Here is a 72089-nt window from a genome sequence, read left to right on the forward strand (position 1 = left end):
GTGCCCTAACGCATCTTAAAATCGTTAGATGACGACTCTTCTCTTTTAATACCTCCTTTAAAAGAGTTGTCACGTGTCGAAACCCGCTTTCTCGAGAAAACGGGGTGCGACAACATGGCGAATCTGCTAAGGATATACTTAGGTTTTTACCATAACGAATTTGACCTATGTGGATTATTTACCCTTAATTCCCTGCATTTGTTTTAAATTGCTATGACATCATATCCTTCCGTTATTCTCCTTTATTTTCTATGACCTGTCTGACCTCTCTCCATTTACTTCATCTTGTCTAAGATTTCTATATCATGACTCTCCCATCCCTATTTCCCTATTTGCCTCATTACGTCCCCGTACATTTTCATGAGTTAAATTGACTTCTCTCTTTTGTCTTTCTTTTCTTTTCTTTTCATGATTCACCTTTGTTATGTTATTTACTGCTTTTATGCATCTTTATCATGCAAATACTTGGCAACGTGATACTATTTTTGCATAAAGCATGTTCCACATCATACTCCACTTGTGCCTATTATTATCAATATAGCGGTACTTGATGAGTGTCCGCGCTTTCCTGAAATCACCCTTTTAAATCGAAAAGGCTTATTTGTGGTAGACTAGTCGATCAATGGTGTAGTCGACGGTCCCGTGCCTTTTCCTCTCAAGTTGTCCACTTGAGAGTATCAGTCTAGACCTTTTAGAAACCACACTCCGATATGAAATGAACATGCATCATGCTAAACCTAGTACGGATTGAGACGTCATTGACGTAACAACCCACTTAGATGAAACCTTGTCCAAAGTCTGATGGGATTTCCACAATCCTAATGGACACTATCATATTTTGTGCATCACTTGTAGAAAATATGTCAACATGTTAATCATTACTGTGTAAGTAGTTGAACCTGGAGGGGGAAAGGGCTAACTCTTATTTGTTTGCAGAAAATGAGGCACAAAATCCCTAGGTTCGGTATGGTCCAGAATATCCCGCCTTTGGTACTTGACTAGTGGAAAGACCTTGCACCTTGTGATAAAAATCATATGAGGAAAGTACTTGGTGACTTGCCATCCTTGCTGAACATTCAACCAAATAGGGAATTGATTGAGGCCGCTACCATGTTCTGGGACGAGAAAAGAGTTGTTTTTCGATTTGGCAATATAAAAATGACTCCTCTCCTGGAAGAAATAGGAGGTTTCGCCAAGTTACCATGGGATAGCCCGGGACTGCTAGTGCCAGAAAATTGCACTCCCCACGGGTTTCTAAAAATGTTAGGTTTTAAGAAGAATGATGAACTGCTCTGTCTAAAGAAATCATACATCCCTTTTGATTTTATTTACGAGCGTTATGGGCATAGCAAGTCATATCGTCTTCATCATGATGAACTGGCCATTACTTCTTTGAGATGGGTGCATCGCATGGTTTATGTTTTCATTGTTCGGTTCCGCCGATGCAAGGGGAATAATTCATTCTCGCTTGGCCATGGTCGCCAGGACCTTAATAGATGGTATCGGAGGACAAACTTATACTATCATCTCAATGATCTTAACTGAGATGTACCGTGTTCTAGATCGGTGCAAAAATGGGTTTGGACACTTTGAGGGTTGCAATCTATTGCTATAAGTCTGGTTGTTGTAACACTTTCAAAGGGGTGAGTATCGTCAACAGCTTCTACGAAGGCCACTAAATGACTACATAGCCAACCACCACCCAACGAAAATGCCGTTTATTCCAGACAGGTTCATAAAGCCTGGAAATATTGTAGGTTAGGTGCGTTTCTTCAGCAATCTGACAGACGAGCAGGTGCATTGGATGTTTGAATGATTTCCTAGTAGTGAATTCATCATCAAATCAAAAAGGGACTACTCATTTGGTACTGATCGGGCTACGAGGCATCTAACCTTATGCTCCTATAAGGGTAATGAGGCAAGTTGGAAGAAAACAGGTCATACCTCGGGTTTCTAACATGGTCCAATACAAGGCAAATTTCAAAAGAGATGTCATCCCATTCAAATTCAAAGCACAAAACATGTGGAACCAAAAGATCATTGTGGAAGGAGAAACTATTGAGCCATACAGGTATCACGCCGGCCAAATCTGAAGGATAGGATCTTAGATGAAGTGGTCGAGGCACAAGTGAAGTACAAAAGGCTACGCAAAAGGGGGTTCGAGTCCAAAGCTAAGCATCTGGAGTATTAGAAAGTGAACATGGAGGCGATAAGGGAATGTAAGGAGATTGCCACTAAGTCAACGAAAAGACTAGAATACTTGGAGCAAGGACTGATGGAGCTAGAAGGGAAGATGAGAAAAAGACTTTGGGATTGTCAAGGTATGGACGGCGATGAAGGAGGAAAGTTGGAAAAGGCTTACTTGTTGTTGGACATGCACGATCTAGGAAACGTGATTGATGGGGTCAAGAGAGCCAAGCATGGAGAAGATCCTTCAGGGACCAAGTAGATTAGGAGATGTTGTTCTTTACTGCTTTCTAGCTTAGATTAGATTTCGATGTAATAAGGTTAAATGCCATTAGTGACTTTATTATTATTGTCGATTTAGTAAAAGTTTGTTTTGGCTTATTTACGCATTAATTAAATGAAGCAAACATTGGCATCAATTTTCTCCTAGTCTATGTGTCGCTTAGGCCTATCTCAGGAGCAATGAGGTCCCCAAATTAGGACGCGAAATATTGCATGACTTTGTGAAATATATTTAAATATTTCACATACAATTTTACTTCACCTTACTGACTTGGTTACCTTTTATTTTTATTTCTTTATTTATTCTCACTCCCAAAGGTTGGTTCGTACATACTAGCATCATCAGCATACCACACTAGATCCAAAGGTCCTCCACCTCCTTTTCCACCTAGCGATCCGAAAAACAAAGGCAAGGGCAAAGGGAAAATGGATGATTTAAGTTGTATCCGAAAAGATAATGCTACTGAAAATGTTGAAACTTCAGATGATAGAAGCACCCCGGGGAAAAATGAATTGGTTTTACGTTTGGAGCAGAAAATCCTGTAGTTACAGGGCGAGCTTGAGCAGGTCTGAAATCTGGCAAACCTTTCCCTTACTTTCAATGTTCCCGAAATCAACTAGCAAAACCCAACTACCCAAAACCAAACACCGCCACAAAATACACAAAATAGAATGCACCACCCATAGCTCCAAATCCTCCCTCACCACACCAATATCATAATCCTGCACCTCCCCAGAACATTAACCCACCGCCAATGCAAACCCCTCAACAACATCACCATCATCCTACTCAATACCCGTAAACCACTACTTATCACACTCCCCAAAATGCACCACAACCTACTCCCGATCTCAAAAACTCAACCAATGACCACCCATGTACCCAAGTTCTAGTAACTCATCAAAGCAATTCGATATATGTGAAAACCTTACCCCATACCCTGCAGCAAACCCTATACATACCTGAACCGACTGAGAAGGACCTGCTCATTCGAAACATGGCAGAGGAACTCAAGAAACATACAGGGAGAGTCCAGCACGTTGAAAATAGGAAAGGCATTGAAGGTCTGAATTATGAAGATCTGTGTATTCAACCAGATGTAGAACTGCCGGAGGGTTACAAACCTCCCAAGTTAGAAATGTTCGATGGCATTGGTGATCCGAAGGTGCATATGAGAACCTATTGCAACAAGCTTGTGGGAATAGGTAAGAATGAACAAATCCACATGAAATTATTTATGCAGAGTCTTACAGACGATGCCATGTCTTGGTATATCAGTCAAAACCCAAAGAAGTGGGAAAATTAGGTAAGTATGGCAACAAATTTCATGGACAGATTCAGGTTCAACACAGAAAACGCGCCAGATGTTTTCTATATCCAAAACCTCAAGAAGGAGCCGACAAAAACCTTCCGCAAGTATGATACTCGTTGGAGGTCAGAAGCCGCAAAGGTAAGACCAACACTTGAAGAGGAGCAAATGAACAAGTTCTTTGTTAGAACTCAAGATCCGCAGTATTATGAAAGGTTGATGGTCATCGAGAATCACAAGTTCTCATACATTATCAATTTAGGAGAGAGGAAAGAAGAAGGAATCAATAATGGGATTGTGACTAATTTTGAGGAGATGCAAGCCACAAATAAATCCTTGCAATCAGGAGGGATATCGAGAAAGAAAGAAGTGGGTGTCCTGATGGTAGCCCAGGGCCCAAAGTCTCCTCTCACATTTCAAATATCTCCACCCACATATCAACCCTCACCCCCAAAATACCAATACCCTGCCACCACCTACCATACCTACAACACTCAACCTGCATATTACCATTCATTTCCACAAGCCCGCCAAAACTACCCAAAGCCACATCCAAATTTCGACCGTAGAATTCCCAGACAATACACCCCAATTGTTGAACCCATAGCCCAACTGTATGAGAGACTCAAGGTCGCTGGTTTCATTACCCCTATTCCTGCTGTTGCTGTTGAGAATCCTTCCTAGTGGATCAATCCCAACAAAACACGTGCCTATCATTCAGGCATGCTGGGTTATACCATTGAAGAGTGTCGTATGTTGAAATACAAGATTCAGACACTGATCAATACTAAGGTTATATAAGCAAAGAAAGCTACACCGAATGTCCGCAATAACCTTCTCCCGGATCACAGGGGTGTGGGGGTGAACGTAATAGAAACTAATGAGGAATGGGATCAGGAAGGGTCCATTGGACTCATTCGAGAGAGAGACGCTCCTAAAACATCTCTGGTCACCCCTACGCCAGTTGTGGTACAAACCCAGGCACCATTTGAAGTCGAGGTAGCTACACCCTTCACTATAATGGTAGATCCTACACCATTTTACAAGTATGATGTGGTTCCTTGGGATTATCTTGCAGAAGCAAGAAGAAAGGGAAAAGCCAAAATGGAAGAAACATGTGTCGCTCAAGGTATACGTAGAACTGACAGAGTTTACACACCTGAGAATCTGGGAGGAACAAGCAAAGAAGCTGCACCTAAGCCGCCTGTTGTTGAGACTGGCACTGATGATCTTTGGAGGAAAATACAATCAAGGGAATACTCTGTTGTTGACCACTTGAACACGACTCCCGCTCAAATATCCATCTTATCACTGTTGCAAAACTCAGACGCACACAAGAATGCCCTGATAAAAGTGTTAAGTGAAGCTTATGTACCCGCCGACATCATTAGTGGAGATATGGCTAACATGGTCGGACAGGTGCTGGAGAGTCACAAGATTACTTTCCATGAAGATAAGTTACTGCCAAAAGGGTTGAGTCACAACAAGGCATTGTATATCACAGTATAGTTTGAGGACAAGTTCATTGACAGGGTCCTGATAGATGGAGGTTCGAGCCTGAACATATGCCCAGTGACTACTCTAAAAATGTTAGGTAAAGGCCTTCACGAGATACGAAAGGGAAGCATGAACGTGATATCATTTGACGGATCTCAGAGAGCCACTATCGGGGAAATAGACCTTAATATACAAATGGGCCCTACTTAGTTTGATGTTGAGTTCCAAGTGCTAGATATATCTACTACTTACAACCTATTGTTGGGATGACCATGGATACTCGCAGCTGGGGCAGTGGCTTCCACTCTGCACCAGGTTGTGAAGTTCGAGTGGAATCATCAGGAGGTGATCATTCATGGAGACGGAAGAAACCCTATTTACACCAGCCAGACTGTTCCAGTAATCGAAAATAGTAGGAAGTTGGGTGGAGAAGCATATCACCGCATTGAGCGGGTGAATGCAATTGAAAATGATTGATGGTAGAGCAAGAAAATAGAAGCATATTTCTATGGACGGGATATAAACCAGACAAGGATCTTGGAAAAAAGCTTCAGGGGATCACTAAACCAGTACAACCACAGTATCATGGCACGACCTTTGGACTCGAATATGAATATACCGTGAAAGAGTATCAGGATTGGATACCGCCATGGTGCGCCCATTATTATCCGCTGGAACAACCTATACCACATCTGCACCAGACACTCCGTCAAGCTGACATGATGTGGGGATCCGAAGAAGATGATATTTTAGCCGGTATAAGGAAGTTGTTTCTGGATGAAGAAGACATGGATTGCAGTGCAATTGTTGAAGAGGAGGAGGAGGAAGACCTTACAATTCAAACAGTGGGAGAAGGAGTTGTTCTCAAGAACTGGACCACTGCACCACCCCGGGCTCGTCGAGTTCATGGGTAGCTTGGCAAATTAGCATGACTTATTTTCAAATTGTTTTGAGCATTTAAGACATTTTTAGTATTTTGTTTCAAATAATTACTCGAGCCATCGAGTCGCATTTGTTGACATTTTTAAAATTTTATTAATGCATTATTGTTTTTCGTATTTATTATTATCTTTCTACATTCTTTTCAGCATAATTATTCCATATGAACCTACGACTGTGACATGCAATGAGACAACGCAACATAAAGACAGTGATTCGAAAGATCTAGAAGATGATATACTACCTGGGGAAATTGTCAAAGAAGTAGAGAACTTTGAAAACAAACCAAAGTCTAATTTGGCGGAAACTGAGGCCGTTAAGTTAGGGGATTCTAAAACAGTCAAGGAAACTCGTATAAGCATTCATCTATCACAGTCAGAAAAGAAAGAGTCTATTAGGTTCCTAAAGTAATATGAGGATATTTTTGCATGGTCCTACGATGATATGACTGGGTTGAGCACACCCATAGTAGTTCACAAGCTACCTACCAATCCCATGTTTATCATACCATGGGGAATATATTGCTACAAAATGATGTTTGTTTTCAAGAATGCTGGGTCCACCTACATGAGGGCCATGATGACTATCTTCCATGATATGATACACAAGGAAATAAAGGTGTACGTGGATACTGTTATCATCAAATCCAAATGGAGCTCAGATCATACAACAGACTTGAAGAAATTTTTCGACCGACTTCGAAAATACAATTTGAAGTTGAACCCCACAAAATGTGCCTTTGGAGTCCCTGCTGGAAAGTTTCTAGGTTTCATCATCAGTCGCCGAGGTATTGAGTTAGACTCGTCAAATATCAAAGCTATCCAGGACTTGCCACTGCCAAAAATTAAGAAGGATGTGATGAGTTTTCTAGGACGCCTCAATTATATCAGTCATTTTCTAGCACAATCAATGATGATATGTGAACTGATCTTCAAGATGCTACAACAAGTTAGACTAAAGAATTCCAGAAAGCCTTCAACAAAATTAAGGAGTACTTATCTAAACCGCCTGTGCGGGTCCCACCAGAACCAGGAAGACCTCTGCTACTCTATCTGTATGTATTGGACGGAGCCTTTGGATGTATTTTGGGAAAACATGACAAAACTGGGAGGAAAGAGCAGTCGATATGTTATCTAAGCAAGAAGTTCACACCTTACGAGGCCCGATATTCTCTGTTGGAACGCACCTGCTATGCTTTGACATGGATTGCCCAGAAATTGAGATATTATTTCTGTGCGTACACTACAACACTCATATCAAGGATGGATTCACTAAAATATATCTTTCAAAAACCTATGCCTACGGGTAAGTTAGCAAAATGGCATATATTGCTAAGTGAGTTCGATATCATCTATATGACTCAGAAGGCAATCAAGGGGTAAGCATTGGCTGACCACTTGCCAGAGAATACCGTAGATGGTGAATACGAACCATTAAAGACGCATTTTCCTGACGAGGAGGTGTAGTTTGTAGGTGAAGATATTACCGAAGCATACGACAGTTGGAGGATGTTCTTGACGGAGTGGCAAAATTCAAGGGAGTGGGCATCAGAGTTGTCTTAGTATAAAAAATCGGTCAACATTACCCGGTATCCACAAAACTCAGGTTTTCGTGCACCAAAAATATGGCAGAATATGAGGCCTGCATCCTGGGACTCAGGTTGGTCGTTGACATGAACGTTCAGGAGTTGCTGGTAATCGGAGATTCAGATTTATTAGTACACCAGGTACTAGGAGAATGGGCTACTAAGAACACCAAAATATTACCATACTTGCATTGTGTACAGGAGCCGATCAAGAGGTTCACAAAAATAGAATTCAAACATGTGCCAAGGATTCAGAATGAGTTCGCAAATGCGTTAGCTACCTTGTCTTCCATGATACAACACCTAGACAAGAATTTTATTGATCCTATACCAATAGGAATTCATAAGCAACCAACTTATTGTGCTCATGTTGAAGAGGCATTTGACGGAAATCCATGGTTCCACGACATCAAGGAATATTTGGGAAAGGGAGAATATCCAGAGAATGCTACACACACTCAGAAGCGCACGCTTCGAAGATTGGCTAACCGTTTCTTTCAAAGCAGAGGAATTCTGTATAGAAGGACTCATGATTTGGTGTGTCGATGCCAAGGAAGCGTCTAGATTTCTTGAAGAAATACACGCCAGAACTTGCGGACCTCACATGAACGGTTTCGTTCTCCCCAAGAAAATATTAAGAGCAGGGTATTTCTGGATGACCATGGAAATGGACTATATCAAATATATTCAAAAGTGTCACCAATGCCAGATACATGCTGATATGATATGAGTACCGCCCAGTGAACTCAATGCAACAAATTCACCCTGGCCTTTCTCTGCTTGGGGCATGGATGTCATCGGACCAATTGAGCCCGCTGCTTCAAACGGACACAGGTTCATTTTAGTGGCTATATATTACTTTACAAAATGGGTTGAAGTCGTGCCCTATAAGGCGGTAACCAAGAAAGTCGTAGCGGATTTTGTTCGAGACCGCATTGTTTGTCGATTTGGAGTACCTGAGTCAATCATTACTGATAATGGTGCCAATCTCAATAGTGATCTAATGAAATTCATGTGTGAAACATTCAAGATCAAGCATCGGAATTCCACGGCATACAGGTTGCAAATGAATGGAGCCGTAGAAGCCACCAACAAGAACATCAAGAAGATATTGAGGGAAATGGTGGACAACTACAAGCAATGGCACGAAAAGCTACCATTTGCTTTGCTCGGATACTGCACCACAGTTCGTACATCAACCGAGGAACCTCACTAGCTACTGGTCTATGGTACCAGAGCCATTATCCCTGCCAAAGTAGAGATTCCTTCCTTGAGAATCATACAAGAGGCCGAGCTCAGCGACGCGGAATGGGTACATAACCGGTATGAACAACTAGCTCTCATTGATGGTAAAATAATAAACGCAGTGTGTCACGGGAAACTCTACCAAAACAGAATGGTAAGAGCTTTTAATAAGAAGGTTAGATCAAGGCAATTCACACCAGGGCAAATGATGTTGAAACGAATTTTCCCACATCAGGATGAAGCAAAGGGGAAATTCTCACCCAACTGGCAAGGCCCTTACATGGTTCACCGAGTACTAACAGGAGGGGTACTTATACTTGCAGATATGGATGGAGAGATTTGGCCAAAACCTATCAATTCGGATGCATTCAAGAGCTATTATGTTTAAGACTATGCTTGCACTTTCTATTTGATGAAACCTGAACTACGCTTGACCTGATTCCCGTTTAAGAGGGGATACGTAGGTAGCCATGTGGGTTTGGTTACATCATAATAAATCTTCATTTCTACTATGGTCAGAATTTGGGGCAAGATCCTGAGTTTGCCCGATCTCATCGTATTCGGAATCGCCAAGGAATGTATCGCTAGAAGTATGCATTTAAACTGGGGCAGAAGCTTGAGGAGGGTCCTCAAAATTCCAAGTTAAGGGGGTTGCAATGTCTCAAAAGCATGTCACAGTCACCAGTTCGACAAAATTATTTTCTCTCATACATTACCACATATTTCGAACTACATTTTTATATAAACGATTTATCAAAGGCACGTTTTTCAAAAAAATTATTCTTTTATAGTAGCCATACGTTACCTGGGGTGACCCAAACTGGACCTCAAGATAGGAACAAAACCAAAGCAAGGAATCGAGAACACGAACCAACCTTTCCCCCCTCCAAACTCACAATTTTTCTTTGGATACAGGCACCATGGATATAACAGAAACGTCAGCAAATATATACACGCAACAAGATCACTGTCTTCACACCGACAAAAGTTTCCAAATGCAAACACATCAACCTAAGAAATAATTTTTCCTCTCGCATTTAATAATTGCTCTTCTTGCATAGGGCTAAGCACTGCCCTCATCATGGCATAAGGCTAAGCATTGACTTTCCTTGCATGAGACTAGACACTGTCTTCATTCTTTTCATGAGACTAAGCACTGTCTCCATTATTGTATAAGGCTAAGAATTGCCTTCCCTTGCGTGAGACTAAGCACTGTCTCTATTCCTTGCATGAGACTAAGCATTGTCTCCATTATTACATAAGGCTAAGCATTGCCTTTTTTTTTGCATGAGACTAAGCACTGCCTCCATTATTGCATAAGGCTAAGCATTGCCTTTCCTTGCATGAGACTAAACATTGTCTCTATTCCTTTCATGAGGCTAAGCACTGCCTCCATTATTGCATAAGGCTAAGAATTGCCTTTCATTGCATGAGGCTAAGCATTGCCTCCATACTGCATAAGGATAAGCATTGCATCACCATTGCATAAGGCTAAGCATTGCCTTTCCTTACATAAGACTAAGTACTGTCTCCCTTCTTCGCATCGGGCTAAGCATTTCCCTCATCTCATACAAGACTAAGCCTTGTCTTGTCTCGTTCTCGCATGTGACAAAGCATCACCTATTTCCTCTATCAAACAATCGATATTACCAATACTTGCATTTCATGGGCTGAAACATTACCACATTATCCGAAGGCATCATCCTCATAGCCTGAAGACACCATGACATGGCTTGAGGATCTCTCAAAATTGTATATCATTATTCAAAGGCGTCATAGTCTGGAGGCACCATCCTCATGGCCCGAGGACACCATTTCATGGCCTGCGAATCCCTTATCATACGCTTCATGGACCTAGACGTCATGGTCTAAGGACATCATCCTCATCGTCTGAAGACAACTCTCATGGTCCAAATGGAATTTGCATCATGTATAAATTTTTCGCAATAACCCATATATATTCGCATGCATCATGTTTTAAGTTTTGTAGGTAACTCAGAAGGTAACCGTTCTACAAACAAGAGCAACTCTAGCTCCGATTTCTGTTCACAACGTTCACATCCTTCAAGCACTTCAAACGTAACCTATGATCCACAATTGATTATCCTCTATTCTATAACCATTCAAATATTTGCCTTATACATCCATAACGATCAAATTCGCGTTCATAGATCCACCTAAAATCATCCGTTACTCACGACATTATCATATTCAAAAAATCCTTTTCAAAACACACACCAACTCTTATAACAACTCCGTCAGCTTCGTTCGTCGTTGGATCTAGAACTACACACGTCCTGATTCCCGTAACACCAAGGATATGTAGGCAACTCAGGAACCAAGGCTCGACCTCCATTTTTTCAAAAAACACATCATTTCCCACTCACTTCGGACAAAATTGGTCATAATTTTCTTTACCCGACAACTCTTTCATCATTCCCGGGTAAAGAAGGGCAGTTGTTGATATCCAATTATGTCCTCATATTTTATAAAGTATTCCATATACTTTTTCATTATTACCCAATTTATAGGGGTAAAATAAGTATTTTCTATAATTTTCCATAAATGTTTTAAGCTTTAAAATTGATTTTATTGTATTTAAATTTTTTAAATATGTATTAATTACCCCTTTAAATTATTTTGTGAGGACTAATCATCAAAATTTATTATTTTCATCCACATATATATTTCATAATATTTTACTTTATTTTAAATAATTATATTTGTACTTTTAAGCTATTTTACATAATTTTGCAGTAATAACCTATATGATGTGCATAATTATATTTTATTACATTATTTATGCCCAAATAGCATTTTCATATTTTTATAATGTTAAACTATTATTTTAAAGCATCTTACTACATAAATAATATTTTTACTATTTGTTAAATACTTCTATAAATTTTCTTTTATAATTTTTTGTGTATTTAATTTGTAGCCCAATTTGGAGCCAATTCCGGACCTATTTAATGGCCCAACCGCCCAAAATATTTAGCCCAAACCAAACAAACTCTTTAATTAACCTGGTCGGTACCCGTTTTAAACGACCCGCCCCGCTCTTTCTTTCTATCTCAGCCGTTTATCTTAGAGATCAATAGCAACCAGGCCATCACCCATCTTTAAAATACCCAACCCCAACACCCATTTCCCTGAGACCGCCACCCTAAAATCCTCTCGTCCTCTCTTCTTTAAAAGAAACCCTAGCCTCCCCCACTCAAAACCCAGTCCCAATCTGATATCACATGGAAATATTCCATGATTCCTTTTCTTTTATTACACACACGGAGATTCTCACCATCTCCTAAACATTACAAGTATTTGGTACTTGATTATTTATGGAAGCTGAGTCATTGGTGTTCGTTCAACTCCGATTCTGTACTATCTTCATATTTCTGATCTGATACACTCACTACCAGGCCATATGGATCCGATTCAGTGAGATCTTTTAATGGTTTTGTTCTCCATTTTGAACTAGGGTTTGCCTGATTCCTCCTAAATTGATTTTGAATCGATTTTGCATGCTATTCTTTCCTTTTTATGTTTAAATGACTATTTTTCCTTATTTGTGTGTTTAATTTTACCATTATATAAACCCCTCCCCTAGTTCCCCGAAGGAGACCTTAAGGACTGAAAACATTACTATTACTCTCTTATTCTTATTCTTATTCATATTATACTACTCTGAGGCTCTATTGCTTGGCCGGCTGAAAGCCAAGGCCACCGGAATTCGATTATCGAACATTTCTCAATGTGAGCACTACCCGGGGTTTATTCGAAACCCTTGGGAACTCTGATGCACCGAGATTCCTGGGTTCTACTATTTCATTTTGCTATTGACACTAGAGTATTGCTGAAATTATTCCTTGTGTTTACTTGTTCATTAATCTGTAACTGGTTAGTGCCTATGACCTTTGCAATCCTATTCTCTTTCGTTTGAGTTCTTGTTCTGCATATCTATGTCTCTGAGATTTTTATGAATCAACTTGCTATTGTATATTCTGAAGCTCTTCTTGAGGCTCTATAACTTCTAGTAATCGAATTCGCCTATTTGTTGCCTTGATTGTGTTTTCTTAAGCATGTTTGCTCTAGTGTGTGTGTTCGACTGCTTATTACTGTTGCTTGTTCTAAGTTTAGCTTCTTGCCTTGTTATGTACTCTTGTGAAGAGTCGATTCATGCCCAAAACTTGTTCTAATTCTTGTTGAATCATTCATATATAACTTAATACTTTTCTAGAGTTAACTCCTGAACATGTTATTAGCCTAAACATGCTTTCCCTACTACTTGTAAACTAATGTGTGTTCCCTGCCTTGTCCTGTATCTTTACGATAAATCAATGCATGTGCTTCAGACCTTGTTGAGTCATTCCTGTTCAACCGGCTATGTTCATGAGATTGCATTAATTAGTTAAGGCATGTTTCCATACCATTTAAGTTCTAATGCATGTTTTGACTAATGCAATCATGTGCTCTTCAGTACTATTTGAGACCTTAGTGTAAACCTCATGCTTGGCCTTTCTCCTATGTGTGGTCAACAAGTACAAAGTTTGATGCTTGCATGTCCTGTTAATCTGAAGAGCAATCCTTCGTGACTCTGTTCGTGACTCTGTTCTGCTATGCTACTCTTAATAGGCTCACATATTAGACATTCTATTGTATCCCACTTGTTCTTGTCTATGAATCTGTCATGTTCTCATATTAAGTTTGGTAGCTAAGGTCTCCTTAACTAGTTTTAGATCATGCTTTAAACTTGGTTTCTGAAACTTGGCATTGTATGTGTTCACCCTAAGTAAATATGCATATGAAGTTTTCTAGTGTTTGACTGGTTGCCACATGTTACCCATACTCTTTTGTTGAATAGTGGCTCATGCATGAACTTATGTTGTCTTATGTGTAAAACACCCTTGTTGAAGATTAAGCCCTATTGATTCTCCTAGTTCTCATGTTCATTGCCTAATCAATCATGTCACTTGCTTTCTGAAATGCATATGTGTTTAGGTGAATCTTGCTAAATGTCATATAATCTTGTCTCTATGAGGCATTGCTTCAGTGGTTTTTAATTTCTTCTTATGTGTGGTTCATTAATTGGTTTAAGTGGTCAATCCTTATTTGTTGGGCTTGGCATTAGTTCATGTATGGCCCCGGGCTGTGCAAAATGGGCATACTATCCTGTTTGAGATGCGTTTGGATCTGTGACTACTATTCGTGTGAGAGAAAGCTTGTTGAAGACCCAGTCAATGTTGGGTTACTTTGTTTGGGCCTGTTCCCAGGCGTGCAGTTGATCCTTTATGTAATTGTACTCATTATTTGGGCCTGTAATAATTTCTAATAACGAATAATGGGGAGATTAATAAAAATGGGGGGGGCATTCTAATATCTGCGTGAAAGGGTAGAAAACATGCATATAGGGTTTGTGTGTTATATTTGCTATTTCAGCATGCCTTATTTATTATTTTGTTCGGTATGTTGCACACTAGTAGAAATCATGCCTATAGGAATCATGCACACCTCACTTGCATACTGTTCAAACACATTAGTCTAAGTATCTACCATACTCATTTTCTATGTTGCTACTGTACATTTAGATAGCACGCTTATAAGATGTATAACATATGCTTTGTTAACCTAGATACCATGCCTATAGGACTTCAAATAATCAGTTAGTCAATTGCTTCTATTACTTTTAGTGTACTACCCATCTAGATATCATGACTATAGGATTCTAATCTTTTAATAGACTACTTTCGTTGCTTTCATTACACCGCCCCGCCTAAATGACATGTCTATAGGAATAACGTGTCATAAAATCAATTCAAATTGTCAATTGTTAGAAATCCTACCTATACGATGCTGTCACTCGCGCAAGAACCGTTTATGAGATCAACGTTGTTAATACTAGACTTTCAAAGCTGCTTCACTACTTAATCATGCAACTATTAGAAATCATGCTCATAGGACAATGTCACCTGCCTAAGACGCATATTTATAAAATCAACGCTAATAATTCTGAGTTTGCAAACAGTTTATTGCCTCCTCACCTAAGCTGATATAATTCAGAATCAATTAGAAGCCATGCCTATTGGACTTTAAGTCTTAATTCTGAAATCATCTACTGCTTATTCTGCCGTGTGAATTTGTTGTCTATGTGTGGAGGCTATCTTGGGCCTTTAATTGTCTTTATGTGAAGCCCTATCTATTTTGAATGTAGTCTAACTTTCTCATTTTTGAGCAACTTAAGTTGAGTCTAGAACCACCTCATAGTAGGCCCAAAGCCTCCTGAGCCATAGGTATGGGACGGGTAGTGCACGCATAGGATACAATTTAGAATTGTATTAGAGCTCCTTTAAGTAACAACTTCAACATAGTAATTGGGTAGCAGGAGATGATAGTTTGTGCCCGCTGAATAATATGGGCAACCCTTACCTTAAGGGAGTTGCAAAGTATTATTTATGTTGCACGGGGTGATCCTTTAGGCTAAAAAACTTAGGACCCCCCCTTTCTATATATGCTTGTTATTTACACTTAGTCATTTAATATAGACCAATGCAGTTGTACACTTGTAATTTTTAAGATTTGTACCGTCAATGTACTCTTTTGTGTTATAATAAAAGTCATAAATATTTTACATGTTTCTTTGCTTATTTGATCACCTAACTTAATTACATAATCCACATAGTTTAAAATTTGGCGGGGGCCCACGGTTGTGGACCTCGAAGAGTACCTAACACCTTCTTTTTGAGGTAATTTGAGCCCTTACCCGATCTTTGGTGGCGTTGACTAGCTAAAGAGAATTATTTGCAAAATAAGTGCCCTAACGCACCTTAAAAGTGTTAGGTGGAGACTCTTATCTTTTAATACCTCCTTTAAAAGAGTTGTCACATGTTGAAACCCGTTTTTGCGAGAAAACGGGGCGCGATAATACCAGATTGATTTGATATGTTTCGGCACGGGATTTGGAAGTTAAAAATTTAGTTTATTAAGTTTGAATTGCGGTATGATTCATCGTTTCGATGTTATTATGTGTGATTTGAGACCTCGAGTATGTTATGGGAATCGTTGGTATATTCGGACTGGGTCCCGAGTGGCTCGGATGAGTTTCAGACGAGATTTGGATCATTTCGTCGCATGTTGCAATTGGCTAAGGCTACTGGTTCTGGTGTGGTCGCACCTGCGGACCACTGGTCGCAGGTGTGAGGAATGATGCACAAAAGCGAAACTGGAGGCTACCACTAGGGTCGCAAACGCAAGAAAAATGGCGCACCTACGTCATCGCAGGTGCGATGAAATGGAGCGCAGGCGCGGAGAGCTTCGCAGAAGCGAACCTTGGTCTCGCACTTGCGATTGCGCAAAAGCGGAAATTCTTTCGCATGTGCGAGGGGTACTGGACCAGCTGTTTCCACATAAGCGGGCATCACGTCGCAGAAGTGACACAACAGAAGCGGCTCAGTTATTTGCAGAGGCGAAGAGACCTGGGCAGAAGATAAAAATGTGGGTCCTGAGGTTTTTCCTTATTTTTTGATTTTGGAGCTCGATTAGGGCGACCTTGGAAAGGAAATTTTTCACATGATTTGGGATAAGTATTCTTGACTCACTTGTGATTATAATTCCTGAATTAATCTTCGTTTTCGGCGTTGGATTATTGATTTTCAAAGAGAAATCGGAGGAATTTTCTATAATTCCATAAAATGAATTTTTGAGTTTTGAACATCAATCCGGAGTCGGATTTGAGTGAACTTAGTATGGTTGGACTTGAAATTAAATGGGTTGTCGATTTTTGTGAGTTTCGTCGGGTTCTGAGTAGTGGGCCCCACTATTGACTTTGGGTTGACTTTTCGAGCAAAGTTGGACATTTTTATACATTGTTAAATTGTAAGCATTGGAGTATTTTTTGATTAATTTGCATGTTGTTTGACTAGTTTCTGATCGTTGGCTTTGAATTGAGGAGATAGGAAGGCGTTCGGAGGTTGATACGCGCAGAGTGAAATTTCTGGAGCATTATTTAGCTTGCTCGGTATTGAATTTGACTTTTTCGATGTGAGTAACACTTCTAAACTTGGAGCTGAGGGTATGAACCATGATTATACATGTTATTTGATTTGTTTGAAGGTGACGTACATGCTAGGTGACAGTCGTGTGGGCGTGCACCGTAGAAATTGTGACGTAATTGATTCCGTGAAATTGTGTAGTCAAATAACCTTGGCATTATCCATGTACTTTCATGTGTTAAAGAAATTGAGCTGAGAATCATGTTAAAACTCATGTTGAGGCTATATGCCGGTATTATTGAGACCCACAAAGGTCGTATTGTTGTTGAATTATTTGTTTAAATTGTAATTTCATACACAGTCATGTTCATTCATTCCATATCATATCTCAGTCTCTGTTGCTATTTATTGATACATCACATCATCATTTTTGGGCTGATTTTCATGACATTTTTTAGCCACAAAAACTAGAGAGATTGATGACCCAGTGAGGCCGAGGACCTGATTGTGAGGATATTTATGGGATAAGGTTGCACGCCGCAATATGCCATATTGGCTTTATATATATTATTATTATTATATGGATCGGGATGCACGCCGCAATAGGCCTTATAGGCTTTATTATTATTATGGGATCGAACTGCACGCCGCAACATACCAGATTGGCTTATTATAGCGCTTGGGCTGAAGGAGCCCCCCCGTAGTCCGCATACCCCCAGTGAGCGCAGGTACCTACTGAGTGTCGAGCGCGAGTGCCGAGTGATTTGGGAGGATTTAGTGACTGGGGCATGAGTGACTGTGAGGATTGAGTGACTGGGAGGATTGAGTGAATTGATACTCTGGGAGTATGCATATAGTTTTATCAATGTGTTGTATTGCATTTGACATGCACACTTAACATACATGCATCGAGATGTACCTGCGATCTTGTCACAACTGCCTCTTGTTCTTGGTAGCTTTAGAATCATTAATCTGTTCATATATATATATATATATTTCAAATAAATGATGTATTTTATTTCACACCAGCTTTGTAAATTCTGAATCTTAGAAGCTCATAATTTGTACTACTAGTCCTTGGGTAGTGTATAAAGGTTTAGTTATTTTATTATTTATTTGTCACATTCAATTGGATTGTTCTTAATTGACTTACCTAACGGGTTGTGTTAGGTGCCATCACAACTAGTTGGATTTTGGGTCGTGAAAATTTCCTTATAGATTGCAAGATATAAGCCTCCAAAGTCAGCCCTGTGCAACAAAAATTTCTTCTTCGCGGACGTGAATTTGTCTCCTTGAACGCGATTCACAAGACCTTTTTCCCATTTTGCTCTTCGCGAACGCGGCCCAATATCCGCGGTCACGGCCCAATGTCTGCGGTCGTGATACACACTGCTGTAGCCAAAATCCATCAATTAAAAATGGCCTAGAAATGGCCCGAAACCACCCCGAAACTCACCCGAGCCACTCGGGACCCCTTCCTAATATACCAACAAGTCCCATAACATAATACGGACTTACTCGAAGCCTCAAATCACACATGACAACAGCGAAATGACTAATCGCACCACAATTCAAACTTAGCAAATTTTCAATCTTTCGATTTCCAAAACTCGTGCCGAACCATATCAATTCAACTCAGAATGAACTCAAATTTTGCGTATAAGTCCCAAATGACATAACAAATCTACTGAAATTTTCGAAGCCACAATCCGAACTCGATATCATTAAAGTCAATCTCAGTCAAACTTATGAACATTCCAAACCTTCAAATTTCCAAATGCAAATCCGGGCATACGCTAGAGTCCAAAATCACCATCCGAACCTAATAGAATCATTAAAGCTCCAATCCGAGGTTGAATACTAAAAAGTCAAACTCGGTTAACTCTTCCAACTTAAAGCTTAAATCATAAAATTCATTCTTTCAAACAAATTCAGAAACATCTGAAATAATACATCATATGAAGCTACTCAAAACTTCAAATAGCTTAACGGAATGCAAATGTTCAAAAAGACCGGTCGGATTGTTACATTCTCCCCGACTTAAACATGTGTTCGTCCTCGAACGTGCCATGAGTTATTCTTAAGCCTTCAAATCACTGTGCCACTTTACCACGTACATACCCGGGGGTGATCCTACAATTACCCTATTCCATATAGGCCTAACAACACAATATAATTGAAGATCATTACTTTAACCTTAGTTCGTAAAACATAGAACCCAATTTCGAACATCCAGAATTCCTTACAATACCCGAATCTCGTATCTATACACTGTATAAGTCTGAATAAGCTATATTAAGCCTTATCCATAATCCAAGATATAATCCCATAACATACCACACAACTCGCACACTCATAGTGATAATTTCCATCCACAATAACCGATCAAAACAAACCCAATACTAGTAATAAACCTTACATCAAATAAAACCTAGTTCCAAACCTTCCCACACTGCCGATGATGAAAGAAACATACAGAAACTCATAAGCACTCACCAGATCCACAAGTCAGGGAGCTTTCCCTCGTTCGACAAGGACCCTAGCCACTTATCTAAGCCAGCTTCTAAAATTATTCTTCCAAACACGCCGTAAACAACCTAACAGTACCCATTTTAGGTCCAATGACATTATATCATCAAACACAACTATTCTACAGACATGCTACACCAATACAACTCAAGCCACAAAATCGTGCAATACGTGCACCAATAGGCAACAATTCAAATGTACTTAATCATGGAAAATAACTTATACGAGAGAACCGTTCCGCAAGTTCAACAATTACCACCACAACCGCAGTGTTATAAGGTCATCATACATAGTGGACCCAAGACACACGAATCTAACACGGGGATAATATCCCAACACAACTCCACTACAATGCATGACCCATCCCAACATCGATCAAGTAACGGTAACCAGCTCTCCTAGAGCTCACATAAACATCGACCGCACGGACAACTCACGTGCTATACGGACAACTCACGTGATACACGGACAACTCACGTTCTACAGTATCAATACCTGAATCCGCACGAATAACTCACGTGTTGCACGGACAACTTACGTGCCAATAGTATTATCTTCCCGTTATAGTCCCAGGCCTCCAGTCCAACACATATCGTACAAGAGCAGTTAAACAAGTATACAAAGTGCATGACCATAACCACAGGGAAGAAAATAACACAATATACCACGGCTCAGTAAGAGCATAACTAAGGCACAATCAATCATTCAACATCCCAAGATCCTTCTCGCTCGAATTTTACTGCAAGGCCCAAACAGAACCAAATCATTTGTGCATATAACCGATAAATCACAACCCTCCATAGCATAACAGAGTAACACATTGAACATATTATATACGAATAACGTCAATTCGAACCGAATGACACACCTTTCGGGAATAACTGTGCTGAGTCAACAAATCTAACCCGGTGTAGAATACATGTCCTCATTAGGCCAACCAATGGGCTACCAAATTAACTCCGATTATCTACAAATGGATAAATAGACCCCCAAAAGTCCATAGTGAGCTAACCATATCACGTACCACCATCTAGCTAACTTTGGCCACATCTTCATAGTTCACAACCCCGAAATAATCTACTTTTGAGAACTCTCAGCCTCCAAATTCATAGAACACATGAATCACCGTAACTGATCCCAACTCCAGCACACGAATGACTAACACATCTTTCATGCATGATCATTCCACAAGGGATACTTCCATAATTCTTTCGTGCCACATAGCAAAATTTTGAATATCAATAGTCTATCAAATAGGCGAGTACCACAATACCAACGAGACATTCGTAAGTCAAAACATAGTGCACTTTCTAAAATGTGCACCCTTCTAAGATAATACCAAGTAGTAATAGTATTCATCTAGTCATATGGAACTGCCCATGTTGTCTATGAATTCATGACCATCTCTTCAAAATTGAACCGCCACTTTATACATGCAAATCTCAATCCCACAGGGCACACCGCCTCTATTAAACCATCATACGAAAAGTACGAGAATATCATAATAACTCTAAGTCACCAGCATAATACATATCCGGTTAGTTAGAAACCTTCCATTTGATCTCATGCAGGAGAGAATCACAATACGCAACATGCTCCTCACGCCGATAGGTAATATCTATCTCAAACTGTGGTAGAAATCATCGAGAACTCTTCGAAACCTATTTGCACATAACCAAGCTATTAAAGCCGAATCTCCCTAAATCTACCAAGCCACACAGGTTGCCAAATCGAAGGGTATTGCCACAAAACACCCGTAAAGCCTCACTTTATCATAAAAACCAAAAGAACCGAGCATATCATTACCATACTGATCCAGCATACTATCTAGTTGTACTATTTTCTCCGAGTTTCTTCTGAATTACCCTCAAGTTGACACTTCTCCTTGTCAGAACACCACGATATTTACCCAAAGCTCACTACAAGACATCCTAACATAAAATCACACTTCCCTAAGGCCCATAAGACAATGTATTCTTCTTAGGCACCCTCATAAGTACCACAACCGAGACACCTACTCTGAAAATACTTTATGTGAATTTAAAAATTATTCTTTTTACCTTTCTTATACTGAAATGTAGAATCCATAGTCATATAAAATTACCGTAAGTACCGACATCATCCAATGTAAATAACCGATTCTAGCGATATACAAATCCAAAAACAATTCAATTGCCACATATACATTTCGAATCCATTAGAACCCTCTCGAGATTCATTCACTCTGCTCAAATCTAAATTGCACCACCCAAACGGGACGAAAGACATGTGCCCCATCAGCACAACAACACTCAAAGAAGTAACCATGCCTTAACACCACCGATCAAATTCATACTCCGTGCGCACTACATTCTTCACAAATAACAACTCACTCGTCATATGATTTTTATATACTCATAAAGTGCAATATAACCCGTATCTAGGAATTTCCTTACTCGAGTCATCCTCGATCTCAACCTACGCAAGTCATAACGGATCCACAATTATGCCACAGACCCAAAACTAGTATTTAACACATAACCATGAAATCAAATCATCAATACCATCCCCCCCCCACTTGGTTCAAAGACATAGAATAAAACCTATGATAACTCACCGTACCCATACTCTATTACTGCCAAAAATCTCACACTAAAATTCAACCAAATCCTTCATAAACTCATGTAACACAAACCATACAATACCTCAATCATCCGCTAAACTTGCATTCATCCTCGTGACAGTATGATCAACTTTCTCAACCAATTCGAATTGAAATCTCAACACATATAACCCGCTTGTAAATCTCCACACAACATTATAAGGATCACATATCCGTAAATTATCCCGCATGTGATAACCCGCATGCTTAGCCTCAAACTGACATCTCTCTATACCTTTTCACAGCCACAACTACTACGCAATCACATAATCTTCCTGAGTTTGAACTAATCAACAAGACGTGAAAATCTACTTCGCTCCACAATTAAAAACCATGAAAGATCCTTCAACACCCCATAACTCGAGACTATACGTCAAATCGAGACAGACATCAAGCAATCAATAGCCCTTTTTACATCTCAATCAAACCCTTTTCATCACATTCAAACCATCTGAACACATTTCGCAGTCACATCATACTCACCATATAGCCATTCAACCGCTCATCGAGCCACAAGTTCCACTCATAGGGACACTACCAGACATATGAGTCCAAAAGCACAAGTTCTCACAACTAAAACTACCGAGCCTAAGCTGTGGTCTAAACCTGGCCTCAAGTCCTCCAGACTGGCCCATCACCAAAACACAGAAAACACATCTCGTACCTCGTTCCTAGAATCACAAACCGTCGATGCACAGATGATCCCGATTGCTCACATACCCATACGAGTGAGTGGAAGGAATTCAAAAAGTTACGCTTCAAGCTAACTCAATGCCACATGATAAGGAAATAAAGATGGGATGTTTATCCTAAATGCCATGTAGCCTCTCGAAGATAAGTATGGACGTCATCATACCGATCTGCAAGACTTTACTCGACACTTGCTCATGACTCGTATGACCTATGAACCTAGAGCTATGATACTAACTTGTAAAGACCCAAAATCCAACTAGTCGTGATGGAACCTAACCTCACCCACTAGGTAAGCCAAATAACAACAATCCGATTCAAAGGAGATTTAACTGAGAACTAAAGATAATATAACTGACTTTATTACACTTCCCAATGACTAGTAGTACAAATCATGATCTTCTAAGATTTAAAATTTACAAAGCTGGTATGAAATAAAATACATCACCTATTTGAAATATACATGAACAGATTAATAAATCTAAAGCTACCAAGAACAAGAGGCAGTTATGATCGAATTGCAGGTACATCTTCAATGCCAGCTCCCGCCATACACAACTCAGAACAATATAAATAAAACAATACAAGTAATAACTGAAGATGATGCTTCGCTCGTTAAAATTCCGGAAAAATAGGCATGTCTTTCAAAATTGATAGTAAAACTCGATTCTTTTCAGGAAATCACCAAAATATGAGTGAATTTCAAAACTGTGATTTTCCCAAAAATATTCTTCCACAATAAGAATTTTCATTATCAAATGGCATGAGGAAAATACATCTCTATGCCTACATGTCAATGTGCATGCCAATGCAATGCAACATAGTGATAAATCATATGCATGCTCTTTGAGTAAAAATTTCACTCAGCACGCTCAGTCACTCAGTCCTCCCAACCACTCATTCCACACATTCACTCGGCACTCACACTCACACTAAATAGGTACCTGCGCTCACTGTGGATGTGCAGACTTCGGAGGGGCGGATCCAGCCCAAGCGCTATAATAAGCCAATCATGGCATGAATCAATAAAACCTGTTGCGGCGTGCAACCTGGTCCCATATATATACTCACAATTAGGCCTTCGGCCTCACTCAGTCATCAATCTCTCCAGTCTCTTGGGCTAAAAAATGTCATGAAAATCAGCCCAAAAATGATGATATAATGTGTCAATGAATAGCAACAGAGACTGAGATATGATATGAAATGAATGAATATGACTGAGTATGAAATTACAATTCAAACATATAACTCAACGGCAGAAATGACCTCAGTGGGTCCCAACAAGATAAGCATATAGCCTAAACATGATTTCTAACATGAGTCATAACTCAGTTTCTTTAACACATGAAAATACATGGATAATGACAAGATTATTTGACTACACAACTCCATGGAATTGATCGAGTCACAATTTCTACGGTGCACGCCCGTCACCTAACATATGCGTCACCCTCAAACTAATCACATAACATGTATAATCAGGGGTTCATACCCTCAGCTCCAAGTTTATAAGTGTTACTTACCTCGAACAAGCCGAATCCAATGTCGGGCAAGCTAAACAATACTTCGGAAAAATCATTCCTCGTGTATCAACCTCCGAACACCTTCTTATCTCCTCAATTCAAACACGCCTCGAAATTCGATGAAAGTTACAAAATCCGACAACGCATTCAATTATGAGTCCAACCATACTAATTTTACTCAAATCTGACTACGAATCGATGTTCGAAATTCGAAAATTCATTTTATGGAATTATAGAAAATTCCTCCGATTTCTCTTGAAAAATCAATAATCATACGCCGAAAATGAAGATTAATTCATGAAATATAATCACAAACGAGTCGAGAATACTTACCCCAATCCATGCGGTGAAATTCTTCTCCAAAGTCGCCCAAACCGAGCTCCAAAATCCGAAAATGCGAATAAAATGACCAAAACCCCGAAATATAGCTTTTGCCTAGGTATTTACTCTTCGCAATTGCGGAAAATGCTTCGCGATAGCGAAGCACAACTTTTTCTCAACTCAAAATTGCCCTTCGCGATCGCGTGAAACCAATTGCGAATGCAAAGAACAAGCTTCCCAACTCTTCCAGATAGCCTATAGTATAATGGTGATAACCTTTTATACAAAATCCAAATGACAAATGGTTTAACATTCTGAAGACTAGACACCAAGGACTAAAACTTTCATTTTTGGATCATCTCCAAATTTCTTATAGATTGTAAGATATAAGAGAGAAATTTCTTCTTCGTGAACATGAATTTGTCTACATGAACGCAATTAACATGCCTATTTATCCCATTTTGCTCTTCGCGAACGCGACCCAATGTCCGTGGTCGCGATGCACATTGTTGTTGTAACGACCCGCCCGGTTATTTTACTTTCTAGATCCTTGTTCCCCTAAATAAGACCCCTCGTATGTGCTTTTACTATTTTATGACTTTCGGGGAAGGTTAGTTCGGGTTTTTAAAGGTTCAGGTTGAAATCGAAATACTTAGTTCCTTAATATTGGCTTAAAAGGGCCAAGTTTGACTTGGGTCAACATTTTTAGTAAACGACCTCGGAACCGGGATTTGACTGTCCCAATAAGTTTGTATGATGATTTTGGACTTAGGTGTGTGTTCGGATCGGGTTTTGAATGACCCGGGAGCGTTTCGGCGCCTAAAGTTGGAAGTTGGCTCATTGAAGGTTTTAATGTTGTTTAAATTTGGTTTGGAGTAGGTTTTGGTGTTATGGATGTCCGTTTGGAATTCCAAGCCTACGAATAGCTCTGTATGGTGATTTAAGATTTGCACGCAAAATTTGATGTCATTCCGAATAGTTTAAGTAAGATTCGGCTTGTTCAGAGTAAGTTGGAAGAACTTGAAGTTCATAAGTTGATTCTATTTGGTTTTGAGTTGTGATTCTTAGTTTTAAAGTTGATTTCCGCGTTTCGAGGGTGCGAGTGAGTCCGATTTATGTTCACAAACTTGTTGGTATGTTTGGTCGAGGCCTCGAGGCCCCCGTATAGGATTCGGAGGGTCGACGGAGCTTGTTTGCTCTTTGGAGAAGAGTTGTTGGTGCATGTCATCTGGTGCGTTCGCACCTGCGGTGGAATGGCCGCAGAAGCGGCACCGCAGATGTGTTGCCTCGCTCGCAGAAGCGAAGCGTTTCCGTAGAAGCAAACTCGCTTCTGCGATGAAGGGGTCCGCAGATGCGGAGAGAGGCAGCCTAGCCATGATCGCAGGTGCGCGAGGCGAGCCGCAGAAGCGGGCTCACAGATGCAAGACTTGGCCGCAGGTGCGGCTGGTCATGGGTCGTGCGTGTTCCGCAGATGCGGACAGTCCACCACAGAAGCGGAGATTCTTCCGCAGGTGCAGAAAAGCCGTTGAGCAGAAGGGGTGCATATAAGTCGAAACTTAGGCTCATTTCTTCATTTCTCTCACTTGTTGGTCGAATATAGAGCTCTTTGAGGAGGGATTCTCACCTAGCACTTTGAGGTAAGTGATTTCTATAAAATATGAGTTTAAAACATAGATTGTGGGTAGAATTTAACATGAAAAATTGTGAAAATTATGGGTTTAGTTGAAAAACTTAGGTTTTGATAAAAATGGGATTTAACCACGAAAATAATTATGGAATTGGGTGAAAATTATATATTTGAGTTCGTGAGGTTATGAGTAACATTTATCTTCGAAATTTTTAAAAATCTGGGCACGTGAGCCCGATGGGTGAATTTTAGGAGTTTTCCAATTTGGGTTGGGTAATTACTCTAATAGCTAAATTATGAACTTTTGAACATGTATTGATTAATTTATATAACATTTGACTAGTTTCGGATTGTTCAGCACCGAGTTAGGCTTTAAAACGAATTTGTGGGCTGAAAAGTGAGCTTTGAGACGAGGTAAGTCTCTTGCCTAACCTTGTAAGAGGGAATTTACCCCCCATAAGTGATTTAAATTACTACTTACTTCTAATTGTGGGGGCTACGTACGCACGAGGTAACGAGAGTCCGTACGTAGCTACTAATTATGCTTATGTCCTGGTAGTTTAGGACCCAAATCATGTAATGCTTGTGGTGTATGCATCCTACATGTTAATTAAAGTGCCTAAATTATATTAAAATTTGATAAAGGGTTTGTAAAAGACTGAATTCCACTTACTTGAGTTTTGGCGAGTTACTTGACCGTTAATAGAAATTGTGCTTCTTTGTGTATTAGCCTTGTATTAGCTTTTAAATCGGATGTTCATAAAGTATACTCTCTTCTTGTGGAGCAAGCCAAACGCCTCAGCAGTAGATAGATGCATTTATGGTTCGTGTCGCTCGACCCTCGACAGTGTACACATTATTCTGGATCAGGCTGAATGACTTCGGCATAAATCGTACGTGTTTATGTTTGGAGCCTAAACATACCTGATATTATTTTTCATGAAGTGAGAGATTATACTTTATTTATTTGTTCGAAATATACTTGGAATTATTATGTGATAATAGAAGACTCTTGAAAATTTACTATTTGTTGAAGAATTATTTAACCACGGTTGTTATTGTGTTAATATTATTGTTCACATACTTTATGTCTATTTAGCATTCTTGTATTTTATTGTTCGCCAATAGTAAGTGTCGATGTCGACCCCTCGTCACTACTTGTTCAAGGTTAGACTGGATACTTACTGGGTACATGTTATTTATGTACTCACGCTATACTTCTGCACTAATCGCGCAGGATCTGAGGCAAGTGCATCTGACAGTCTTACCGGCGCACACCCCCGATACCCCAAGGCCTAGTGATATGATGCTCTTCTGAGTCCGTTCGGCAGCACCCAGAACCTCTCTTTTGCATTACTTCCTCTCTACTCTATTTCAGACAGTAGTTTAGTATTTTTGTATATTCTACTAGTAGCTCATACACTTGTGACACCGGGTCTTGAAATTATATTAGTAGACATTTGAAGGTTTTTGAGTATTTATTTCACTACTTGTTCCCACAATTGATTACACTTTATTTTGTTAAATGTTTCGTCTCTTACTTACTTAATAAATAAAAATCAACTATTTCGAAATTTAAAAAACAAATACATGACTAGTTCACTTTTGGCTTGCCTAGCGGCGATGTTAGGCGCCATCACGGCCTATTAGTGAAATTGGATCGTGACAGCTGTAGCCAAAAATCGGTAATTAAAAATGAACTAAAAATAGTCCGAAACCACCCCGAAACTACATACTTACTCGATGCTTCAAATCACATAAAAACATCGACACGACGAATCGCAACACAATTCAAACTTAGAAAATTTTCGATTTCCAAAACTCGTGCCGAACCATATCAATTCAACTCAGAATGAACTCAAATTTTGCGTACAAGTCCCAAATGACATCACGAAGCTACTGAAATTTTTGAAACCACAATCCGAACCCGATTTCATCAAAGTCAAGCTCGGTCAAACTTATGAACATTCCAAACCTTCAAATTTCCAAATGCAAATCCGGGCATACGCCCGAGTCCAAAATTACCACCCGAACCTAACGGAATTATCAAAGCTCTCATCCAAGGTCGAATACTAAAAAATCAAACTTGATCAATTCTTCCAACTTAAAGCTTAAATCATAAAATTCAAGCCACCCCTAAAAGAGACAAAACACGGGAGAGATGATGGGTATATAAGTAGACAGGTCTTAGACTCTAGTGACGTGTTCTAACCCGTGAAGACCTAGACCTAAAGCAGACAATATTACTAGGGGCTAAGTTGTTACAGTTGCGCACTCTCTCTAAATATGTTGTCGCACCAGTAAATATGTTGTAGTATCTTTAGATATTTCAATGGTGCTAGTACTGGCAATGTTGCATGTTACTACTAGGCGTTGGGACAATATGTAAAGTTTGTAAACAGAAAAAATATAACTTCTTAAGCTCAAATGCTTTTGGACACATTTTATTCACGCACAAGATTTGAGGCTGGGATATATTATAAGATTAATCAATATTTTACGCATCAATATTTAATCAAGAAGAGGTCAACCGTGAAAGCAAGAGTACGGAGTAACGAAGAGGTCACGGGTTTAAGCCGCTAAAGCGGAAAAGTAATCGTATATTTTACCGGTCTCATTGCTCAAACTCTTCACTTGTAGCAGAGGGGCTTCATTAACGTCTCAGGTTATTAATCAATACAGACATGCTCTATACGTGATACAAACGATGGAAGTATTACACATGTATACATGAAAAACAACACCAGTTTCATTTACTATATTTCTATCTGACATAAGGTAAATTATTCATTTCTAGTGATGAAGCCTCTTCAGTATGCCCTGCGATAACACACAACATGAACACAATTTGCCAAGAGATAAAAAAACAGAATAAACACGACGCCAAGGAACAAACCAGGATCACATTGGCAGCCAAGATTATGAATCAGGGTCGATTTTGTCTACGATATCAACAGGAGCAACTGGAATAGAGTCCCACCACTCTTGTAATCTCCTATTTCCTTCTTCATTTTGCTTTTTGCTTTTCCCTATCTTTGATGCTGCTATAAAGCCATACGACGCCAAAGCCATAAGGATAAACTTAAACGGAACCACTGCTAAAATCACTGCTGCGACGACCAACGCTACCATTACCATATCCGCATGCTGCAATTACCTATAAAGTTAGTAGAGGACAGAGCGCGTTGTGAAACGTAATAAAGGGTGAAAACCAATATATATCGTTACCTTTGGAGCTTTTGAAACCAATACTGACCAAATTTTCAGTATAATTATATTCATCGTTTGGATCAAGTCATAGACACTTCTCAATCCCTGTTGCGCTGACACTATGCTTTCCATTGTTGTCTGATCGGATCCGGTGTAGACAACTATTCTATGGACTTTATCGGGTATCCTTCTTCGTCTAGCCCATATCATTGTAGCGACAATTCCTAATAAGAGACCTGCTATTGCCTTGCCAACCCACTCTCTACATTCACAATAATCCGTTAGTTAATTCGTTGACTTACTAAACAAGTCGAGTTCACAATTTGACATCAAATACGCACAAGTAATTTTGCAGGAATGAAGAAACTCACTTGTAAATAACTACCATTGTCGTCATCACAAGAATGGAACTGTATAACGGCCTTTCCCATGTAAAAGCCTCTTGAACATAAGGAACCAACCTTTTCAGTGGTTTGAGGAGACCCTAGGTAAAGACAAAATACCAAATTACCTTAGCATTAGTGATATGCATAACGCCTTAACGGTACATACACATATTGAGAGATCTTTAATTAAGATTAAGCAATGCATGCTACTAATGAACAAGGATTATAAAGCTCTAAATGCTGGCTATTAATCCACTTCTTCTTTTTTCCATTTGTTTAGCTTTGGTTCATTTTCAGAAATGATAAATATGTATTTTTTTCCTAAAAAGGGGAGTAGCAACATACCATTAGAACCTGGACGCTATTGCCGATTCCTTCTTCTTTCAGCTCCTCAACTGTAGCTTTAGCCAATTCAATTTCCTTTGCTTCCTCCCTCGATTGCTCAATAGCACTCTCCAATGGAGAGATATTGCCGACTTGTAAAGGGAAAGCGATGTTGTCATTGATTTCCTTACCCCTGACGTTGTCATTGATTTCTTTTACCTCTACACTGGGAACAAACAGTTGGGCGACATTCAGGCTCCTCAAGATCGAGCTAGCACTACACGGGTGTCCGGTGTCAACTTTCTTTAGACTCTCGGCAAGCTCTTTAAGCACATAATCTCCCTTTGGCAACTCATCGAGCAAGTCGAAAATAAGGAAATTCTTGGGCACTGGAGGTGATATCCTAAGCATTTCTCTAGCTGCATGTAGCCTGATAATTCCTAGTATCGTTCTCGCATGCATCTCCCACGACTCCAACGGTGAGTCCACTTTGAACTTTTGTAAAAACCTATGCAATAGCATAATTTCCTTCACAAGAGAAAGCCAGTGGTCGCGTCTTGTTGAGCTCGTCATTTCTGGAAATTCAAAGACAACCCCTTCTTGCCTAATTGGGAAACACAACAAGTCATAATAAGATCTCTTTACCTATTATCTAACGAGAAAAAATCACATAGGCGGCGGACTATATCGGAAATGTACTAGTTCCTAATCAACTGTGAAGTTTCACGATCGCATTTAGCCTGGAACCCGTGATCCTAGAATGTTTTAAGATGACAATTAACTAACTTTGCCATGTCCCTTATAACCTGAAAAGATAAATAATGGCAAGTCACCTTGACCGAATGCAATTTAGTACTTGGGAAAAGGCCAGAGTCCTTATAAGACCGGTGCATCATATTTAGAAAGCATTAAGAGTACTTACAACTCAGAGGATTCATAAACTATGGCTTTGTCGAAGAGAGGAGCGCCCCATGGACCCGTGGCGGCTGGCTTGACACTCTGTTTAGTGTCTTCAGAAAGGTCAAGCTTAATAGCATCTTTGTAAGAGAGAACTCCAGATGCCTCAAAGTACAGGACATAGTTTGTTAGTGTCAGCCTACCTAGAAATAGAAGTCCATTAGCAACTATAGCTAGCTACGAATACGAGGCCGCGTGGCCACACAAAAACAAAACAAAACAAAACGAAAGAGATACCAGGCCAACTAGTGCCTCCAATATGGCGCACTACTCTTTGTGAGGTTGCAGTTCCTTCAACGTGTAGTATAAACTCATCGTCTGCCATTTCCATGCCTGTTGGGGTTGTTTGTTTTTGCAAATGCTTCACACATCTAATTAATGCAAGCAAAAGTACAATCACTCGGTCAACGAAAGAGCTATGCCTCAACCACAAACGATTCGTGTAAATCCCGAGAAAGTAGAATTACAACAAGAAAAGATAAGCCAGGGGATTGAACTTTGACTTAGAACGAGAACGACCTTCAAGACAAGGTGACAATTTAAGAAGCAGGGCATTGTATCAACTAAAGAAAAAAATCTTTAATTCCTCCATTATAGTTTTCTTCCAAGTAAGAAAAGCAAGAAGTCAGAATTACTTTTCAATCTCTTTCAGGAACAAGTCATAAGCAGGAAAATGAAGTCGATTTTCTGTAGCTGCTGTCAGCGTCTCGAAAGTAAATCGTCCATTAACAATATCAGCTACTAAGTGTACAAGTGTTCCCAGCCACAAGAATGCATCCTCTCCAACACTTGGCTCATTGTCAACCTGTCAACACAGTAACTCCCAATTAGAAGATGAAAATGTACTGCAACGTGAAGATTTCGTGTAAGTAGCTATTAGCTTTTCATTTTTCTTACTATCATCTTGAATTGAGTGGTACAAAGAGGGAATGCAAATCAGTTATCAGGAAGTGAGTAAAAGGCGGCAAACAAGAGGGAATATTTGAAGACACAGTTGTTCAGAATCCCTATTTTAAGTTGAGTAGCATAATGTGACAAAAGCCGATTCCAAGTTAAGATAGAGATTCCTTACAAGGAGCGGCATGACGTCTGAGTAGAACAAAGGAATGTCATCTTGCTCTTGAGGCATTTTACAAGCTACTTTCCTCTCTTCTTTTTCTTTTGCCACGCATTCCTGTATTATGAAGGAAAAACATACCACATAATGAGCACACTTCATCAGGAAAAGAAAGCATCGCAAATTTCTAACCCCTTCTCGTCCGCTTTCCTCAAAAACAGAATCATAATCAGAATCACAGTGTCCTACTATATTACAAGAAAAGGCCTGGTGACGTCAAGAATGTTAAAAGGAATTATGAGAGAAATATGGATTAAGATTCTCAATAGACCAAGGAATGTAGCAGGACCTACTATAAACTCGCATTTACAGGGTGCACCCGGCAAAATGCTAAGAACCTCTTCATGGAAATTCTTTAATTTCCTCAACTTATAGAGAAATGCCAGAAGAATAAATCTACTTTTAATAATGCAGCCTATATTTTCCTCAGGATTGAGCTGAGATATTTTTGTTTCAAGACTGATCCTCTCTGGACCAAAAATTTGCAAATTTAGACCATCCGTTTAAAACTATATATACAAGATTATTATAAAAGAGACGACCTTTCGCTCATGACCTCGATCACAACAAGGTAATTCAAACGAGCTTAAGTCAGTGAGTGAGTTAAAAAGCATACAACAAAAATCAAGGTCAGTTAAGAGAGAGCAATTGGATAAAAAATCAAGCAAGGACATTAACTGTATGTCTCTCTTCATCAATTGAACTAGGCATTTCCCAAGCTAGCATCATATCAAACGTGATCCGGCTAAAAGAACCATCGACTAACGTCTCCTCCAACTTACTGCATATGTAAGTGAGGGCCCTAGAGCAGCAAAATTCCACTAATTTCCTTGAATAACCTTCCATGTTAGGCTCCCATCCGGCCTCGAATTCATCCACTAGCTCATCCACAGATGTGCCCAACCTCCTGAGGAAAAAATATCTATCATTAATGTAACACTCCAGACTTTAGACAAAGTCCCACATCGACAAAACACAAGAGGGATGAGAGGGATGCTGGATATATAAGTTAACAAGCCTAAGACCCTAGTGACGTGTTTTAAAAACGTGAGAGTCTATGCCCAGAACGGACAATATCACTAGCGGGTTGGGTTGTTACAATTAACTTTTAGAAATTCATAGTCGGTGAGGTTAATTTTCAGAATTTTTGAATGCTACAGCAGGAAAGAATACATGCAATACGAGTTGCATGTACAAATACACAATATGATATTTGCACAATAATAAGGCACTAGAGTTCAATATAGGCTTAACTTTACTAGGAGAAATCTGGTCTAATAGTAATTATGCTAGCTGAAAATTTTACAAAAAATATAGGCAACCGAGTCGTACAACCTAAAGTCGCTTCGTACCTAAAGAATTACCCAGTTCTAAACCAAGCATTGTGGCGGACAAGAACGTCACCGTTGAGGTTTCTGGTGGTTTATTAAGTGTTAATTATACATGGTTTTACATAAATTTATGTATTTCAAAATAATTTGGGAGTGTTGACGACATTTATGAACAATTATACATACATAGTGTTCACTTATCGTAGAGCGGAAGTAGCGTGGTGGCACCGGATTCATTAGAAATCTACTATATATTGATATGAACTCATAATTTTAAAACTAATGAATTCAATATTTATTTAAAATCTTAAAAGTTAGAACTCATAGAATTTAAATCCTGAATACACATTTAATCCATATAAATCACAATTACCTTAGCCATTCAATAAAAGAAGAAAAATGCATCAAAGAGAAAGGGAGAGGAAACTAACAAAGCACATCTTTGAAAGACGTCATTGGCAATGGAGGAAAGATGCTTCTTTTCCATGTTTAATGATAGACCGACCACTCTCGTGTCCCCTATTGTTTTTACTAATATTTCAGATTTTGGTCATGTCCATATTTTTATAACGTTAATTAGATAAGTTCCAGAAAGTCACTTCCTCTAGGAAAAAACAGTTGAAGAAATGGTGATGAATGCTCAAGGCTGAGGAGAAGAGGAAGTGGCTTCGGTTCTTAGGGATCTGTATGGACACGTGTTCGACATGCAAGGGGTCCTTCCCTTATTCAGCGCTCGACTTATTATTATCTTGATATAAGTGATTTTACGAAAGCTGGCCGTTGCAAATTCCGTCGGTAAAAATATTTTCGCGATTTGGCGTCACTTACTTCCGATGAATTTCGATGACTTCTGGAAATATGGTACTATTTGCTATTGAAAATAGGATAAATACATAATTGGTCAACCGATCAAAACTAACTGTATTTGTTAGTCAAAGAGTTTATATCTATCTATTTATACTATATTAAAATTCTTAATAAAATATCGTTTATCTTTTTTTATTCTTTAAAAATAACTTTTACATTAAACAAAATAATAATTTAATTATTTTTATAATATTAAGAATTTTGAAATCAACTAAAATTATGTCTAAAAATAAAGAAAACTTTGTATTAAAGTTATTCAATTATTTTGTTCCTTCGTTGGACACCTACGAGATCAAATAAAATTTTGTCTAATAATAAAGAAAACTTTGTATTGAAGTTATCCAATTAATGATCTTCCTTGGATGGACATTTATTAATATTAAAATTCAACTATAAATTTTATTGAATAAAATCAACTAACTAAGATTATCGTTCTACAAAAGGGAACTAAAGATGAACTCTTCAAAAAACTATTCTATTCCCTTTAAAAAGCAACTGTTCGTTCTATTTTCTGATATTTATGCTATATCGAAGCGTTTGAACGAATTCATCAAGTTGCCAGATCCAGCAACAACAAATTACTATACAATTATGTGTCAGATGAGTCCGGAAAACAATGCTACGCATATTCCAATGGTGTCAATAATATTGATTTTCTAACTGCAATTCTAACTTGCAAGAGTGCATCCAAATCACCAGTTCAAGAAAAATTCTTTTGATCAAACGAGTACAAATCTAAAAAACTTTACTCAAATATTTGAGACCCAATTACTTGAATTTTTTTTCTTCTGCTTCTTTTTATGCTATGGAATGGTTTATTTGTTAAATTTATTCTAATAAGATACAATTTGATGAATGAAGGGATTAAATTTGAATTTAACACTTATTTTTTCCTGGTTGAATATTTGGGATTTGCAGCAAGGAAGAGACTTGCATATAGCATAGTATTTTGGAGGAGATCATTAGCAAGTACTAAGTTACAAAGTACCAACTTATTCATTTATCTTTGAATACGCTAAACCATAGCAATATAGCGACACCACCTATCTTTTGACTTTCTCTAAATTTTAAATTTTATTGTCACTTGACATTCAGGACATTTAGTTTCATTATTTTAAATTACTTTTCCTCTTTCAATTTTTTCCTCCATATTTTTTTATATTTTCAAATTCTTTATTTTAAATTATTATTTATTATTTTTTCAGTTTACTCTTAAATAGTTAAATTCCGTTTTATTTTGTTCTGAAAGTGTGTTTTAAAGCTTTGAAAGCTTCCGGTTCAAGTAAAATTAATATTAGCTTGGGTTTGAAAAGTTTAGTTAGTTATCAACCTAACATTTTAATTATTAAATATATCTTTTTTGAATGATTTATGAACTCCTAAATATAGGAATTTAAAATTGAATAAGATTTTACTTCTATGAATCCTTTTTCTTATTGGTTAATATATTGCCCAATAACACTAAACAAAATTTGTCATGATTAAAATAACATTTGAAAAATCATGTTGTGATCTAGAATGGTGCATAACCACTCTTTAACGCATCATAACCATTGGTAAGACCAAATTATCAAAAGTTTGATTTATGCATATATTTACATGAGAATTTTATATATATATATATATATATATATATTATGTGCCATGTATTTTATGGTAAGAATTATGAAGGTTTATTCATAATTCTAAAGGTCAAATGAAAAATATAATTGCAATTATAAAAAGGTTATATAGGATTCTCTGTACCTCAGTTCATGTGTTTTGATTCATTTTGAAATTATCCATTCGATTCATTTACAACAAGGTGGGTCTGACCACATATGTCCAACAGTATTATCAATATATTACATTTCTAAAATTTTGATAAAATAAGATTTGGCCATCGATTTGGTGCGAGCGTTAGATAATAATTTTGAGATTCTAATGAAATGACGGGAAGTACAATTTATGATCAAGTTTAATGGGTGTTACCACAAAAGAATCACAAAGATCACAATAAGGTAATTCCACAAATTGTGCATCGAACAATTTTTATTTAACAAATATCTAATGATTTCTTTAGTATGTACAATTGGTTAAAATTTTATTTAACTATTTTTTAATAGCTATTAAATCATACATATTTGAACTATGCAAGAACTCCTAATATTAGGAATTAAAATTTTGTGAGATTTTACGTATATATATATATATATATATATTCTTTTCTTAATCATCGTATTTTTGGTAAATACTTGTATAAATTATGTGAATACAAATATATTTAGTATAACACACACAATTTTAATTTATTAGATTTCTCAGTAATTTTGAGAATTACTTATATAAATTATGTTAGTAAAAACAAATTTAGTCCAATATACCCAATTATTAATTTAAATAGATTTTTGTAGAACAAAGACGTATTCTTGATAGTGTACATGATTTGTTTTTACTGTAAAAAAAATATGATAACATGTGAAATTGAAAAGATAAAATTATAAACCTAAAGAACTTTTTAAGAGGAATATAATAATGGATGATAGAGGACTTCTATTGTTCATTTTGTTTTTATTGAGTTAGTTATTTTATATTAATACTCATTATTTTTTATAATTCAAATATAATCTTTAATATAATATTTATATAATTTTTATAAAATCCTTACATTTATTAAGATAAGGTACATGTGCAACACACGTATTTTAAAACTAGTTATTATAAAAGCACGAATATTCCATGCAAAATGTTAGAGGACTAAAATATCCCTGAAATATTGATCGACTATTATGCCCTTAAAAAGTTAAAATACTTTTCTCAAAGACACAATTTCGTATATGATAAAATTGTCATATTGACTTTGCCTGATATTAGCCACCACCTTTTTTCCTTTGTTAAAACTCCGATTTCGATTAAACCCTTGATTTTGATTGAAGCTTTGATTGAGATTTTGATTTTGATTGCGTGAATATTCAGAATTGTCAGGGTAACCGTGTAGTTTATAGCACTTATCCTTAATGTGCCTTGTCTTCTTGCAGTAGTCACACATGGGCCTTCCCCTTCTATAACCATTGTGGTTGCCATTGTTGGGTGAGTAATTGGTCTTATAGGTGTTGGACCTAGAGCTGGTGGCATTCAATGATGTGGACTCAATAAACAATTGAGTGTTTGGTTTGATTTTCCTATATTTCTCATCTTGTATCAGCAAGGAAAAAGCTTGAGCCAACGTTGGTAATGGGTTCATCATGAGAATACTTCCTCGAATTACAGTATATGTCTCGTTCAAACCCATGAAGAATTGTATTAGCCGCCTATCCTATTCAGCTTTGTAGAAGTTTTTCTTAGCACCACAAGTACAATTACAGCTTCACTGGGACCTTTTACTCAAAGTGCTTAATTCTTCCCAAAGCTTTTTCAATTTAGTGTAGTAGTTGGTGATATCAAGGGTTCCCTGAGATGTATCATTTATTTTCTTTTGGATTTGATACAATCTAGCTCCATTTGTTTGCTCATATCGGTCTTCTAACTTAATTCATAAATTCACAACATCATTTGCATATTCAACACTATCAGCAATCTCCTTCGAGAGAGAATTGAGGATCCAAGAGGTTACAATATCATCACATCGCTCCCATTGACGGAATGTGGGCGAGTGGGGGTCTGGACGCTTGCTTTCACCATTTATAAACCCTAGTTTATTTTTAATCGATAACCCTCATAATACAATGCGCCTCCATGATCGATAACCAACTCCACTGAAAGGAGTTGACACAAGCATAGCACCGGGATTATCCGACGGGTGCAAATATAAAGGATCGCTTGGATCGATTCCGAAATTTCCTTGAACTCCGACATTCACTGTTGTACTAGCTACATCGGTCAAATCGTCAACGGCCATGAGTAATTGGAACTAGTTATACTAGTATTACGTTGTTAGAAGAAGAAACCCCTGCTAAGGCGCTCGAATTAGGGCAAAATGAGACTGGCCGTAGGAATCGATCAGATTAGGAAAAAATCAAGGAGATAATGAACATAAGAGAGAAGTAGTTGATTGGGAGATGATCGTAATGGAATGGTCGTGCCCTGATACCATGTTGATTACACACGCTCTCACCTCGCTCAAGCTTGAGACGAGCAACAATGTAGGTTAGAGAGACAGAGAGAGTGCATAACGAAGAGAGAGAGAGAGAGAGAGAGAGAGAGAGAGAGAGAGAGAAAATATCTAGAATGAACCGACCAACCTTATTTGATATTTGTATTAACTATATATACAAACTTGCCTAACTAAATGAATAGCTAAAATAGCCTCTTTACAAATTAACTAACTAACCACTTTACAAGTATCTAGTAACTTTACATAATTAACCATCTCAACAAATCCTTGCTAAGAATTTTTTTTCTTTAATGGGTTTTATGCGGCACAAATTTAAATAGTTAGTTCAGTAAATACCAAATGCTTATACCGGAAAAAAATTGTGATATAGACCGTATTTGCTTTATACAGTTTTGTTGTTTAGGTTTGATGTGGAATATTACTAAATTAACTTTAGGTTTATTTTATCAATCTTTTTAATTTTTAAATATTATTTTGAATTATTTTATGATAGATGACTCATTTGATTGAGAAGTCAATGGTCAGAATTGATTGGTGTGTGGACGGAACTTTTCACAAGGTAATAAGCTTTACTTTATGAGATAACACTTTTGTATAACTTTTTCCTCATTCCTTCTCCTCTTATTTTCACACAATAAATATTTTTTAGATCTTGAAAGCCAACATTCAAGATGATTTTAGGTATGCGATTCTGTTTTTTCACTTTAAGTTACTATCTAATTCATATGCGTTCTTCTTTATTTTAGATTACGGGTTTAAGTATGTTAGAATTTTTTTATTCTTTATAACCCAGCACTTCAAGAAATAGTTCTATAGTTCTAATAAGTATTTACTACTAATTTGCTTTATTTTATGTCCTTCGAATCTCTCTTTTTCAGCCATGTGCATATTTTTAACAATGTGAATTTCACCTAATTGAAAGTCACGTAGTAGAATCCAGAATGACTGTTGCTCATAAGTTGCACTAAATTCTATGATATTCATTATATTTTATATTTTCATTAAGAGTACCAACACCTTCAAGTAGCATAAAGCCAATCTTCATCTCAAAAGGTTAATTCTACTCATATTTCTGAAACATTCGTAAACATAAATATGTTAAAAGTGCATCTCACTTCGTAGTACTTATTTCATCAATATAGGCAATTTTGTAATGAGCGAGTTTCTTCCTCAAGATAAAGTAAATAAAAATGTTTACAAAAATGACTGTACAAAGAAAGCAAGAAAAGTTTTAGTTATTCGAAAGCATTTGTGTGGATTGAAAGAATTACTCTTGAAAGGCAGCTTTCCATTACTTACCAAAATGAGAACCATAAACGCGAGATGTATTTACTTAATTTTAGTTTCATCTTTTCTAAAATCATTGAAGAACATGTATCAAATCATAATATCGTAGTTAGGAAGGCGAAACAAGGACAAAAAGAGAGAAAGAAACAAGAAAAAAAGTAGTGATTTAATTATAGTATGAATGATAACACGTGTAAATAAATTGCAAGGCTTATATTAATTGTTTATATATTTAAAGATCAAAACTTTCTCCTTCTTCATATTATTAAAATGTTACAACAAGAATCAAGTTTTTATGATTCAATCTCCCAAATCTTTTCACTTGCGCACGTAAGTCTTCCTTGTCCATTTTGTTGTCCATAAGCAACTAAAAAAGTATTAATGATAATAAAATATACATGGTAATGTATGAATTAGCTACAAAAAGTAGCATTTTTAATTTTATAACTAAGTTGCTCGAATCAACACTATTTTGATAACAAGTATTCATATATTTCACATTAACTATTAGGCACTTTAATTGTTATACACTTCTAATGTCTACTACTATCTTATCTTTTATTACACTTTTGTTTTTCATCTTTTCCCAGTCCTAAGTATTACGTGCGCGGCACGTACGTAGAGACCACTATATATATATATATAACAACAACAACAACAACTACGCTCACTGAAATCCCATAAATGGAGTTTGGGGAGGGTAGTATGTACGCAGACCTTACCCCTAGCTTCTGTGGTGGAGCTAGGATTTTAACTAAGGATAGTCAAAATACAAATAAGTAAGAACACACAGAAATCAAGGAGAGTCAGCGTACAATATATACACATAAAATTAAGAATTTAACGTATTTACACGGTGTAATTTTTCGACGAAGGGGTGTCACTTGATTCCCCTTGCCAGTGAGTGGCTCCGCCACTACCTAACTTATAAAGATAAAAATGTTATTTTCGATAGACTCTCGACTCAAAGAACAGTGATAAAACAACAAGTAGTAAACAAAGGTGACAATAATATATTATGGTGACGAGCGTGAATGACACAACAACAATAACAACAACCACAACAACAACAACAAAAAACACAACATGTAATAATAAATAATCATGACTAAGATAATACAAAAATAGTCTTAGTACTACCGATTAGCCTAGGAGGAGCACACTACTAACTGTCAACCTACGACCATAATCCTATTATCGATTATTATTTTTTTAGAGCGAATAAAATTATATATTTCTCTTAAAATATTTGTCGAGATGCCGAAAAATTTCATTCGTGGAAATTCCAACAAAAGTTATCCATCGAAAAAAGATCATCAACAATCAGGCAAATTCTTGTCGTGCACCATGAAATGAACTCAATCTAATTGTGTGGGACCAATTACGAAAACATTGAGAAAAAGAAGAAAATCTAGAACCTATTTATGATAGCATCGATAGCTATTCAGCATTACATTACAATTTACATATTTGTTAGAATCATGTTTTTGGACTGCAGTAACTTTAATAGTTTGTTATATATATCCAGCTATTTTTATTTTGCATCCATAATTAGTTAGTTGAAGTTTCTGATTTTATAGAGATATTCTAGGCTAGGATTATAATCCCTTTTATTGGTTTTTTGTTACTACAAGTATACTATAAATATAAAGCTTGATAAAACAGTTCATTTTTGCTGTATATATAATCATCCACTATGTTTCTCTTAGCCTTTTTGTGTTATTTTCCCAAGTTCTTCTCTTAGCGGTTCGATGGAGTATGGGGCTAAAGCTGAATCGTCATTAGAGGCCCTACAAAAACGCCATTAATCCGACACTTTAATCAATGGAGGCATTTAATCGATGGAAATATTTCAAAGATATTTTCAAAAGATAAAGTAGCTTAAATTTCAAGAAAATTTATCTTTTCATAATTGATAAACTTGTGCTTTTCACAAGCCGAATATATCCATCAATGATGAAATAACGTTGAAGACATAATTAAATAATTAAAAGTGTGCTAAATTTATATATATTTTTTCATAATTAATAGACTTGTGCTTTTCACAAGCCGAATATATCTATCAATGACGAAATACTATTGAAGACTTAATTAAATAATTAAAAGTGTGCTTTTTTGACAATTTTAATTATTTTTTAATGAGATGGTCACACAACTCCAATATCATAGCAGGCATATGCCTTGAGTTCAAGTCTCGCTACCACCCATTATCAACCTCACGTGAGAGGGCGTTGTACGATTTCGATCTCCAACAGTTTAAATTTTTAGATAAAACTGTCACACAACTCCAACAAATATTCATAGGACAAAAAAACTAAGAAAAGTACACAATGTATCACCAAATATAGAAGATAAACCTGCATTCAGTCCATAGCTTCCATTTCTGATGTGTTGAAGTAACAAAACAAGCTTGCTGCTGACAGTTTCATGGAAAGAAACTAAAAGGAAAATAATTATGGATACATTAATGTAATTAGAAAACGAGTTAACTGATTTATTTTGGAGTTTTGGCACCATATAATAATAAGAAGATTTTGATCATCTTGTGACTTACATCAATTTAATTTTGCAATGACCTAACACAATTGATTATTACATCCAAGATCACTGCCATTCCCAATCATATATTACTTGTGTGTTTACCTTAAAATTGAGTAACAATTAAACTTATATGATGGTTTTAAGGATATGTGATTTAACCCACTACCAATTGATAAACAACGAATTAAATAAATAAATTGGACAATAAAATAAATCAAACCGGTCTGCGAACAGTGTCTCGACCTCGATTCGAGATAGTCTCGAGGTTAGTTAATAAGAACAATAGAGGAATGAACAAGCAGTGATGAACAGTGATGAACAACAAGTAAAACGAAGAAAGCAACGTATGTGTATATTTTTATCAGTAAATGATCATGGTCTAACAAGTGAATGGGATCCCTCCTTTTATAACAGAGGAATCTTAAATAAGGTATAACTCTAATAATGGAAGCAGATCTTATGATTGGCACTAATAACCGCCTTGATTTGATCTATTCTGGGATTCCCGTCGTGATCTTCTATCGGTTACTGATATCTCGCTATTCAGTTTTTACGCCTTATTCGAAGTCAATCATGCTCGGTCTCGATTGTTGCTGGCCTCGATCTCTAGGCTTGATGTTTTATCTTCGAGCTCGAGCATGATCTGTTATGAGGTTACCCTCGAGGCAACTCCCCTGCCAACGAAATCGAATATGATCGATTTCGACTGTATACAGATAGTCCCCTCATTTTTTGGAGTGTGATGAGAAGAAACGAATTTGAGACTTCGATTCAATATCTCGATCAATTATGACGTCAACATCGTGACGTAAACGACAGAAGCGATTGAAGCGTCTCGTCCGCATAGTTCCCAAGGTCATTAATTAACGCCAGCTGATGGTCAGCCACTAGTGCTTTCAAATCGACAAAATAGCTATTATAAATAGACCACCTCCATAATCTTCTCATACTTTACTTTCAAACTTCTTCTAATCTTCAAAAGTTATTCTATTCTATTCAAGTTTATCAACTTTGTCGGTTTCCATTTGCCAATCTCTTATTAAAACACAAATTTTGCCTTCTTCTTCCTTAAACCTCATATAGCAATGGCAAACACATCAAAGACCGTTCCTCAAGAAGAAAGGGCCTCCTCATCGCGGTCGATCGGTGACAAAACACTAGCGGAGCCACGTATCGAAGAGTGCATCCCCGAGCCATGTGAACTTACTTCTGACTTTAAAGTCGATAAACCCTCGTCGGTTCCTGGCCGATGCGAGCCCATGTCTAGATACATCTGTTCGATATTCGAAGGCGATCTTGAACAGGTGAAAAAAACAGCCACTGGGAGAATAAAGAGGCGGTGATTCCTACCCCTGAGGAGGACATCACCACTCATGTGAAAGGGTTCTTAAGTGTGTATACTTACCCTTTCATACTGGGTTCCATCGACCCTGTCATAATTGACTTCTGCCGCCAATATCGGGTAACCCTAGGCCAGATCTACCCCTCTTTTTGGCGCATTGTTATTTTTCTCAAATTCTTCTCGAGCAAGGTCGAGGCGATGTCTTTCTCCCTCGACCATCTCATTAGACTATACAGCCCCCGTCTTTATCAGGGAGGATTGATAAGGCTTCAGCGCGGGCCACGAAGGTGATGTTCTCAAGCATAGACGAGGACAAGGGCCGAGGATGGATGGGTTGGTTTGTCCGAGTCAAGACCTCCGACTTAATCCCTGCCGATAAGATGCCATTCCTCGAAGAATGGAACATGAAGCGTAAGTAAAACCTCACCAATAATGTTTGATTACTTGTTATGTTTTATTTACCTCTTCTCATCTATATTCTTCTTTATGGTGCAGTTTCCCCTTGGTTTCCTGGTGCAGTCCCGGACCTTGCAGGTTAGGTTCGACAACTGGTTTCAACCTCTTCGTATGCTGAGCGCTCGTTGCGCGATTTGGCCAAGGCTCGATGGGAGGCCAAAAATCATGGTAAGTTTCCATGTCCGAGTTTGATGCTTTCCTGTGAACTACTTCTTTTTAACTCGATTTCTTCTCATACAGGTCTCGGAGACAACGTCGTCATGAGATCGCCTCCCCTCGGGGAAGAGGAGACCCCAAAGACGACCAAAGACAAGAAAAGGAGAAGGGCCTCACCTCCAGATACCCTCGAAGCCTAAGAAAAGCAGGGCTTGAAAATCGAAGACTGATCTCGATGTTCTGCCTGCCGATGTAATCGAAGCACTACGAGATGAAGACTAGGGGGAAGAATATTCCAACTGCCTGTTGGTGGCTCAGAAGAAAGGAGGCATCGAAGCTTTGAGAACTACTGAGCCGGTGACGGTCGAGGAGGTTCAGCCGCAGACCGAGATGATCTCAGAGGAAGGTCCGAGCAGAGTCCCCGAGTCATTAGGCGTTGATGGTGCCCATTGCCATGCTGAGCAACCGGGGGGTGTGCCCGAAGGATCTAGTTTGAAAGCCCTTCAAAGAGAAGAGAATGTCCAAAATGACTTACTTGGGGCAATTAACATTGATGATTCGCCATCCGGCCCCACGTTTTCTGAGGGGAAGTTTCGGGATGCCCGGTCCATGGGGACCCCCGATATAGGGACGACCTCCAAGGGAGATGATATATTTTGCAGCTGCTTCGCGGGGGTCGATGATATTCTCGACCTGGACGCATCACTCATTTTTTATGAGGTTCAGCGGCTTCTGAACCGAGTGAGTTTTAGCCCATTTTACCATGTTTGCGTTTATTTTTATCCCTCTAAGTCTGATTTTATTTCTTTCTGTACAAGCTATGGTGCTCCATCGGGAAGCGTCCTCCAAATATCGAGCTGAGCTGGCCCGATATGAGGCTGATCTCAAAAAGCTTATGGAGGAGAGAGACGCCCCCAAACTCCTCTATGTGCGTAAAGAGGAGGAGATCATGAGTATTCGAGCCGAGATGACAAGAGCTCATCAAGATTAGACCGAGCTCATTGAACAGGTAATGTGTATTTTTGGGAGCTTGTTATGTATTAACTTGATATTGGAAACTAACACTTAAATCCTGCAGGTTTAGCAGAAGGCGGAATTGTTTGAGCAGCGTTTTGAGGAGGCCAAGATGAAAGAGGTAGAGACTTTGGGGTGGAAGCAGAACATGGACCGTCTTGCCTCGGAGAAAGATACGGTTCGAGCCCAGCTGTCTTCGGTTGAGTGTCAAATCCAAAGTGTGAAGGAGGAGATCTTGGACCGAGCCCAGAAGTTTGAAGAGCTCGAGACTCGGTTTGCCATTGATCTTGCAAGGGCCGATTCCAAGGCAGGAAAGCTTGGACCAAGCCTAGAAGGTTGAAGATCTCGAGACTCGATTGGCCATTGATCTTGCAAGGGCCACTTTCAAGGCAGAGGATCTCGTGGCCTCCTACCGGGCCGACGCTGAAGCCGCTAACACTCGGGAAAGGGTTCGGGCCCAGCTGTCTTCGGTGGAGTGTCAACTCTAAAATATGAAGGAGGAGAGCTTGGACCGAGCCCATAAAGTTGAAGAGTTCGAGATTCGGTTGGCCATTGATCTTACAAGGGCCACTTCCAAGGCAGAGGCTCTCGTGGCCTCCTACCGGGCCGACGCTGAAGCCGCTAACACTCGGGAAAGGGAAATTTCTGACACTGCTGAGGTTAGATTATCCCGTGTTGTCGAGCATGCTAGGCACCAATCTCGAAGAGAGACTCTTGAGGATGTACATGCTCGCGGCTTTGACCTCACGGCTGATATCGAGAATGCGAAGGTTTTGGAGGACGAGGCTGGAGCTTTGATTTCCGATGATGAAGACTCTGCGAGTGGATCCGAGAGCGGAAGAGATGAAGCTCTCGAAGATGCGGCTCCCGAGGCAAACTAGGCATTTAGGATTTTTTTTTTCTTCCCTTTTTTGTTTTTTGTGCAAGACCCTGTGTGGTCTTTGTAAATACTTTGCATATAGGAAAAATTCTTTTTCTTTCCGTTTTGTCACCTATTTATGATTTGTGATAAATTCTGTTTTGCCTTTGCCTTGTGAAAACTTTGTTGCAATACGTTCGGTATTTTGATTTCGGATGGCTTGATCAAAGTCGTAATTGTACTGTTCTTATAGCCGAGTTCGAGTAGGTTTCGAACTCACAGCAACAAACCCCTTAAGGTTTTATATCAAATAATGATGTATCCTCGCGCTATGTTCAAGTCAATTTTATTTGAGCTCGGAATAGTGGAACCCTTAGGTCCGAATTGGGTGAGAGCAAAATCTAGAACTCTAAGTGTATTGGTCCTTGGGCTCTTTAGATTGGACCGATATGGCCTCTAAAATATGGCTACTTTTTCTCTTTTTTGGCTTAGAAGATTTATTAAAAATTTCTTTATGCCTTAACACGTATTCTTTACCCATTGGATTTTTTGAGGGTTCGATGTCGATTGAAACCTCTTTGTTTTTTGTGCCTTAGCACGTTTGTGTTAAGATAATTTGATACCTTTTAAGGTTTTTCGAGGGCTAATTTCATCGAAGCCCTTTTGCCGAGAGTAGCCTTTTTTAACCGGTTTTTCAAAGAATTTGAAGGCCTATTTTTATTACGGGATTCAGACATCTCCGAGCCTCCTTAGTTTGGCCGTAGCCTTTGAGTATGCCTCTTGGGCTTACTTTCCAATACGAAGTGTTAGTCCTCGAGAGCGATTCCCTCGACCTATAGATCGAGGGATGCTTCTTTGAGGTCTAGTTTAGATTACTCGAATATGTCGATCATCGATGGCAGTCTCCGAGTGTACGAGGTATATTTGCACTTGGCCCTTGAGCCATTTCTCACAAAATCATAAGTATGGAGCTTGTATAGTAGAAATTTTTCTTTGAGACACAAGATGTTTGATATAGAAAGAATGCTTTTTTATATAATCTATACATGCATACATGTTTTGACATCGTGGCTCGACTAATCTATACGGATACGGCTCAGTCGACCATTTGGCCCATTACAAAGTTTCTCTATCGAGACCCTTTGACATGAAGTAATTTCCTCGATAGTGTAACATCCGAGGGTGATGCCCCCCAGTATTCGAGGTTGATTGTAAAGAAGCTTTAGATACTGTTGATTTGTCCCCAGGTAGAACATAATTGTTGCTTCGTTAAAAACCTTGTCGGAAAAACCCATTTGGGACAAAACCCGATCAAAGGGAAAAAGAGTGCAATGCGTGCTTTAAAACCTGAGATTTCGATGTCTTTGATCGAACACCTGCGGTGAGTTAGTGTCGAATATATAAATGAAAATAAAAAGGGATAAAGTCATACCTTAGCAATAGTATCGTTTGAGAAGCGATATGTTCCAATTATTTGGCAGTTGTTCGTCGTCCATCGTGCCGAGCTTATAAGATCCCTTTCCGACGATGTCAAGGACTTGGTAGGGTCCCTCCTAATTTGGGCCGAGCTTTCCTTCATTAGGATCTCAAGTGTTGAAGGTGACTTTCCTTGGGACTAAGTCTTTAACTCTGAAGTGGCGAAGGTTGGTTCTCATATTGTAGTATCTTTAGATTCGTTGCTTTTGTGCAGCCATTCGAACGAGTGCAGCTTCTCGTTTTTCATCCAATAATTTGATACTAGTATTCATAGCCTCGTGATTTGACTCTTTTGTTGTATGTTTAAACTTGGCACTGGGTTCCCCGACTTCGATTGGAACCAAGTCTTCGGAGCCATACACTAAGGAGAATGTGGTTGCCCTCGTGCTGGATTTTGATGTTGTTCGATATACCCAAAGGACTTCGGGTAAAATTTATCTCCATTTCCCCTTAGCATCGTTCAACCTTTTCTTTAGGTTTTGAATGATAGTCTTGTTCGTCGATTCGGCCTGTCCGTTCCCACTAGGGTGATATGGCGTTGATAATATCCTTTTATTTTGTGGTCTCCAAGGAATTTCGTCACTTTGCTGCCGATAAATTATTTTCCATTGTCACACACTACTTCGGCGGGTATCCCAAATCGACATACGATGTGATCCCAAATGAAGTCTATAACCTCTTTCTCTCTCACTTTCTCGAACGCATGTGCTTCAACCCATTTGGAGAAATAGTCAGTCATAAATAAAATGAACTTAGTTTTACCTGGGGCCGATGGCAGAGGGCCGACGATATCCATCCCTCATTTCATGAATATCCATGGGGATAAGACTGAATGAAGTTGTTCTCCGGGCTGATGGATCATCGATGCAAATATTTGACATTTATCACATTTTCGAACAAACTCCTTGGTGTCTTTTTCCATGCTATCCCAGTAGTATCCTGCTCTGACAATTTTATGAATCAGTGATTTGGCGCCGGAGTGGTTCCCGCAAGTACCTTCAAAGACCTCTCATAAAACATAATCGATGTCTCCTGGTCCTAAGCATACAGCCAATGGTTCATCGAATGTCCTTCTGTATAATGTTCCATCCTCAGCCAATGTGAATCGAGCAGCTTTGGTTCGTAGGGCCCTCGACTCTTTAGGGTCCGATGGGAGCTTTTCGTTCTTCAAATATTCAATATATTTATTCCTCCAATCGCAGGTTAAGCTTGTAGAGTTTACCTCGGCATGACCTTCCTCGATCACGAATCTCGAGAGTTGAATGACAGTCCCCGAGCTGATCTCACCTTCCTCGACCGATGACCCCAAATTTGCAAGTGCATCGGCCTCACTGTTTTGTTCTCGAGGTACATGCTGAAAATTCCATTCCTTGAAATGGTGCAAGGTTACCTGCAACTTGTCCAAATACCTTTGCATTCTATCCTCTCAAACTTCGAAGGTTTTGTTTACTTGGTTCAGCACCAGTAAAGAGTCACACTTGATTTCAATGACTTCTGCTCCCAAGCTTTTAGCTAACTCGAGACCTACAACCATGGCCTCGTACTCGGCCTCATTATTAGTCAACCTAGAAGTTTTGATAGATTACCTAATAGTACTACCCGTGGGTGGCTTCAAAACGATGCCTAGCCCGGACCCTTTCACATTCGAAGCACCGTCTGTGAAGACGGTCCATACCCCCGATGATGGGCCCGATTTTAACAAGAGTTCCTTTTCAACTTCGGGCACGAGGGTTGTCGTGAAATCAGCCACAAAGTCTGCTAAAATTTGGGACTTGATGGCCGTATAGGGATGATATTTGATATCGTACCCACTGAGTTCGACGGCCCATTTGGCCGATCGAACCGATAGTTCGAGCTTGAGCAAAATATTACGAAGGGGGTAAGTAGTTAATACGCATATGGGTGACATTGAAAGTATGGTCTTAACTTTCTTGAGGCGCTTATCAGTGCAAGTGCCAATTTCTCTAAGTGCGGATATCTAATTTCTGCTTCCCCTAAGGTTTGACTCACATAATAAACGGGAAATTGTGTACCTTGCTCTTCTCAAACTAGGACACCACTTACCGCGATTTCCGATACTTCCAAGTACAAGTAAAGTTTCTCATCTACCTTTGGAGTGTGAAGCAGCGGTGGGCTCGATAGGTATCGCTTCAATTCCTCCAATGCCTATTGGCATTCCGGGGTCCAGGCGAAATCGTTCTTCTCTTTTAGTAGAGAGAAAAATCTGTGGCTTCGATCCGAAGACCTCAAAATAAATTGGCCTAAAGCAGCTATCCGTCCACTTAGGAGTCGTTTGGTAGGGTGTATAAGAATAGTACAGAATATAGTGTATTAGTAATGCAAGGATTAGTAATGCATGGGTTAGTAATGCAAGCATTAGTTATGCAGATATTATCTCTTATAAACTGTTTGGTGTGGTGTATTAAAAATTATAATGCATTGCATAATTTTTAAGAAAAATAGTTGTTTACAAAAATGCCCTCCATATTCTCTAGCTTTAAGGGACTTTAAGGACAATTTTGTCTTTAACCATATTAATGCATGCATTAATAGCCTTGGTATTACTAATGTCATAGTTTTTTATGCATTACTTATACATAGGCTAATACAAAGTATGATGTATAACTAATGCAAGTATTAGTTATACATAGGTTGAAACAATATACCAAACAAGGTATTAGTAATGCACAAAGCTAATTCTTGCATTATTTTTTCTAATACCTCCTACCAAAACGACCCCTTAGTCTCTGCACGATTTTCACACTGTCCACGACGGTGATATCTTCGATGGCTTTGATTTTATCGGGGTTGATTTCGATCCCCCGATTCGATACCATGAAGCCAAGAAACTTGCCCGACCCGACCCCGAAAGCACATTTCTCGGGGTTGAGCTTCATGTTGTATTTCTTTAAAATCTCTAACGTTTCCTGCAAATTAGCCAAATGGTCCTCTGCGCGCAGGGACTTAACTAGCATGTCATCAATATAAACTTCCATTGATTTACCTATTTATTCTCCAAACATTTTACTTACTAGGCGTTGGTAAGTAACTCCTGTATTTTTTATCCCGAAGGGCATTACATTATAACAATATGTTCCATACTTGGTGATAAATAAAGTCTTTTCTTGGTCTTTCGGGTTCATTTGGATTTGATTGTACCCGGAATAGGCATCGAGAAAAGTAAGGATCTCGTGGCCGGCCGTGGCATCGATCATGCGATCGATGTTAGGCAGTGGAAAAGAATCTTTGGGTAACGCCTTGTTTAAATCCTTATAATCTACACACATTCTAAGTTTGTTCCCTTTTTTAGGGATTACAACTATATTGGGTAACCATTCGGGATATTTTACCTCCCAAATGGACCCTATCTTGATAAGTTTAGTTACCTCGACTTTATGAATGTGTGTTTTACCTCGCACTGGGGTCTTCTCTTTTGCTTCACCGGCTTGAACTTAGGGCCCAGGCTTAGCCGATGCGTCATTATCTCCGGTGGGATCCCTGTCATGTCTAAATGGGACCAAGCAAAGCAATCTAGGTTATCAATAAGAAATTGAATAAGCTTTTTCCTGAGTTCGGGGGTTAATCCCGTTCCCATGTATACCTTTCTCTCGGGAAGGTACTCGATCAATATAACCTGTTCTAGCTCTTCGACCGTTGATTTGGTAGCGTCAGAATCTTTGGGAATAATAAACGTTCGAGGGGTCAGAAAATCCTCCTTTTCTTCTTCTATCTCCTGCTTCCCTTATTCGGTCGAGGCTGGTAGCTGTGATTGCTATTTGACTTCCTGTTTATCTTTGATGCTCGACCTTTTCGAGGTTGATAGTGTCGATATCGATGTCATCTCATCGACCGCAAACATTTTCTTTGCACCATGCTGCTCCCTGTATACTGTTTTTACACCGTCCGACGTCGGAAATTTTAGCATTTTGTGGAGAGTCGAATGGACCGCCTTCATATTATGGATCCAAGGACTTTCGAGCAGGGCATTGTACCTCATGTCGCCCTCGATTACGTGGAACCTGGTATCTTGAATGGTTCCGGCCACGTTCACCGGTACAATAATCTCCCCTTTAGTTGTTTCACTGGTCATATTGAAGCCGTTTAAGACCCGAGCTGTGGGAACGATTTGATTTTGTAAGTCGAGCTGCTCTACGACCCTCAATCGGATGATATTCTACGAGCTACCTGGGTCCACTAAAACACGCCTAACTTGAACTCTATTTAATAAGATAGAACTTACCAAAGCGTCGTTGTGGGGCTGAGAAATGCCTTCTGCTTCCTCGTCGTTGAATGATAAAGTGCCTTCGGGCACATAATCTCGGGTTCGTTTTTCTCTAGTGATTGATAACTTAGTGCGTTTAAATATGGGTCCCTGTGGAATGCCGATCCCACCGATGATCATATGAATGACATATTGGGGTTCCTCTTGTTCATTTTTCCTGTTAGTGTCCCTTTCTCTGAAATGATTCTTGGCTCGATCGCTGAGAAACTCTCGAAGGTCGCCTTCATTAAATAGTTGGGCTACCTCCTCCCTTAATTGCTTGCAATCCTCAGTCTTGTGACCATGTGTGCCATGATACTTGCACATTAAATTTGGGTTTCTTTAGGAAGGATCGGTTTGTATAAGTCTGGGCCACTTAGTATCTTTGATCCTTCCGATTGCCGATACAATGCCCGATGCATCGATGCTAAAGTTATATTCCGATAACCGAGGTGCTTCTGTGGGATCGGCATAATTGTAAAAACCACTTTTGCTCATAAGTCCTCTAGAATTCTGTCCTTGATCTCTTCTTCGATCCATCCGGGCGAAATTGCGTCCTGAACCATTGTATCTTCGATCTACGGTATATGGTCGATATCGGTCTCTGTTCAACTTTGGTTCCCTGTCGACGTCCCTTGGGTTTTTAACTGCCGATCTGTTTGGATGTACTGAACCGGAAGGAGCTCCTAATTGGTCGTCCTCAACCCTGATCTTCGATTGATATCGATTGTGTACATATGCTCAAGTTACAGCTGGATACTCGATCAAATTTGTTTCAACTGACGTGATGCTACCGAACTTTGCTCGTTCAACCCTTGGGTGAAAGCTTGAACGGCCCAATCATCTGTGACTGGTGGCAACTCCATGCGTTCCATTTGAAATCGGGACACGGACTCTCTCAGCATTTCATTATCCCTTTGCCTTACCTTGAAAAGATCTGATTTCCTCGTTGCGACCTTTATGGCCCCGGCGTGTGCCTTTATAAAGGAATCTGCTAACATGGCAAATGAGTAGATAGAATTTGGTGGCAAGTTGTGATATCAAATCATTGCTCCCTTCGAAAGGGTCTCTCCGAACTTTTTCAACAGCACGGATTCAATTTCATCATCTTCTAAATCGTTATCCTTGATGGCGCATGTATACGACGTAACATGCTCGTTGGGATCGGTGATCCCATTATATTTAGGTATGCCTGGCATACGAAACTTCTTTGGAATAGGTTTCGGAGCTGCACTTGGAGGAAAAGGCTTTTGTACAAATTTCTTCGAATCCATCCCTTTCAAGATTGGTGATGCCCCCGGTATCTGATCAAATCGAGAGTTGTATGTCTCTACTTTTGTATCATTGGCTTAGATCCTCTTCTCCCCCTGATTCAATTCTTTTGGTTAACTCTTCGAGCATTTTCATTACCGCATGATCGGTCCTTGATTCGTTACCATTCAACCTTTCCGGTACTAGCTCGGTACGGCGAGCAATTTCCGATTCGACCCTATTCGGAGCTCTATTTTGATTTTGTAACTGAGCAATAGTGGCTTGCTGAGCCTGAAGCATCTCGAATATCACTTGGATACTGGCTTCTTTGTCTCCTCTGCCATGTGTTCCTTGGCCACTAGATCGGCCTTCCCTGCATACACTCCCATCGAGATTTGCGCCTAGGTCCGCATTTAGGGCAATGTGTGAACTGACATCGACTGGGTTGGCAACCGGTGCTCCCCCAAGATGAGCTTGTGGCGCCTCGACTCTTGGAGCAATCACATTTTCGTTTTCACCATGGAATGCGAGGACATTGCCACCGTGTGGATGCATTTTGTGAGTTTGACATGTTTTAACCTGAAAGCAAAGATACTTGACAAGAACAAACGTAAAATAGTGTGTTTTACCAGAATCAGTACTGAACAATCACTATTATCCTTAGCCACACGATGGGCGCCAAACTGTTTGCCCTTAAAATTGAGTAACAATTAAACTTATATGGTGATTTTAAGGATAAGTGATTTAACCTAGTACCAATTGATAAATAATGAATTAAATAGATAAATTGGACAATAAAATAAATCAAATCGGTCTCCGAACAGTGTCTGAACCTCGATTTGAGATAGTCTCGATGTTAGTTAATAAGAACAATAGAAGAATGAACAAGAAGCGATGAATCGTGATGAACAATAAGTAAAACGAAGAAAGCAACGTATGTGTATATTTTTATCAGTGAATGATCATGGCCTTACAAGTGAATGGGATCCCTCCTTTTATAACAGATGAATCCTAAATAAGGTACAACTCTAATAATGGAAGTAGATCCTATGATTGGCACTAATAACTGCCTTGATTTGATCTATTTCGGGATTCCCGCCTTGATCTTCTATCGGTTACTGATATCTCGCTATTCAGTTTCTACGCCTTATCTGAAGACAATCATGCTCGATCTCGATTGTTGCTGGCCTCAATCTCAATGAATCGCTTCGATCTCTAGGCTTGATGTTTTATCTTCGAGCTTGAGCCTGATCTCTTATGAGGTTACCCTCGAGGCAACTCCCCCGCCAACGAAATCAAATATGATCGATTTCGACCGTATATATTGTGTTATAAAACTCATAATAATATGGTAATCAAAATATCATTATTACTACAATTCGTTAAAATTCAAGGATTTCAAAATTCTTTTTTAAATTAAAAAAGAATAAGAAAGATGGATAGTGTTACGTCACAATTGCTGCATAAGCCAAATACATAGGTAGCCCCTAAACTTGTCCCCTTTTTCATTTAAACACTTATTTTCTACAAGGTCTGCTTTCATACCGGGCCAAGCCTTTAGGTTGTTTAAGTATGTTTGGGGCGGGGGCGGTTTGGTTTCAAGGCCCTCGCACCAGGAAGAAGCAGTTGTCATTTGAAAATAAAGGCTCTTCTCTTATTTTAAGAATCCTACAACTCTCTTTACTGAACGGTCTTCCTTCCATAGATTTGATTGGGATTGATTTTCACCTATTGAATACCTAAACTCCTCGAGAAGTGTACCAATTAGGCATATTTTGCTGACATGGGAAAGTATGTGTTCTACACTCTCTTTGAGCCCGTACATATCAAAAAAATGGTTAATTGATTTTTTTTCTCTTTCTCGTCTTCGTTATTTCTTTTCCACTGGTTTTATTTAAAGTCGTTTCTACCTTGCCGAAAAATTTCCTGACCGGTGGCATATCAACGAACAGAGTTTTTCTTTTTCCTCAAGATCATTTTTTTCTACCTTATAGGTATTTAGGATCAAATCCACGTGATATTATCCCATTGGTTTTCTTTCCAAATCAGTTGCCAGTGAAATGCACGCAACTAGCTCAAGTTTAAATGGGCGTTTGGACACTTTTTGTTCTAATTGAAACGCTTTTTGTTGAGTTTAAGTGCTCAATAGAAACTAGCAAGTATAAGTGGGCGTTTGGACATAGAATTGTAAAATTCCAAAATAAAAGGAAAAAAAAATTCAAATGAAAATGGTATTTGAAATTTAGAGTTGTGTTTAGATATGAATATAATCTTGGGTTGTTTTTGAAATTTTATGAGTGATTTGAGTAAAAATTTTAAAAAATAACTTTTTGTTGTTTTTCAAATTTTCAAAAAATTCCAAAATGTATCTTCAAGTGAATTGAAAATTTCATGAACAAACGCTGATTTTGGAAAAGTAATTTTTTTTTTGGAAAAAAGGGAAAAATATTTTATGTCCAAACGGGCTCTAAGTGTTTAGTGAAAACCGGGGACAAGTTTAGGGGGGCTACATATGTATTTGGCTATTTATCATTATTTATTTGAGCCTCTGATTTCTTGTTTCTTTCATTTCTTCAGCACTATTTTTTAAATCACTAGTTAAGCCAAAAAAACTAGGTCACGCCAAGTTTACAAAATGAAGAAACACGTATGGAATGTTGAAATCATCTCATTTTAAAAAAAAATAATGCAACAGTAGATAAATATACACTACCGTGACTTTCAATTAGCTTAAGCCTGTTCATCTTTCCTGCTCAATTGTATATTTGAAACATATGCATATCCTATCTATTAAAATTTCAAGTAAAGCAAACGGAGCAGCAAACTGGCATTTAAATTTCCTCTTCCTCAAAGGGGTCTTTTTCTGGATAATCTCCAATCTGCAATGCAAAATTTAGAGCTTGTCAAAAGGTCAGATCTAAGGTAATTTACAACACTACAACTCTTTTCACTTTTGCATCCCAAAATATTTTTCTAGGGGAGTCCGTCCGAGGCAAACAGCGATGCAGTTGCTTTCTGGTAGTCATTTATAAAATGAAATTTCAAAAATTGTAGTCTTAGACCAGCCAGACTAATTGAAGTCAACTACACACCCTTTTCTGTATCTCAAATGATCACAAAATTTAACAGTTAGCCAACCTTTACATTCTCCAATACAACTTGACTTCTATTTTATCAACTTCTTAAAACTAAAATGGTAAGCCATGAGCATGTTCCTCATTAAATTATCAGTCATTTGAGTTAAAATAAACAACTTTTACTCTTCTTATCTTCATAGCATGCTCGCAAACGGGGACATTCAACTGGGGAACAAGATTGTATTTTATAGCTTGAATTGCATTCGACCATCCCATATAGCTAATGGTGAATGCCTATGAATGCCTAGTATTAACAACTGAGAATAATTTCTTCATTTTATAAATCATTAAAGGCACACCGGAATTGGATGTTTGTTTACAACATTCTATTCACAGCATCTCCAACTTCTCACATTATGAATATACTGAAATCAAGATTCTATAACTTGTATATGGCATGCAGCTAATAACTTTACTTTTTGAAGGTAATAAGTGTAAATATATTCATCTCAAGAAAGATAGAAATATATCACATTTCAACCCAAACATGAAACAGATACAAGCAACATTAACTACTACAACAACAACCCAGTATAATCCCACTAGTGGGGTCTGAGGAGGGTAGTGTACACGCAAATCTTACCTCTACCCTGGGGTAGAGAGTCTGTTTCCGATAGACCCCCGGCTCCCTCCCTCCAAGAACTCTCCACCTTGCTCTTGGGGTGACTCGAACTCACAACCTCTTGGTTGGAAGTGGAGGGTGCTCACCACTAGAGCAACCCACTCTTGTCCCGGCAAGTATAATTCTTTTATCAGAACATTAACCGGCAAGTTTATTAGGGATTGGAATATGACAACGATACCCCTTAAACAAACCTTTACTTTGTCTGGGCGGACCATTGCACCATGAAGGGGAGGGCAGTCAAAGTAACGTTTCCCTTTCACCCTGTGAAACATATAAGAAGAATTTGGTTTAGATGCAGCAATTATTCTAGGAACCTTTTGTAACAGTTTCCTAAATATAGCATTTCTTCAGAAGTGAAATCACAAGTATGGAGTATCAGAGTCAAAAAGAGAACACTTGTGTGGTGTGCCAATACACAAGGCAAGCATTTCTAGAAATAGGAATCTGCAGCAATGGACCTTTAGAGAACTCTGGCCAAGCACTACACTTTTTAATGCAGCAGAGCAGATACATCATTTGCTGCTCCGGACGGGTGAGTTCCATATGACTTGTTACCTATCAATTGCTGTCCCATTATTTTAAAATTCCCAATTTTCTGTTGATAATTATTTTCTTCACACAAATGAAACTTATCCCGACCTCTTTTGAAGCAAGAGCTCACATAGATTATGCACCATCCGTGCTTTGATAGTAACTCTAAGTTATAACCCCATCAGAACTGGATCTATTCCATTCCTCTATATCTATCCTGTAGCACCCCCAATAGTTCAAAAGGGTGAAGAATTGGCTAAAGTTTCTAAATTAAGCATTTGCGCAAACGAGCCAATACAAGCAAAGTCCCATACGATCTTTCACGGGTAGGCAAGTCATTCATAGGAGACATGCATAGTGCATGCTTCCTCACACACAGAGTAAACTCTCTACTGCTAGTTACTACCAATAAAATATATGTATTGCTACTTCAAACTAAGATTTAACGAGGAAGTTTGTGTTTCTGACATACATGCCGTCATGTTTTCCTGCAGGTTCATCAAACTGAACTCCAACCCAAAACCCAGGTGCAAGTGTTTCTGCCTGACCAACAAATTTGACCGTGCCTCTTCTCTCTCCAGGTTCCACTTCACATCTGTCCCATATCTGTGTTCACGAAAAAAACAAAATTGGATCCTAACGCTAAACGATTATTCTTCTGAGATAGAAAATGTTAAGTTGCAGAAAGAAAATAAAAGAAAGAAGTATCCAGAAGAACATAAATCCTGCACCACCACCGCGAAAAAAAATCCAAAAAAGGGAAGAGAAAAACATAAAGGAGAAGGAAGAATCTTAACAAATTTAACAACAAAAGTACCGTGTGTGAACTAAAGAACCTATCTGTTGTAACAATTTGCGAATTTATTCCATTCAGAAGTAGAAGCACCCGAGGTATAAATGGTTTTGTCATAAACATATCGATGACCTACCATCAAGTATCAGTAGTGACAACTATGAAATGAAAAGTAAAACTTACTACAGATTATGTATCTCCACCCTTAGTTACAAGTCAAACTATCAAAGATCCAATCAAAGAACAAAACTAATTTACAATAACTACCTAATTTATGCTAAGTTAAACCTTTGTCTTTCTATTTATTTGAATGTTTATATTTTCTAATTTGAGTTGGAGGCGCTTTAAGCCGCAGGAAAGTACATTGTTGCAAATTGTTTAAAGGACATAGGGATACAAGGAAATTTCTTGGGCTACTTAGGGCAGGTATATTACTCAACTATTTTATTTTGTATATAGCATCTTCTAGGACAATCAGCAAACGAATTCTTTGCTTCAGCAAGAGATAGCGTATATCAAAATAATGTACATAAAGGTAATCCTCAATAACTGCATAATTAAAAGGCTCACGTGAGAAAACTGAAGTATGGTCAAGAATGTATATATTACTTTAATATGATAATGCAATAGACATATTAAATAGTTGGAAAGAGAACTGCAATAGAGAAAGATCAACTAACCTTAATATCTGCACAAACTTCTCCCATATAGTTGTCAGATATCTGTTTGAAAAAGCAAAGTGAGGAAATGAATAAAAGATCTAGCATTACAAAATATAGCAACATGACACAAAAATGAAAAGTAAATAGTACTTTCAGCGACTGGTATTGTTCAGCACCAAAAAGCTCTTCCCAAAAAGAAGTAGCGAGGCAAGGAACTTGCAATATATTAGTGACAGTGATTTACTTAAACTTTGCAGTAGTTCCATAACTAGCTGATTTCCCTTCCAAACATCCACTCTAGATGCCATCCAGATTTGGTATGATGCAAAAAAAATCCCCTTCATTTAACTAAGAATAAACCGGGTTATCCTGAAGAGGCGGGTATAGCAAGATATGTGGGAGGGAAAGGGTGAAGTGTGAGGATAGAGCTTGTCAAGTGAAAGTGGTTGCTCTGAAGATGGGAGTGGGAGAAAATATGCTGGGAAAAGGGTAATTTTATTATCATTGTTGCATAGGCTGTTGCCAAATATATGTACAAAATGACCTATCAACATAGTAACAACCGTTTTCTCTTACTCTCCGCCATATGTTATTGGGGGTAATATAATCAAATTGGAGGATTAATTTGGAGAGAAAGTTGAAATTTTTGAAACAATGTAGCTATTTAAGGTCCTAACAAATAACATAGTAAACTAAAGGGGAGATCCACGATATTGTTAAACTTGAGCAGAAGTCTAAGTAATTTACCATAAGTTTTTAACTTTTTACAGTAGAAAACTTACTTTAGATTCTTGACCAGGCGGTTGCTTAAGCGGCAATGTTTCCTTGAATTTTCTGAAAGTACCTAGAAAATCGTAACAAACTTGTCAACTCTAGGATCCATCCCAGGAAGAAAAGACAAAGAGCATGGGAGGTCACTCCATGAGCCATCATGATTCATGTGGTTCTTGTGGAAAGAGAGAAATATCAGAGCTTTTAAGGGGACAAAAAATAAGTGTAGGTATAGCCTTTTATACTTAGTCTCTGGCACCCATGTAATCCCTGTTTGCTTACAAGATTGTGTCATTTGTAGAAAACCGTATTATCCTGTAGGGTATCTATATTTTGGTACACAACTTATATGTGCAGGTATTTCCACATTAATAAAAAAGAATTTACTTTATCAAAGAAAAAAGATATTTGCTAGCATATGGCAGCATTTGGTCCTCCGATAAATCATGTTAATTTAGCGACTGAAGACATACTATAAGCAATCGAGAAACTGTCATTTGAATGTACTTTCTTTTACAAATGGCAAAAAGAATTACAGTCATACGGCTACTTCTTTGCATCTCCAAAGAGACTGAACATGCCTCCAATTTAACTTCATGGACCATGCAGTTGGATGTTAAGACACAAGTCAACAAGTCAAAAATTACAAGACAAGTATCATTTGTCAGTTAGGAACAAGATTAATTAGATAAAACTTTGCACCCTAGCATAATAGCAAAGCAAAAGATGTTTGAATGGACAAAAAATCTTGCCATAAAATCTATAACCTTTTTTTTGGAACAGGTAAAGTGTGCTATAATATATATAATCCTTTGTACCGTGTGGCTCCTTCCCGGTTAAACCATAATAGGTAACTTGTCATGTAGAATTAGAAAGATGTCCATAGTGACTTACGTTAGAAAAATGGAGGAAAACCAATGATCTAAAGAGTGTGTGTTCTATAGTCATCTTAGAACCACAAGGGAAAGGAACTGAAGCAAATTCAGGATGATACACTGTTTTCTAAAGGCTCTACTTTTCACGGAATTATTTTTCAAATTATGTACGGTGCATCAAGGACGACTATGGTAAGGTTCTAGTAGAAGAAGCGTGTATCAGGAGTACTTCCATAGGCTCTTGAACGAGGGAGGGGACAGGAACATCGTGCTAGGTGAGTTGGAGGATTCAGGGAGTCAGAGGGATTTTGGGTTTTGTAGGCCTATTAGGAGCGTAGAGGTGGAGGGGGCGATGCGGAAGATGAGCAGGAGTAAGGCTACTGGGCCAGATGAGATCCCAGTGAAAATGGTAGTTGGTCGGGCAGGCTTGGAGTGGCTTACTGGTCTGTTTAATGTCATTTTCAGGACGAAGAATATGCCAGAAGATTGGCGGCAGAGTTTGATGATCCCGTTGTATAAAAACGAAGGTGATATCCAGGTTGTAACAACTATAGGGGTATCAAGCTGTTGAGTCATACTATGAAAGTATGGGAGAGGGTGGTGGAGATGAGGGTGCGACGTAGTGTTACTATTTTCGAGAACCAATTCGGATTTATGCCGGGACGGTCGACGACAGAAGCCATTCACCTTTTGAGGAGATTGGTGGAGCAGTACATGGAGAGGAAGAAAGACTTGCATTTGGTATTCATCGACCTAGAGAAGGCCTATGATAAAATCATATAGAGATGTTTGGAGGCTAGTGGTGTCCCGGTGGCATACATTAGGGCGATTAAGGACATGTACGAGGGAGCGAAGACTCGGGTGAGCACTGCGGGAGGAGACTCGGATTATTTCCCAGTGAAGATGGAGTTACACCAGGGATCGGCTCTTAGCCCATTTTTGTTTGCTTTAGCGTTAGATACACTGATGCGTAACATACAAGGGGGTGCCATGGTGTATGTTATTTGATGATGACATAGTCCTAATTGACGAGACACTAGGCAGAGTTAATGCTAAATTGGAAGTTTGGAGACAACCGCTGGAGTCTAAAGGTTTCAAATTGAGTAGGTCAAAAACTGAGTACTTGGAGTGCAAGTTCAATGAGAGGATGCATGAAGAAGAAGTGGAAGTGAGGATTGATACTCAGGTCATCCCTAGAAGAGACAGTTTCAAATATCTTGGGTCTATTATTCAAGGCAACGGGGAGATTGACGAGGATGTTACTCATCGTATTGGAGCGGGGTGGATGAAATGGAGGCTCGCATCGGGGGTTTTGTGTGATAAGAATGTGCCACCTGGACTTAAGGGCAAGTTCTGTAGAGTGGTGACTAGACTGACTATGTTGTATGGAGTTGAGTATTGGCCCGTCAAGAAGTCGCATGTCCAAAAAATGAAAGTAGCTGAAATGAGGATGTTGATATGGATGTGCGGACATACTAGGAAAGACATGATTAGGAATGAAGTTATTAAGGACAAGGTAGGTGTGGCATCTGTGGAGCACAAGTTGTGGGAATCAAGGTTGAGGTGATTCGGGCATGTGAGGTGGAGAGACATGGATGCTCCAGTGAGGAGGTGTGAGAGGTTGTCCATGGCGGGTCTGAGGAAGGGAAGGGGTAGGCCTAAGAAGTATTGGGGAGAGGTAATTAGGCAGGACATGTCATTGCTTCAGCTTACCGATGACATGACCCACGATAGGAAGGTGTGAAGGTCGAGGATTACGGTTGTAGGTTGACAGATAGTAGTGTGTTCCTCCTAGGCCATTCAATAGTACTAGGACTATTTTTGTAATTTCCTATTAACGGTTCTTTATTACGCATGTTGCGGCATTCGCACACGTTACTATGTTACATTGTTGCTAACATTCTTTGCTATTTAGTACTTTATTTTCATTGCTTCTTGAGCCGGGGGTCTATCGGAAACAGCATTTCTATCTCTATGAGGTAGGAGTAAGGTCTGCGTACACACTACCCTCCACAGACCCTATTTATGGGATCAAACTGGGTTTGTTGTTGTTATTTTTCAAATTATGCGATCCACTAACAAACCCAATTGATGGGGGAAAAAATTGAGGAGTAAATTGATTTGAACTGGCATTGTATTCGAGTTAAGGAGAAATCAAATTAGAGAAGACATTTTTAAAGCAAATATGCCAAGTGAAACTCGTCAGCAATTACCACCAAGTTTCCCATAAGCCTCGTCAGAGATAGTGTACTTATCCACAAGTGATGTGTCCTCGAGCCAACCTCCAGAAGTCACTGATGATGGATCAAGATCAATGACATGCAGGCAATAACTGCAAATGCAGACTGGTTAATCCGGATATATATGTCCGTATTAGCTCAAGTTCTTTCTGCACAAAATGCAGACAGGACATGATATCAATACATAATACAGAGAGTTCGTTATCTAGAAAAGGACAATTAAGATATACTACGGCTTCGGATAGAAAGAGTTTTACTAACCCGTCCAATGGGGAATAAAAACCAAGGGGTCTCGCATTATCACTTAGGACTGAGATTTTAGCACCAATTTCATCATAGAGCTCTAGGGACATTGAATTGACGGAAGTACCACACTTTTTCCAAAGCTTCTCTTTAACGGCTTCCACTGTCATCTGAAAACAAAGAGACATTGGACTGTAATGCACAACACAAGTGGTGGCGGATCTAGTGCATAGTTTATAGGTTTTTCGGAACCTAGTAACTTTTCTGCAGACCCTGTATTTCTATTAAGAAGTCCACTAAATATTTATTAGTTTTGTTTACTGTGAACCCAATTACTACATTAATCACTGTAGGAACACATAAACTTTAAATCTTGGATGCTCCTCTGAGCACAAGTACATCCAAAATGAATTACGAGCCTCAAAAGTTACTTCTATTATATCAAAGATGAGCCATTTGAAAGTCTAACTAATAAACTCATCGAGAACAGATGTAAAGCCGATCATATGTCTTTGCAAATTTGAAATTTAAGTTCCAATTATATAATTGATCTAATTATAGTAATAGCGGAACCTGCATAACCGATAATATTACTAAGCAAAGGTGAGAAACTTGCGAGTACCTGAAGTGAAAACCGGATTTCAGGGGAAAAGCTCTTAATATTGGAGTGAGTGACCCGCACAAGTACAGATTCATCTCCTTCAATCTGTAACCGAGATCCCATTATCCTTCAATCTATAACGAGAGTAAAGCTCACAGGTGAAAATCAGATAGACCAAAATCAAATACACAAACCAACCTTGAGTATTAGAAAACATCATAAACCCGATTATTACCCGAAAACTGCCGTTAGAATGCTGATTTTAGCCCTCTCCACAACACACCAAAAGATATGCAGAGAGAGAAAGCGAGTGAGGGGGGACACTGATTTTGGAGAGAGAAAATCAAGGAATATGAAAAAAGGGGAGTTAGCTCACCTCGTGTACAGCATCTCTCCATTTCTATTCCAAGAAGGGTGTCGTAACAGTTTATATACCATTCAAACAATATTAAAGCGGTAAAAGCGTCAATTAGCACATTAGGCCCAAACACGTCAATAAATTGACTTTATTTATGGTCCGCGAACACACAACACCATATAAGAAATTCTGTTAACCCGGGAGAAGGTGTGAGCCACTCCCGAGTTTCGTAGTTTTAGCACGGCCGCTTAACAATTAATACTTAGCCTAATTATCTGATTTATTATATGTTTTAAGACTTATGTACATTTTTACCTTCTAACCGCTTTTAATTATTTTAAAACAATTATAGAGTTTATTTAAACAAGCCACGGGGTCGCGCACTTATTATTTTTATACACATTGCAAATCACGCAACGTGAAACGCACCCGTGATTCACAACATGTTCATTTTTATTATTTGAAATTGCGGTCAAATCGCGTGAAACGCGTACTTGAATTTGAAGTTACGCATTATGATTATGGGAACCGTACCCATAATCACGATAATTTATTATTATTCGCGCGTAAAGCAACTAGCGCATTTGAATTATTTATCTTTTCTAAGTTTGGGATAGCATGTGGAAGTTCACATATTATGGAAATACAGTTGTGGGGGGGTTGTCAATTCCTATGACCACTTTCGATTTTATGTCCATTCGAATACAGCTCATTGCAACTAGGGAAATGGGTGAATTAAACAAAATGAAACGTGAGCCAAGATCGAAATAAGTCAAATCGTAAACTCTACTGCCCAGCTTAGTGTTTTTGCATAAGATCGAATCATTAGACATTAGAAGAAATTCAAAGTAGCAAATATGAGTAAAAAAAAGTTGATTCAGGGCTTTTGGAGACCGATTCGAGAGGCAAAGGCACTTTGGAGTAGAGTTTTGCGCGATTTGAGGTAAGTAACAATTTTAAATCTGGTCCTGAGGGTATGAAACCCCGGATTATTGTATTATGTGAGTATTTTGGAGGTGACGCGCATGCTAGGTGAGGGACGAGTGGGCGTGCACCGTGAGAATTGGGACTTGGTCCATTCCGTGAAACTAGAAAGTTGAGTAAGCTTGTTGTTAGCTATGTGTCCTTTTCTGTGCTATAGAAATTTGATAGTAAATCATGCTAGAAATCATGCTTAGGCTATGTGTTGGTACTGTAAAGACACCAGTGGTCGTGATACCTGTTGAACTTTTCTGCTTATTGTTACTTGTACTCAATCGTAGTATTACTTGCATATTATACCTCAGTGTGATGACCCGCCATGTCACCATGCCACATAGGCACTATTTAACATATATGAATACCATGTAGAAGCTTACATAGGAGGAAATCTAGTATTTGTGAGAAGATTCTAGAGAAGTATGGACATTTCCTTTGGAAGACCCTAGATGCCTATGAATTTGCTAGGAAAGTCCTTAGAATCTTCTAGGCTTGTAGAAAATTCTAGATAAAGCCCTTATCTTATAAATATTAAAGACTTGTGTAATAATTAATATTTACACACTAGCCCCTAGGAGACTAGTATATAAAGGAGGGCATTCATTTGTATTTTATCAAGCAAACAATTCAAGTTCTCTCTAATACAAAGCTTCCTTTAACAATTCTCTTGTGTTCTTTCTAACATTCTCTTAACTATCTTGAGTGTAGTAAGGCTGACTTGGCATAGCAAGAACGTGAGCAAGTTGTGCAAGATCGTGAGTGAGTTGTCATGTGCCGCACGTGTACTTAGTTAAATAATAAGGACGTGACAACGTGGTATCAGAGCAAAGGTTGCAACTAAGGGAATGGCGAACGACGGAGAAATTAAAGCTGCCCACAACCAAGCCAACGCCATCCAAGATGCTGCTAGCAAGAGTGGCCGTTACAAAAAGAGGAATGTCAGCAAGGAGGTGCCGCCCGAGGTTGTGTCAAACGAAGGGCTTACATCCCAAGAGCCATCTGCCACTGAGGCGAGCGAGGATGAAGTGGAGGTCCTACCCGAGGATGTCTCGCTCGGTAAAGAGTGGGTGATGAAGATGAACGTGGGGATGGATGCCGTAGAGATCTTTGGCCAATGATTGGGGAAAGTGGAAGGCACCCTTAGCGTTCTTGAGGGGCACACTCTTGAAGAGATTGAGAGTATCCGAAATGACTTGGAGGGACGTACACAGACCGAGATGGAACTAAGGCAAATCATCACTGCCTTAGAGTACAGACTCATTGAGGCTTTGAGTACTATCGATGCTATGAAGGCAAAGATAGAGTCACTCGAGGAGCATGTTAGAGCTGGCGTGACCGAGGTAGCCAACAATGTTGTGGTGACGAGGGAGGCCAAGATCGAGGCTCACATACCCCCGGTGTTCAAAGGTGTTCGTGATGCACAAGAAGTGGAAAACTTCCTTTGGCACTTGGAGAACTACTTCAGGCACGACAAAGTGAGGGACGACGAGGCCATGATCAACACTGCAGTGTTGTACCTCTCAGAGACTGCCATGCTATGGTGGAGAAGGAAGATGGCCGACGTGGATAAAGGTCTATGTACTATTAGCACGTGGGATCAGTTCAAAGCTGAGTTCAAGCGACAATTCTTTCCAAACAATGTCTTGTACGAGGCGTGGCGCAAGCTTAGGGAGTTGAAGAAAACAGGAAGCATACGTGTCTATGTCAAGGAGTTCACTACCCTTATGCTTTAAATCCCAAACCTGACCAATGATGACTTGTTGTTCCACTTCATGGACGGGGTGCAAAATTGGGCTAAACAGGAGTTGCAACACCGGCAAGTCAAAGATATAGACCAAGCCATAGTGGAGGCCGAATCATTGATGGATTCTAGGCATGACAAGCACGACAAAGGCAAAGGCAAAGAATCAAAGGTTAACAATGTCAAAGGTGGGGGAGATCGTGGCAAAGGCAAGGAGATACAACAACAATACTATAAGACTCAAGATTCCAAAAAGTCGAGTGGCCGTCAGGGCTACGCCTAGAAGAAGGCGCAGGCCGAGAAGAAGGGATGTTACATATGCGGAGGGCCGCACAGCTTCAGAAATTGTCCCGACCTAAAGAACCTCAACGACATGGTCTGTGAATGGAAGGAGCAGCCGCAAGGAGAGAGTTCGGGAACCGCACAGTTGGGTATGATCGGATTATGTGGTGTTGTCACAAAGCAAGCTATCCAACCTACCGAGAATGGCAATTAGTATGTGGATCTCACCATCAACAACGAGCCTCCTCATGCAATGGTGGATACTGGAGCAACTCATAATTTCATTACTGAGGCTGCCGTAACGAGACTAGAATTGAAGCTTGCTCCAACCAACTCTCGCGTTAAGACTGTGAATATCGAGGTACAGAATGCTCGTGGGGTAGCTAATAGAGTTGGTATCAAATTGGGAACTTGGAAAGGTATGACAAACTTTACCATAACCGCTATGGATATCTTTTACATCATACTGGGGCAAGAGTTCTTTAGACATTGTCATACTTTGATCGACCCCTACCTCCAACATCTCTTGGTTATGGAGCAAGAAGGATCTTGCATGGTACCTACAGTGACTATGCCACACGGACAGATCCAAGCACAACTCTCAGCTATGCAGGTTGTCAAGGGGATCAAGAAGGGGGAACCGACGTTTGTGACAATCATCACAAGTCTGGAGGAAGACAAGAGTTTTCAAGAGACACTGCCGCCTTGCATAGATAAATTGCTTGAGGAAAACAAAGACGTCATGCCCGAGGAGTTGCCTAAGCACTTGTCGCCTAGGCGAGAGGTGGATCACAAGATTGAACTGGAGCCAGGGGCTAAGCCACCTATATTTTCCCCATATTGTATGGCACCGCCTGAGCTAGAGGAGCTCAGGAAACAGTTGAAAGAGCTTCTAGATGCTTGTCACATTCACCTATCAAAGGCACCTTTCGGCGCACCAATATTGTTCCAAAAGAAGAAGGATGGATCATTGCACTTGTGCATAGACTACCGAGCACTTAATAAGGTCACACTGAAGAATAAGTACCTGATCCCGCTCATTACTGACTTGTCCGATAGACTTAGGCAAGCCAAGTACTTTACCAAGGTGGATCTTCGCAAGGGCTACTACCAGGTTCGCATTGCAGAAGGGGATGAGCCGAAGACAATATGTGTGACGAGATATGGAGCCTTTGAGTGGTTGGTGATGCCCTTTGGCTTAACCAATGCACCAGCCACATTTTGCACCCTTATGAACAAGAGTTTTCATCCCTACCTTGATCAATTCATGGTAGTCTACCTAGACGACATATTCATCTACATCAACACCTTGGAAGAGCATATGGAGCACTTAAGGAAGGTTTTCCAAGTCTTGTGGGAGAACGAGATATACATCAAGAGGGAGAAATGCGAGTTTGCACAATCAAAGGTGCACTTCTTAGGCCATGTTATTAGCAATGGCGAGCTACGCATGGACGAGGATAAGGTACGTGCTATCCAGGAGTGGGAGGCACCTATAAAGGTAACTGAGTTGAGATCCTTCCTTGGCCTTGTTAACTACTATCGTCGATTCATCAGTGGCTACTCAGCAAAAGCTGCACCATTGACTGAGTTGCTAAAGAAGAACAAACCATAGGTTTGGACGGAGCATTGTCAAAAGGCATTTGAAGGCCTTAAGGCAGTTGTAACATAGGAGCCAGTCTTGGCGCTTCCTGACTTTGCCAAGACATTTGAGGTGCACACAGATGCCTCAGACTTTGCTATTGGAGGTGTCTTGATGCAGGATAAGCATCCCATAGCGTTTGAGAGTCGCAAGTTAAATGAGACGGAGCGACTTTACACGGTGCAAGAGAAGGAGATGACTGCCATTGTGCATTGCCTTCGTATATGGCGACAATATTTGGTCGGGTCGAGGTTCGTGGTCAAGACCGATAACGTGGCTACTAGCTACTTTCAGACGTAGAAGAAGCTCACACCAAAACAGGCTAGGTGGTAGGATTTCTTGGTCGAGTTTGATTATGTGCTGGAGTACAAGCCGGGCAAAGGTAATATTGTAGCTGATGCCTTGAGCCGCAAAAGTCGAGCTTGCTGCCATCACTTCATCAAGTTGGGACATTCGTGATGCTATAAAAGAAGGCATGCAACATGATCCAACAACCAAACAACTTATTGAGTTAGGCAACCAGGGCAAGACGAGATGTTTTGGGGTAGAAAACGACCTATTGCTTACCACGGGTCGGCGAGTCTACGTGCCTAAGTTTGGAGACATTAGACGACGGATCATAAGGGAGAGTCATGATGCAATGTGGGCTGGTCATCCAGGACAACGTCGCACTAGGGCCTTGGTTGAGTCAGTCTACTATTGGCCATGCATGCGAGATGACATAGAGTGTTATATCCAGACTTGTCTTATCTGTCAACAGGACAAGGTTGAGAAACAATAACCCGGAGGACTTTTGGAGCCACTACCAGTTGCAGAGTGTCCATGGGAGAGCATGATTATGGACTTTATCACTTGCCTACCAAAGTCCGACGATTATGGTATTATTATTGTGGTCGTGGATAGATTTTTCAAATATGCCACCGTCATGCCCGCCTCACCAGGTTGCACTGCCAAGGAAGCCGCCAACCTATTCTTTAAGAACGTGGTTAAGTATTGGGGCTTACCAAGGCATATTATCAGTGATCGAGACCCCCGCTTTGCTGGGAACTTTTGGAGAGAGTTATTCGACATACTTGGCATGGAATTGCACTTTTCCACTAGTTTCCACCCATAGACGGATGTACAAACGGAATGGGTTAATGCCTTACTAGAATTCTACTTGAGGCATTATGTAAGCGCGCATCAGAAAGATTGGGCAAGGCTCCTAGACATCGCCCAATTCTCTTATAACTTGCAGCGGAGTGAATCCACGGGCCGGACACCATTTGAGCAAGCCACAGGCCAATAGCCACAAACTCCACATTCATTACCAGCCCCGTTCGAGGGAAAGAGTTTGAGGGCTTATCATATGGCCAAAGGATGGGGAGAGCAGCTTGACACTGATAAGTCCTACTTGGATAAGGCAACTAAGAAGATGAAGAAGTTTACGGACCGTAAGCGGCGTCCCACGGACTATAGAGTTGGGGACATGGTGATGGTGAAGTTTAACCCAAGACAGTTCAAGGCACTACAGGGCATGCATCAGAATTTGATTCGCAAGTATGAGGGGCCATTTAATATCGTCTCCAAGGTAGGCAAGATCTCATACAATCTTGACATGCCATCGTATCTTAAGATCTATCATGTCTTCCATGCCAGTATGCTTAAGCCATATCATGAATACAAGGATGATCCGAGTAGGAGCCAATCAAGTCGAGTGCCTATTACTAAGGAGCCAATCAAGTCGAGAGCCTATTACTATCACTGCCTCACATGACCGGAGATTGAGGCTGTTATTGAGTACCAGGCCAGGCGAAAACAAGGGTAGAAATCCACCACAATGTTCCTCGTCCATTGGAAGGGGCAATCTCCGGAAGAGGCCACGTGGGAACGATATGAAAACTTATGGCAATTCAAAGATAAGATCCGAGAGTTTATGCGGCAACATTGCGTCGCGGTCATCGCAACACTAAGTGGGAGAGAGTGTGATGACCCGCCATATCACCATGCCATATAGACACCATTTGGCATATATTAATACCATGTGGAAGTTTACATAAGAGGAAATCTAGTATTTGTGAGAAGATTCTAGAGAAGTATGGACACTTCCTTTGGAAGACCCTAGATGCCTATGGATTTGCTAGAAAATTCCTTGGAATCTTTTAGGCTTGTAGAGAATTCTAGAGAAAGACCTTATCTTGTAAATATTAAGGACTTGTATAATAATTAATATTTACACACTAGCTCCTAGAAGACTAGTATATAAAGGTGGAATTCATTTGCATTTCATCAAGCAAACAATTCAAGTTCTCTCTCTAATACAAAGCTTCCTTTAACAATTCTCTTGTGTTCTTTCTAGCATTCTCTTAGCGATCTTGAGTGTAGTAAAGCTGACTTGGCCTAGCAAGAACGTGAGCGAGTTGTCAAGTGTCGCACGTGTACTTAGTTAAATACTAAGGACGTGAAATCAGTCTCTGTTATTCCTTATTGATACATTATATCATTATGTTTTGGGATGATTCCCCTTTATTACTGAGGGTCTTGAGACTAGAGAGGTTGATGACTAAGAGAGGCCGAGGGCCTGTTTGTGAAGTATTGATACCATAGCACGTGAGTTGTCCGTGCGGATCTTGATATGATACAATAGCACGTTAGTTGTCCGTGTGGATCCACATATTGATACTATAGCACGTGAGTTGTCTGTGTAGATTATAGCGTTTGGACTGTAGGAGCCCCTCCGGAGTTTGTACACTCCCAGTGAGCGCAGGTACCTGTTGAGTGTGAGTATTGAGGGCTGAGAGCCGAGTGTTGATCTATTGAGAGAGCCTGAGGGACTGTTGCCCTGAGAGGTTGCACTTGTTTCATTTGTTGCTACACTTAGATGATTTATGTCATTGTTCTGAAACTTCTAGAAAATATTTTGTCCGGTTTTACCTGAACTTGGTAATGTGTAACTGACTTGACTTAAATTGTTGGAATTCAAACATGTCTACTTTCATTGCTGAAATTACTAAAATGAACTGTATTTGTATAGCTCATCACTACCTTTCAGTTCCTTAATTATTATTGTTACTTACTAAGTTGGTTGTACTCACGCTACATCCTGCACTTCGTGTGCAGATCCATGTGTTTTTGGTCACGGAGGACATTGATCTCGTGCGTGGTTGAGTATCGGAGATTGACGAGGTAGTTGCCGACGTTCACAGTCCTTGTCTCTCCTTCCTTGTTATCTTTTCTTTTCTGTATTGGTACTTTGACACAGACTCTTGTAGATATTGTTTCTTAGACTGGTTGTTTAGATGCTCATGACTTGGTGACACACGATGTTTGGGGCTATTTTTC

General features: G+C 39.3%; 3 protein-coding genes across 7 annotated transcripts; 1 reads left to right on the forward strand and 2 right to left on the reverse strand.

Moving 5' to 3' along the window:
- Positions 1 to 7839: 7839 nt before the first annotated feature.
- LOC138900402 (uncharacterized) lies at positions 7840 to 9016 on the forward strand. The gene is made up of 2 exons (XM_070187142.1): positions 7840 to 8337; positions 8831 to 9016. The coding sequence occupies exons 1-2, from the start codon at positions 7840 to 7842 to the stop codon at positions 9014 to 9016; spliced, it is 684 nt and encodes a 227-aa protein (XP_070043243.1).
- Positions 9017 to 28155: 19139 nt separating this feature from the next.
- Positions 28156 to 34332, reverse strand: LOC104117593 (uncharacterized). Of its 4 annotated transcripts, none has more exons than XM_009628663.4 (11): positions 34118 to 34331; positions 33034 to 33262; positions 32311 to 32412; positions 31874 to 32043; positions 31476 to 31609; positions 31204 to 31381; positions 30303 to 30885; positions 29943 to 30055; positions 29590 to 29833; positions 29258 to 29508; positions 28156 to 28497 (listed from the first exon to the last, which is right to left on the reverse strand). In XM_009628663.4, the coding sequence occupies exons 1-10, from the start codon at positions 34171 to 34173 to the stop codon at positions 29281 to 29283; spliced, it is 2037 nt and encodes a 678-aa protein (XP_009626958.1). In that variant the 5' UTR covers positions 34174 to 34331; the 3' UTR covers positions 28156 to 28497; positions 29258 to 29280. The 4 variants fall into 4 exon arrangements, with proteins under 4 accessions (XP_009626958.1, XP_009626957.1, XP_070043547.1 ...); XM_009628662.3 differs by lacking the exon at positions 28156 to 28497 and adding an exon at positions 29089 to 29181 and having other exon boundaries at positions 34118 to 34330; XM_070187446.1 differs by lacking the exon at positions 28156 to 28497 and having other exon boundaries at positions 29089 to 29508; positions 34118 to 34330.
- A 21607-nt stretch (positions 34333 to 55939) lies between these two features.
- LOC104117594 (tubulin-folding cofactor B-like) lies at positions 55940 to 64169 on the reverse strand. Of its 2 annotated transcripts, none has more exons than XM_009628665.4 (9): positions 64003 to 64169; positions 63789 to 63901; positions 63185 to 63336; positions 62897 to 63015; positions 59820 to 59881; positions 59056 to 59097; positions 58055 to 58188; positions 57243 to 57312; positions 55940 to 56168 (listed from the first exon to the last, which is right to left on the reverse strand). In XM_009628665.4, exons 2-9 carry the CDS (start codon positions 63888 to 63890, stop codon positions 56121 to 56123), a joined length of 729 nt encoding a protein of 242 aa, XP_009626960.1. In that variant the 5' UTR covers positions 63891 to 63901; positions 64003 to 64169; the 3' UTR covers positions 55940 to 56120. The 2 variants fall into 2 exon arrangements, with proteins under 2 accessions (XP_009626960.1, XP_018633582.1); XM_018778066.3 differs by having other exon boundaries at positions 57010 to 57312.
- Between the last annotated feature and the right edge of the window lie 7920 nt (positions 64170 to 72089).

This window comes from Nicotiana tomentosiformis, chromosome 10 (assembly GCF_000390325.3).
Source record: "Nicotiana tomentosiformis chromosome 10, ASM39032v3, whole genome shotgun sequence".
Lineage (NCBI taxonomy): Eukaryota > Viridiplantae > Streptophyta > Magnoliopsida > Solanales > Solanaceae > Nicotiana > Nicotiana tomentosiformis.

Coding starts and splice junctions, on each gene's coding strand:
- LOC138900402 (XM_070187142.1), top strand. CDS start 7,840: ATGGCAGAATATGAGGCCTGCATCCTGGGACTCAGGTTGGTCGTTGAC. Junction 8,338..8,830: donor ATAGAAGGACTCATGATTTG/GTGTGTCGATGC, acceptor GAAACATTCAAG/ATCAAGCATCGGAATTCCAC.
- LOC104117593 (XM_009628663.4), bottom strand. CDS start 34,173: ATGGAAAAGAAGCATCTTTCCTCCATTGCCAATGACGTCTTTCAAAGA. Junction 33,263..34,117: donor GTCTTTCAAAGATGTGCTTT/GTTAGTTTCCTC, acceptor TTTTTTCCTCAG/GAGGTTGGGCACATCTGTGG. Junction 29,509..29,589: donor TGGTTTCAAAAGCTCCAAAG/GTAACGATATAT, acceptor AGGTAATTGCAG/CATGCGGATATGGTAATGGT.
- LOC104117594 (XM_018778066.3), bottom strand. CDS start 63,890: ATGGGATCTCGGTTACAGATTGAAGGAGATGAATCTGTACTTGTGCGG. Junction 59,098..59,819: donor CGCCTGGTCAAGAATCTAAA/GTAAGTTTTCTA, acceptor TTTTTCAAACAG/ATATCTGACAACTATATGGG. Junction 57,313..58,054: donor GCAGGAAAACATGACGGCAT/GTATGTCAGAAA, acceptor TATGTTTCACAG/GGTGAAAGGGAAACGTTACT.